The 71,678-nt window shown below is 43.1% G+C and overlaps 4 protein-coding genes across 4 annotated transcripts; 1 reads left to right on the plus strand and 3 right to left on the minus strand.

Annotated features, from left to right (window-relative positions):
- Positions 1 to 2,081: 2,081 nt before the first annotated feature.
- LOC110522136 (serine protease 27) lies at positions 2,082 to 11,096 on the minus strand. The gene is made up of 6 exons (XM_021600269.2): positions 10,970 to 11,096; positions 6,864 to 6,884; positions 6,572 to 6,734; positions 3,186 to 3,454; positions 2,850 to 2,998; positions 2,082 to 2,557 (listed from the first exon to the last, which is right to left on the minus strand). Exons 1-6 carry the CDS (start codon positions 11,025 to 11,027, stop codon positions 2,261 to 2,263), a joined length of 957 nt encoding a protein of 318 aa, XP_021455944.2. The 5' UTR covers positions 11,028 to 11,096; the 3' UTR covers positions 2,082 to 2,260.
- Positions 11,097 to 22,045: 10,949 nt separating this feature from the next.
- LOC118964438 (serine protease 27-like) lies at positions 22,046 to 24,142 on the minus strand. The gene is made up of 3 exons (XM_036975681.1): positions 24,038 to 24,142; positions 22,610 to 22,630; positions 22,046 to 22,480 (listed from the first exon to the last, which is right to left on the minus strand). Exons 1-3 carry the CDS (start codon positions 24,093 to 24,095, stop codon positions 22,314 to 22,316), a joined length of 246 nt encoding a protein of 81 aa, XP_036831576.1. The 5' UTR covers positions 24,096 to 24,142; the 3' UTR covers positions 22,046 to 22,313.
- A 24,231-nt stretch (positions 24,143 to 48,373) lies between these two features.
- LOC110522137 (histone deacetylase 2) lies at positions 48,374 to 56,707 on the plus strand. Its single transcript, XM_021600270.2, has 13 exons — positions 48,374 to 48,552; positions 49,255 to 49,367; positions 49,472 to 49,589; positions 49,740 to 49,814; positions 52,232 to 52,370; positions 52,538 to 52,679; positions 53,001 to 53,093; positions 53,683 to 53,791; positions 54,034 to 54,174; positions 54,918 to 55,026; positions 55,293 to 55,423; positions 55,611 to 55,754; positions 55,926 to 56,707. The coding sequence occupies exons 1-13, from the start codon at positions 48,498 to 48,500 to the stop codon at positions 55,961 to 55,963; spliced, it is 1,407 nt and encodes a 468-aa protein (XP_021455945.1). The 5' UTR covers positions 48,374 to 48,497; the 3' UTR covers positions 55,964 to 56,707.
- A 3,250-nt stretch (positions 56,708 to 59,957) lies between these two features.
- On the minus strand, positions 59,958 to 63,500 carry LOC110522138 (myristoylated alanine-rich C-kinase substrate). The gene is made up of 2 exons (XM_021600271.2): positions 63,023 to 63,500; positions 59,958 to 61,847 (listed from the first exon to the last, which is right to left on the minus strand). Exons 1-2 carry the CDS (start codon positions 63,116 to 63,118, stop codon positions 61,155 to 61,157), a joined length of 789 nt encoding a protein of 262 aa, XP_021455946.1. The 5' UTR covers positions 63,119 to 63,500; the 3' UTR covers positions 59,958 to 61,154.
- Positions 63,501 to 71,678: the final 8,178 nt, after the last annotated feature.

Below are 71,678 nucleotides of genomic sequence, written 5' to 3' on the forward strand. Positions count from 1 at the left end.
GTACCGATTGGGATGAGGGGGTGCCATTTGTCCTATTTGCTATTAGGGAAACGATACAAGAGTCCTTAGGTTCAACCCTACTGACCTTGTGTTTGGACACACCCCACGGGGTCCGCTGAACGTTTTGAAGGAGCATATCTCATCTCCTACACCCAGTAGCGCCCCTAAAAATGTGTTGGATTATGTCAGTAAGATGCGGGAGAGACTGCACGCCACCTGTGCGTTAGCCCAAAAGTCTCTCTCCTCGTCTCAAAAATGCATGTTGCATTATGACAGAAAAGCTGTTGGCCGTTCATTTGCACCAGAGGATCAAGTTTTAGTTTTGTTGCCAATCCCTGGCTCATCTCTGTCGGCACGTTTTTCTGGACCATATCTGGTGGAAAAGAAACTCAGTGACAGCAATTGTGTAATAAAGACACCAGATCGAAGGCGTTCTTCCCGTGTGTCATGTTAACATGCTGAAAACATATTATGTGCGTGATTTTCCCAACAGTTCCTCAGGTAAGCCGGTCCAGCCCGCCGTCTCCAGTGTGGTGCTGAAGCCTGGCTGGGACCTAGAGGAGGATAAGGAGGACGGGTTGGAGTTACGCCATACGTTACAGCAGTGTGAACGCCTATGTAATTCGGAGATGCTGTAGAAGTTACCCTCTCAAATTGAACATTTGGATAACGATCAAACTAAGAATCTTATCCTATTGATAAACAGTTTTCTCAGTGTGTTTCAGGACGTTCCAAGTCGCACGTCCATCTTGGAACATGATGTGGATGTGGGGAACGCTGTTCCTATACGTCAGCATCCGCACCGGGTTAATTCATTTATTACAGAATGACATGGCAAAACCCAGTAACAGCTCCTGGAGTTCTCTGTGTATTCTTGTTCCTAAGCCTAACGGTACGTCTCGCTTATGCACGGACTATCGTCGTGTAAATGTAGTTACAAAGTCTGATTCTTTTACCTCGCTTAGATGACTGCATTTTACCTTTATTTAACTAGGCAAGTCAGTTAAGAACAAATTCTTATTTTCTATGACGGCCTAGGAACAGTGGGTTACCTGCCTGTTCAGGGGCAGAACGACAGATTTGTACCTTGTCAGCTCGGGGATATGAACTTGCAACCTTTCGGTCACTAGTCCAAAGCTCTAACCCTGCCGCATTGATAGAATTGGCTCTGCTGCTTAAGTTAGTAAGTTAGATTTGCTAAAAGTTTATTGGCAGGTGCCTCTGACCTCTCGAGCTTCTGACATCTCGGCTTTTGTTACGCCTGATAACTTTGTACAATACACGGTGATGCCCTTTGGCATGTGTAATGCACTTGCTACTTTTCAGCGTCTAGTTAACATTGTGTTTGCAGATGTGCCAAATTGTACTGCTTACCTAGACGATGTGGTGATACATTCGTCTACTTGGTCTGATCATCTTTCCACTTTGAAAAGAGTGTTTCAGTGGTTGGAGAATGCTTCTTTAACCCTCAATTTGGCCAAGTGTGAGTTTGGGAAGGCTACTGTGACTTACTTGGGGAAACAAGTGGGACGAGGTCAAGTGCGCCCAGTATCTGGCAAAGTGGAAGCAATTGTTGCTTTTCCTGCTCCCACGACCCACCGCCAGTTGTTCAGATTCCTGGGGATGGTAGGGTACTATCGTACAGTCTGTAAGAATCTCGAAGGTAGTAGCTCCCCTTTCATCTTTGAGTTGAAGCAGGGTGTTGCGTTCCCTCTTCATAGAGGCGTGCGTAATAGTTGTACAAAACTATTCATTTTATACTAGCTCCTTACGCACATACTTTTGCACACAAACAGAAGGTATCCTACGCACATACCGTCTCCCTACCCTGTCCTCCCCCAAGATTAGGGATGCCGTAAGAAGTACTCCCTGCCCTCTCCCAAATCTCTCTGGCCCCTTGCCAAGGTCGGTACCGAATTTTGCTCAGACAGTCTGTGTTTAAGATACTATAAAGACATTTTGTACAAAGATATTGTTTTACCCTAATTCTGACTAAAACTACACACATCATTTATTAGAATTTTACTGACTAAAACTACACACATCATTAATAATTATGATAATAATAATTATGATCCTAATCAATTTCATACAATTTTATGGTTTCAGGGTTGAATACTCAAATCATTCATTTAAACACAAATTCCATTAACAATCACAATCAACAAGTATTAGTAGATTCATATTAAAATAAAACCATCACTTTTGGTTCAGCGTATAAACATACTACTCCAGTACTTATCACATACAGTGAGTAAAGTTAAGCATCTATTAGAAGAGCGAGAGAGATGAGAATAAGAGAGAGGGAGAAGAGTGTGGCCCCACTGGACAGTGCATTACAGGTGACATTGAGATCAGAGTCAGTCCCACTGGAGGAGAAGGTGACGAAGCCTGGCATGTCAGTGCTGATCTGGCTGTTGATCCAGGTCTGGTACTGGGACACTCTGGTGTACACTCCTGGGAAATTTGCTACGGCACAGCCTTGTCCGAAACTAACAACCCCAGACTGGATCCAGACCAGACCCTGTTTGCTCACCATTGGCCCCCCGGAGTCTCCCTGTAGACAGATACATTTTATTAATTTTGCAGATGATCATATCCAGAGCGACTTACGGTAGTGAGTGCATACTTTATTCGTACCGGTCCTCTGTGGGAATTGAACCCACAACCCTGGTGTTGCAAGTGCCATGCTCTACCAACTGAACCAGGTTAATCATCAGGGTCAGTGAACAATGAAATTACAATTAGAAGTTTGATTCATCATCTCTTTGTCATTGAATAATAGCTCTGCAAACTGCAGCTTTGGCTCTGCAACTATTTGGAATGAAACACAGCTATGCATCCCTCACCTGACAGGAATCCTTTCCTCCACTCAGTAGACCAGCACAGATCATGTTGTTTGTGATTGAACTAAATCCAGTATAGAGACAGTTACACTTCCTGTTCCCCACTACCGGCACAGTCACCTCCTGTAGGGTCCCGGGTGAGGGAAGGGGCACTGAGGAGGAGAGACCATGAAATCAACTTTTGCTGATATTCTGTTGTATACATTTCTGATCCTTTTTTTCTGCTGCAACTGTATTGGAACAACATTTACTTGCAAAAAAGCGGATATATTTACAGGTACATAAAGGGTATGTATGGCTTGTCAATGCAAAGTCAGCATCGGGACCATCAGATCTCACCATCACTATTGATATCGCCCCATCCGGTGACCCAGCTATTAGTGCCAGTGTAGTAGGTGCTGTCCTCTGCTGCAAGGCAGACCGGCTGGATGTAGTCAGTGAAGGTGACAGGTGATGAGAGCTTCAGCAAACATATATCATTGTCGCTGGTTGCACTGTTGTAGTTCGGGTTGCAGATGATCTGAGAGACCGTTTGGGATACCTCATTGGAGTTGATGCTTTGCTGATTCTGCCGGCCCAGGTAGACAAGCAGGCCGGACGTGCTGGTGCTGAGAATGAAGAGAGTTGAGACTAACTAATGTTAGTCACTAATGTGATTATTAGACTTAGTGTGCTTGCTGATGCCATTTACACAATACAATTCAGGGATGTATTTTAGAGAGACAATGTCACCTCACTGGAGTCATTACCACTCCTACAACTTATTTGACAACCATTAATACTGTGCTTTAAAACAAGTACAGTACAAACTAGCAAGCACATACAGGTAACTGCCAAAATAAAGGAAACACTTGAATAAATGAGGGCTGCAAAGTCAATTGAATGCAGGTGCTTCCACACAGGTTTGGTTCCTGAGTCAATTAAGCAATTAACATCCCATCACCAGGGGCCGCATTAACGCAGGATTTAGTATTTTTCAAGCAGAAAATGAAATATAAAAAGCAGAAAAGATATCTTGCTGCATTTTGTAAATGCAGATGATGTTCAATATAAACGCAGGTGAAATGGTTTAAAACGCACATTCTGTGATGGTCTGTGTTTTTTAAATGCTGTTACGGTTTGTCCCTCTTGAGACGCTGTGGCAACATAAACACTTCCTCAAAATAGAATCAAGATAAATAATCTAAGATAAATCAAGAAACCTGTAATTAATTTGGAGTTTTTGGCCGAGGAGGTCTTAGTCGCGCATTTTTACATCAAAATGTTTAGTGCAGTAATTCTCAAAGGAAAAAATGTGAATGAAAACTAGTCGTTGGATGACAACACACACTTCATTGAAGAATGCCTACTGTTGTCCAATCACCGACGAAGGGGCATAGACTTCCGCTACCAAACTTCAGCTTGCCTCAAGAAAAATAAAATGGTGTGCTTGAACAGCCGAATAAACCTGTATGCTGTCGAACACCAAAATGAACTAAAACATCGTCATAATATATGCACAAACTGTTTTGACTGGGAAGCATACCGTAACCTTCAGGGTCATGTATAAATACGTCCAGTTGCACATTATTTTGGCTACCATGGTTAGAAGTGGTTAGAAGTGACTTTGAAGAGGAGTCTCAGAGGATCATAGGGGGTTAAAAGTTGTGTCTGTGTGTCTGTGTGTGTCTCAGCCACCAGATATCAACCCAATTGAACACTTATTGGAGATTAGTTTTCCACCACAAACTCCAAATGATGGAATTTCTCATTGAAGAATTGTGTCACATCCCTCCAAAAGAGTTCCAGACACTTGTAGAATCTATGCCAAGGCACATTGAAGCTGTTCTGGTGGCTCGTGGTGTCCCAACACCCTATTAAGACACTTTATACAGTGCCTTGCGAAAGTATTCGGCCCCCTTGAACTTTGCGACCTTTTGCCACATTTCAGGCTTCAAACATAAAGATATAAAACTGTATTTTTTTGTGAAGAATCAACAACAAGTGGGACACAATCATGAAGTGGAACGACATTTATTGGATATTTCAAACTTTTTTAACAAATCAAAAACTGAAAAATTGGGCGTGCAAAATTATTCAGCCCCTTTAAGTTAATACTTTGTAGCGCCACCTTTTGCTGCGATTACAGCTGTAAGTCGCTTGGGGTATGTCTCTATCAGTTTTGCACATCGAGAGACTGACATTTTTTCCCATTCCTCCTTGCAAAAGAGCTCGAGCTCAGTGAGGTTGGATGGAGAGCATTTGTGAACAGCAGTTTTCAGTTCTTTCCACAGATTCTCGATTGGATTCAGGTCTGGACTTTGACTTGGCCATTCTAACACCTGGATATGTTTATTTTTGAACCATTCCATTGTAGATTTTGCTTTATGTTTTGGATCATTGTCTTGTTGGAAGACAAATCTCCGTCCCAGTCTCAGGTCTTTTGCAGACTCCATCAGGTTTTCCTCCAGAATGGTCCTGTATTTGGCTCCATCCATCTTCCCATCAATTTTAACCATCTTCCCTGTCCCTGCTGAAGAAAAGCAGGCCCAAACCATGATGCTGCCACCACCATGTTTGACAGTGTGTTCAGGGTGATGAGCTGTGTTGCTTTTACGCCAAACATAACGTTTTGCATTGTTGCCAAAAAGTTCGATTTTGGTTTCATCTGACCAGAGCACCTTCTTCCACATGTTTGGTGTGTCTCCCAGGTGGCTTGTGGCAAACTTTAAACTACACTTTTTATGGATATCTTTAAGAAATTGCTTTCTTCTTGCCACTCTTCCATAAAGGCCAGATTTGTGCAATATACGACTGATTGTTGTCCTATGGACAGAGTCTCCCACCTCAGCTGTAGATCTCTGCAGTTCATCCAGAGTGATCATGGGCCTCTTGGCTGCATTTCTGATCAGTCTTCTCCTTGTATGAGCTGAAAGTTTAGAGGGACGGCCAGGTCTTGGTAGATTTGCAGTGGTCTGATACTCCTTCCATTTCAATATTATCGCTTGCACAGTGCTCCTTGGGATGTTTAAAGCTTGGGAAATCTTTTTGTATCCAAATCCGGCTTTAAAATTCTTCACAACAGTATCTCGGACCTGCCTGGTGTGTTCCTTGTTCTTCATGATGCACTCTGCGCTTTTAACGGACCTCTGAGACTATCACAGTGCAGGTGCATTTATACGGAGACTTGATTACACACAGGTGGATTGTATTTATCATCATTAGTCATTTAGGTCAACATTGGATCATTCAGAGATCCTCACTGAACTTCTGGAGAGAGTTTGCTGCACTAAAAGTAAAGGGGCTGAATAATTTTGCACACCCAATTTTTCAGTTTTTGATTTGTTAAAAAAGTTTGAAATATCCAATAAATGTCGTTCCACTTCATGATTGTGTCCCACTTGTTGTTGATTCTTCACAAAAAAATACAGTTTTATATCTTTATGTTTGAAGCCTGAAATGTGGCAAAAGGTCGCAAAGTTCAAGGGGGCCGAATACTTTCGCAAGGCACTGTATTTTGACATGTCCTGTATTTTGGCAGTTACATGTACATTTATCATGTTAAATTTAATTATTAAAAAAAAAATACCCAAAGACATTATACTTTGAATTAGTTCTCTGAATTAAGTGATTAATACATGATTAAAATAGATCATTCAGTACATAGACAAAGACAGCATATAGATATTACAATATCACCATGACAATATATGGGTTGGGGGACGGGTAAGGTTATGTCTTTCTACCTGGGGAAGCAGTGAGCGGCAGTCAGCACCCACTCTTTGTTGATAAGGGAGCCTCCACAAAAATGGCGGTTGGAGCGGTGCAGACTGGCCTGCCATGGCCAGCTCCCTGCAGCTGCATCCTGACCCCCGACAATCTTTGTGTTGAGAGAAGCAATGCCACACACTGGAGAAGACAAAAAGAGGAGAGACAGCTCATGATTGAAAACACAAATCCCTCACAGTATAAAAAGAGCATTGAGGAAGATACCCTAGCCGATATGAAGCACTGCAGTTGCATGCAATAATAACTTACCATTTGCCTGTGAATGGCCACCTGGTGGAGAGAGAGTGGATTGGTGTTATTAAAAGGGGTTTACAGTTACCAGGTTTTTTTAAAGTAAAAATATAAGTATAATTTGAAAAATAAAATGTATTGAGTAAATGTATTTATTGATTATCTTAATTTTGATAAGAGATGAACATTTTATGAATTTAAAGTTTTTTGTTGATGTGAAAATAACTCTAAATGTATCGATTCTAAGGATGCTGAAAAAAGTTTGAATACCTTTGGCTTAAAGAGATATGCTAAATGGGGGAGGAAACAAGTATCTAAATATGTAAAATCGCTGAACTATCCCTTTAAGTAGCTGGAAATCTTACAGTTTGTGGCTCTATCAAAATAGAATGAAGCCCTACAAAATGATAGCCAGTGCATTAGGAACGTTTTTAGACCCCTTGACATTTTCCACATTTTGTTACGTTACAGCTTTATTCTAATATGGATTAAATAATAAAGTTTCCTTATCAATCTACACACAATACCCCATTATGACAAAATGGAAACAGGTTTTTAGACATTTTTGCAGAATTATTAAAAATAAAAAAACAGAAATACCTTATTTACATAAGTATTCAGACTCTTTGCTAGGAGCCTCGAAATGGAGATCAGGTGCATGCTGTTTCCATTGATCATCCTTGAGATGTTTTTATAACTTGATTTGAGTCCACGCATGGTAAACTTAATTGATTGGACGTGAATTGGAAAGGCACACAAAGACTCATTTGTGACCAAGCTTTAACTTCCTAACTGATGTCTTGAGATGTTGCTTCAATATATCCACATCATTTTCCATACTCATGATGCCATCTATTTTGTGAAGTGCACCAGTCCATCCTGCAGCAAAGCACCCCCACATCATGAGGCTGCCACCCCCGTGCTTCACAGTTGGGATCGTGTTCTTCGGCTTGCAAGCCTCCCCCTTTCCCTCCAAACATAACAATGGTCATTATGGCCAAACAGTTCTATTTTTGTTTAATCAGGCTAGAGAACATTTCTCCAAAATGTACGATCTTTGTCCCCATGTGCAGTTGCAAACAGTAGTCTGGCTTTTTTATGGCAGTTTTGGAGCAGTGGCTTCTTCCTTGCTTAGCGGCCTTTCAAGTTGTCGATATAGGACTTACTGTTGAAAAATATACTTTTGTACCCGTTTCCTCCAGCATCTTCACAAGGTCCTTTGCTGTTGTTCTGGGATTGATTCACACTTTTTGCACCAAAGTACATTCAGCTCTAGGAGACAGAACGCATCTCCTTCCTGAGCGGTACAACGGCTGCGTGGTCCCATGGTGTTTATACTTGCGTACTATTGTTTGTACAGATGAATGTGGTACCTTCAGGCGTTTGGAAATTACTCCTAAGGATGAACCAGACTTGTGGAGGTCTACAATTTTTTTTCTGAGGTCTTGGCTGATTTCTTTTGATTTTCTCATGATATCAAGCAAAGAGGCACTGAGTTTGAAGGTAGGCCTTGAAATACATCCACAGGTATACCTCCAATTGACTCAAATGGTGTCAATTAGCCTATCAGAAGCATCTAGAGCGATGACATCATTTTCTGGAATTTTCCAAGCTGTTTAAAAGGCACAGTCAACTTTGTGTATGTAAACTTCTGACCCACTGGAATTGTGATACACTGAATTATAAGTGAAATAATCTGTCTGTAAACAGTTGCTGGAAAAATTACTTGTGTCATGCACAAAGTAGATGTCCTAACCGACTTGGCAAAACTATAGTTTGTTCATAATAATTTTGTGGAGTGGTTGAAAAGCGAGTTTTAATGACTCCAAACGAAGTGTATGTAAACTTCTGACTTCAACTGTATTTACTTATGTAAATAAGGTATTTCTGTTTATTTTTATTTTGTATAAATTAGCAAGAATGTCTAAAAACCTGTTTTCGCTTTGCCATTATAGTGTATTGTGTGTAGTATGCTCGAAGGGGAAAAAGTATTGAATCCATTTAAGAATAAAGCTGTAACTTAACAAAATGTGGAAGAATTCAACGTGTCTGAATACTTTCCGAAGGCTCTGTGCATACACTACATATATATGTCACAGAAACAACCCACTAGGCAAGAATATTGGCTCTCTAGGTGAAACTTGTGGTAACTCAATGCTGGTAGGGTTTTTGTCATATCAACCCTTTTGTTTATACACCATTCAGTGCCGCTCAGTGGATGTCCTTCTAAGGGCGGAAATACCATACACAAACAAACTACTGGTATTTCCAGAATATAATGTTTGGAACATTCATTGTTATATTCTTAGCCTCATTCTTTTTTTCTCAAGACAAAGGAGATTATTGTGGACTACAGGAAAAGGAGGACCGAGTATTCCCCCATTCTCATCGACGGGGCTGTAGTGGAGCAGGTTGGCGTCCACCAAGACGCCAACCTGGCGTCCACATCACCAACAAACTAACATGGTCCAAGCACACCAAGACAGTCGTGAAGAGGGCCCGACAAAACCTATTCCCCCTCAGGAGACTGAATAGATTTGGCATGGGTCCTCAGATCCTGAAAATCTTTTACAGCTGCACCATCGAGAGCATCCTGACTGGTTGCATCACTGCCTAGTATGACATCTGTATGGCCTCCGACCACAAGGCACTACAGAGGGTAGTGCGTACGGCCCAGTACATCACCGGGGCCAAGCTTCCTGGCATCCAGGACGTCTATACCAGGCAGTGTCAGAGGAAGGCCCTAAACATTGTCAAAGACTCCAGCCACCCTAGTCATAGACTGTTCTCTCTGCTACACACGGAAAGCGGTACCGGAGCACCAAGTCTAGGTCCAAGAGGCTTCTAAACAGCTTCTACCCCCAAGCCATAAGACTCATGAACAGCTAATCAAATGGCTACCCAGACTATTTGCATTACCCCCTCCCCCACGCTGCTGCTACTCTCTGTTATTATCTACGCATAGTCACTTTAATAACTCTACCTAGATGTACACAATTACCTCAATTACCACGACAGCAGTTCCAAAAGCACATTGACCCATTGACTCTGTACCGGTACCCCCTATATATAGCCCCGCTATTGTTATTTACTGCTGCTCTTCAATTATTTGTTATTCTTATCTCTTACTTTTTTATGGATTTTCATAAAACTGCATTGTTGGTTAAGGGCTTGTAAGTAAGCATTTCACTGAAAGGTCTACATCTTTTGTATTCGGCGCATGTGATGAATAAACATCTAAACAGTAGTATCACTGTGTCAAGTGAGTGAAACTCAACAGTGAACAATAGGAATGTGGTCTGGTTAGACTAGTCTATTGTTGATCCAGGCTGTATCACAACCGGCCGTGATTGGGAGTCCCATAGGGCGGTGCAATATTGGCCCAGCTCGTCCGGGTTTGGCCGGTGTAGGCCGTCATTGTAAATAAGAATTTCTTCTTAACTGACTTGCCTAGTTAATAAAGGTTCAATTTAAAGTATATATATATTGTTGTCTTTTGATAATAAGAAGTAGATATAACGGTAGTTTGAGTGAGAATCTTTGATTTAGTCAGTGTGGAAACCACTTTGTTTTTTGTTAAACAGTAATATCACTTGGGACAGTGCTGTGGAGAATGTTTTGGCTATCATATTAATTATCGATTAAAGTGGTGTCATGTGCAAGACTTGCATTACACTGAAAGATTCAGTATAAGAATGATTACATCATTTCAAAAGACGTATAATTTCAATTACTTTTCATAGATAATTTCAACTTCCTAAATACTCAACTTTTTGTGGGGGGGGGGGGGGGGGGGTCTCTCTCAAAATGAGGCAGTAATCATTACAAAGCAAATATACACACAGTCCAAAATATAATATATTCCTGTAATGTACTGTAAAACCAGTGATATCAAACATATTCACCGTTTTAATGCAGTCTAAACTTTCCTTTAATCATTTGGGAAAGAACCCAATATAACCCAATGTCTATATAGGAATCTAGTCAAACAGTAAAATAATTTACTTGGAAAAGTACAGTACTTCATAGTAAAGTGTGAACTTGTTGAGTTTTCTCTAAATGTATTAAAGTAACTCAAAGTGGACTGCTAGTCTATAATAATAATAATAATAATTCTCTATTACCTTTTCCCATGCAGGTCAACGCAAATACAACAGCACACAATACCCACCCCGACTCCATCCTATTAGCTGCTACGGCTTTGTGTGTGTCCTGTATTTAAAATACCTTTGGTTGGAGGAGGTATGTACCACAGGAGGTTGGTGGCACCTTAATTGAGGAGGATGGGCTTGTGGTAATGGCTCACCACACTGACCCATTCCATTAGCGCCATTTCTGACATTATGAGCCGTCCTACCCTCAGCAGCCTCCTGTGGTATGTACATAGGTAGGTAATAGCTTGAATTGTTGAGTCAGGGTGTGACACATGCCTCATGACACATGTCATTGGCCCTCTCTCTCTCTCTCTCTCTCTCTCTCTGCATGCTGGGAGTGATTGGTGCATGCTGGGAATTGTTTGAGTGAAGGAGTGAGTGTGTTGTGGAGAGTTAGATACTCACAACTTTCTTTCAGTTTGCTATTTCTTGGTGGCATTTTTTTGGTTTTCTTCTGTGCACGATTAAGGTTATTATTTTTGTTGTGGTAGAATTAAGTATTTAGTTTGTCGTATTGAAATTACCCTGATTTTGGCGGGGATGGCAGCCCGAATGGGGATGCCGTCCCTGTCACTTCCGCAGGGCTTTAGGTGTGTTACTGAAGCTACTGTCACGGTGGAGGAGTTTCTGGTCGCTGTAGGAGAGAAGGTAGGCTATGAGAATGTTGCTTATGCATCCCGGATGAATAAAGTGGTGGTGGTATTTCTTAAAGAAGAGTGTCTAGTTGATCGGATGGTTGAGCATGGTGTACTTCTTAAAGGAATGTTTATTCAAGTTACGCCTCTTTTTTCTCCGTCAACAAGGGTAACGATTTCAAATGTACCGCCTTTTATTCCAAATGAGCTATTGGAGCGCGAGTTATTGCGCTTTGGGAAGTTCGCCAGTTCAATTAAGGTTGTCCCGTTGGGTTGCAAACACCCGGCGTTGAAACAGGTAATGTCGTTTCGGCGACAGGTGTTTATGTTTTTGGACTCACCGGAGCAGACTTTAGAGTTATCGTTTAAAATCAAGTATGACAATAGAATGTATATGGCTTATGCTAGTACGGTTAGTCAACGGTGTTTTGAGTGTGGGGATGTTGGTCATAAGCGACATGCTTGCCCGAAATGGGAGAAGGCCGAGGGAGGGGCGCAGGTGGTCATCGTAACGCCTGGGCCCTCTGATGTAGGGAGAGGTGGACCAACAGCGGTAGAGCAGCCAAAATCAAATCAAATCAAATCAAATGCTATTTGTCACATACACATGGTTATCAGATGTTAATGCGAGTGTAGCGAAATGCTTGTGCTTCTAGTTCCGACAATGCAGTAATAACCAACAAGTAATCTAACTAACAATTCCAAAACTACTGCGCATGCTCTGAGGGCGCGGCTGGGGATGCCGTCTGGGCCTGCAGCCTTGCGAGGGTTAACACGTTTAAATGTCTTACTCACCTCGGCTGCAGTGAAGGAGAGTCCGCATGTTTTCGTTGCAGGCCGTGTCAGTGGCACTGTATTGTCCTCAAAGCGGGCAAAAAAGTTATTTAGTCTGCCTGGGAGCAGGACATCCTGGTCCGTGACTGGGCTGGATTTCTTCTTGTAGTTCGTGATTGACTGTAGACCCTGCCACATGCCTCTTGTGTCTGAGCCGTTGAATTGAGATTCTACTTTGTCTCTGTACTGACGCTTAGCTTGTTTGATAGCCTTGCGGAGGGAATAGCTGCACTGTTTGTATTCGGTCATGTTACCAGTCCCCTTGCCCTGATTAAAAGCAGTGGTTCGCGCTTTAAGTTTCACGCGAATGCTGCCATCAATCCACGGTTTCTGGTTAGGGAATGTTTTAATCATTGCTATGGGAACGCCATCTTCAACGCACGTTCTAATGAACTCGCACACCGAATCAGCGTATTCGTCAATATTGTTATCTGACGCAATACGAAACATGTCCCAGTCCACGTGATGGAAGCAGTCTTGGAGTGTGGAGTCAGCTTGTTCGGCCCAGCGTTGGACAGACCTCAGCGTGGGAGCCTCTTGTTTTAGTTTCTGTCTGTAGGCAAGGATCAACAAAATGGAGTCGTGGTCAGCTTTTCCGAAAGGAGGGCGGGGCAGGGCCTTATATGCGTCGCGGAAGTTAGAGTAACAATGATCCAAGGTTTTTCCACCCCTGGTTGCGCAATCGATATGCTGATAAAATTTAGGGAGTCTTGTTTTCAGATTAGCTTTGTTAAAATCCCCAGCTACAATGAATGCAGCCTCCGGATAAATGGATTCCAGTTTGCAAAGAGTCAAATAAAGTTCGTTCAGAGCCATCGATGTGTCTGCTTGGGGGGGAATATATACGGCTGTGATTATAATCGAAGAGAATTCTCTTGGTAGATAATGCGGTCTACATTTGATTGTGAGGAATTCTAAATCAGGTGAACAGAAGGATTTGAGTTCCTGTATGTTTCTTTCATCACACCATGTCTCGTTAGCCATAAGGCATACGCCCCCGCCCCTCTTCTTACCAGAAAGATGTTTGTTTCTGTCGGCGCGATGCGTGGAGAAACCCGCTGGCTTCACCGCCTCCGATAGCGTCTCTCCAGTGAGCCGTGAAGCAAAGAACGTTACAGTCTCTGATGTCCCTCTGGAATGCTCCCCTTGCTCGGATTTCATCAACCTTGTTGTCAAGAGACTGGACATTGGCGAGAAGAATGCTAGGGAGTGGTGCACGATGTGCCCGTCTCCGGAGTCTGACCAGAAGACCGCCTCGTTTCCCTCTTTTTCAGACTCGTTTTTTTGGGTCGCTGCATGGGATCCATTCCGTTGTCCTGGGTGAAAGGCAGAACACAGGATCCGCGTCGCGAAAAACATATTCTTGGTCGTACTGATGGTGAGTTGACGTTGATCTTATATTCAGTAGTTCTTCTTGACTGTATGTAATGAAACCTAAGATGACCTGGGGTAGTGTGCTGGGGTTCATGTGGAGCTAGACTCCCAGGTAGTGGAGGAGATGCCTGGTACGAGTGATGAGGTGCAAGTGGGGAGTGTTGAAAGGGATGTGGTAGAGGGGAGTCAGTTGTCTGTGGTCTCAGCTGAGGATCAGGAGAATGATATGGATATCTCTTTTGATATGACAGCTGCTGGTGAGGACTCAGTTTATGATCTAGAGGAGGTAAATGAGTTTCTGGATCAGACTTTTGGGAAATCTGTCAAATTGGCAGATTATTTTGATGTTGATACGTTTGTGAGGTCAGCTGTGATGTTACAGAAGACGGTGGGGTTAGACCAATTGAGTGAGAAGAAGCGGTTTCGCTTGAGGAAATGTATTACTGCTGTTGCAGCAGCAAAAGGTGGTGGGAAACGTAGTCAGATTAAGATTAAAATAATGATGATGATCATGCTTCATAGGGTGTCTTTATTCTCCTTGATTTCTCTGGTTTCTTCTGCTTTTCTTTTCTCTTTTCTATATGGAGGTACTAAGGGTAGGTTCTCTCAATATGAATTGGGGAAGGGACAGGAATAAGAGGGCTTAGGTATTAGAAGTAATAAAACAGAAAAGGCTTAATGTAGTTTTCCTACAGGAGACACATAGTGATGAGGAAAATAAGGTTGACTGGGGTATGTGGTGGGAGGGGCAGCATGTACTCAGTCATGGTACTAATTTCAGTGCTGGGGTGGCAATTTTGTTTTCCTCAGGCTTAGGGGTGACTGTGGTATCTACAACAGAGATTGTCATGGGTCGGGTTTTATTGGTCAAGGTGGATGTTATGGGGTTTTTGTTTGTTTTTTGAATGTTTATGCTCCTAATGAGGGTACAGAGCGTATTGCTATATTTGATCAAATAACGGAAACCTTAAGACAGTGTGACCAAGAGGGGTGTATGGTTTTAGGGGGGGACTGGAACTGTACAGTGGATTTTACTGTTGATCGCACCGCTGAAGAACCTCACCTGCGGTCAGCCACTTGCCTGTCTGGCCTATTAACTGAGTTTGAGCTTTCTGATGTGTGGAGAGTAAGGAATGCAAAAGTTAGGCAGTACACATGGCTAAAAATTAATGAAGGTCGTGTCAGTGCAGCAAGGTTAGACAGGTTGTATGTATCTGAGCAATACTGTAGTATTGTTGGAAAGTGTGCCATTACTCCTGTGGGTTTCTCTGATCATCATATGGTTACTGTTGATATTCACTTGTCCTGTCCACGAAGGTCATCACCTTACTGGTATTTTAATGTTAAATTGTTACATGATGTCATGTTTTGTGACAGGTTTTTGTTGTTTTGGGAAAAATTGAGGGTTATAAAAGGACATTTTGAGTCCTTGAGACAATGGTGGGAGGTTGGGAAGGCCCAAATATTAGTATTTTGTCAACAAAATACTGTTCTGTCTCAAATTGAAGTTAAAGAGACTATCAAGGCCCTTGAACAGGACATCAAATCTATTGAATTGAAGCTGCTCACTCAGAACGACCCTGGACTAGTCATGAACTTACAGGACAAGAGACATGAACTGAGGTCGTTTCTGCATGAAAGAGTGAAGGGTGCCTTGATTAAGTCTTGTTTCGCTTCCCTCAAGGATATGGATGCTCTTAGCGCTTTTAAAAAAAACCTAGGACAATCGACATTTCAACGTAAACAGATGGTCTGCCTTCGTCTCCCTGATGGGAAGGTGACCACGGATGACATTGAAATGCGTCAACATGCCGTGGATTTCTACTCGTCCCTCTATAAGGCGGAGGATTGTGACTCTCTGTGTACTGAACAGTTGTTACACGGTCTTCCTCAATTGGGACCTGAGCAGAGAATCGCATTGGACTCTGACATTACACTGCAAGAGCTGTCCACAGCAGTTATGCAGCTCTCAACAGGCCGAGCCCCTGGCATCGATGGTTTACCATCTGAGTTTTATAAGCACTTTTGGGGGTCTATTGGGGAGGATTTTTATGAAGTGGTGTGTGAATCTTTTCATGATAGTTCTCTTCCTGTATCCTGTCAATGTGCGGTGCTTTCACTGTTGCCAAAAAAGGGTGATTTGGCTCTCATAAAAAATTGGAGACCTGTTGCTTTGCTGTGCGCTGAATACAAAATTGTTTCTAAATGTCTCTCAAACAGGTTGAAAGAGTATCTGGGATTGTTGATCCACAAGGACCAGTCCTACTGTGTACCTGATCCCTCTATTGTTGACAACTTGTTTCTGATAAGAGATGTTTTAGACATTTGTAAACTGTTTGATGTAAATGTGGGTTTACTTTCTTTGGATCAGGAGAAGGCTTTTGATCGTGTGGACCACCAGTACTTGTTCAAAACAATGAAAGCCTTTGGGTTTGGGGATGTTTTTTTGTCTTGGATGAATTTACTGTATGCTGGGGCCTCGTGTATGGTGAAGGTGGGGAGTGGTTTGAGTTGCCCCATCCCTGTCCAAAGGGGCATCAGGCAGGGATGCCCAATTTCAGGGCAGTTATATAGTCTGGCGATTGAACCAATGCTTTGTTTTTTAAGAGCGAAGCTTACTGATTTCTCTGTGCCAGATGTAATGAAGGGTCCCACGATAGCACTGTCTGCGTATGCAGATGATGTGATAGTTTTTATTACAGGGGGTGAGGATGTTAAGGTTCTCTCAAACGCTTTAAAGGTGTATGAGGGGGCCTCCTCAGCTAGAGTCAATTGGGGAAAGAGTGAAGCGCTGTGGGCAGGTCGGCTTCAAACGGGGTCTGCTCCACGGTTACCAGGGGGGCTTCAGACGGGGTCCGCTCCACGGTTACCAGGGGGACTTCAGTGGGGCAGAGATGGGATGAAGACTTTGGGGGTTTTTCTAGGCTCCGATGTCTTTCAGAAAAAGAACTGGGAGGGTGTAGCGGAGAAAGTGTGTGCCAGACTGTCAAGGTGGAAATGGGTGCTGCCCCAGCTGTCTTTTTGGGGAAGGGTCCTGGTTGCTGCCTCTACCCTGTGGCACAGACTAATGATTTTGCAGCCACCAAAGGGTCTGATACAAGAGCTTCTGAGGACCCTTGTCAATTTCTTGTGGTCTGGACAACACTGGATTAAAGCTGCAGCCCTGTACCTGCCACTGCACGAGGGTGGGCAAGGCCTGGTGGACATTTCCTCTAGAATCATGGCTTTCCTGCTCCAAGCAGCCCAGAGATTGTTGTACAGAGACGGTTCTAGCTGGGTCAAAAGAGCCTATTTTTTACAACACTGCCATCCAGTCCCGTGTTCTGGGTTCAGCCAGCCTATGTTCATGCCTGTTAGGCGTGGGGTGTACCAAGCTGGGTCATCTGATGCGTAGCAGGAGCAGATCGTTGGAGGAGCTGGGAGAAAGAGCGGGGATCCGATCATCTCGCCTACTGAGGAAGGTCGTCGATGAGGTCTGCGATTCCTTGCCAGGGCTTCATCTGCAGTATGTGACTGACACTTCCAATTCTGATCGGTGGAAGGAGGGTCTGGATTATGTGTTCCCTGCACTGATTGTTAGTGCTGTGATGGGGGCATTCGAGGAGACGGGGGTTTGCTGCTTTCCTTCGATACCCCGGAGCTGGGGGTTCAAGGAGGTGGGAAAGAAGGCCATGTACAGAATATGTGTAAAGGTGTCCCATGCCTCTTCCCTGGAAGGGGTAAAATCGACGAGGTGGGCGGGTGTGCTTGGTCCACGTGCCTCTCCAAAAGGCTGTTGGCGATCATTATACAAACTGCCTATTGATAAGAGGACAGCTGACCCCCAATGGAGGATAATACATGGAGCTATAGCCACCAACATGCATCTGGTACACCTGGACCCGACTGTTGGGGAGGGGTGTCCATTCTGTGCCGAGTCTGAATCTCTGGCACATCTGTTTTTACTGTTTCCCAGGTTGGTCGGGATGATTGAACTGATCACTGATTGGTTCTCAACGTTGGGAGAGGTTTTCTTCGCAAAAATTAGCCCTATGGAAGACCCGAAAGAACAGTATTCGGGGACAGGGATCTGTGGATGTGGTGGGAATGCTGGAGGGAATGTTGGCAGCGAGACTAAGGGTTGAGTTTGCCTATTATAAACTTGTCAACAATATTGATCTGTTTTTGAGTATATGGGGTATTCAGAGGCTGTTGTGTTTAGTTACTGTGGAGGAGGAATTGGAGTTGTGTTTTTAATTGATGTGTAACTGTGGTTTTGTATGAGTATTTATTGTGTGTTGGGCCCGCAGACCCAATAAAGATTATTTAAAACTCTAAAACTCTCTCTCTCTCTCTCTCCCTCTCTGTGTCCTCCCCTACCTTGCCTCATTCAACATTCATAATTTTCAATTATTCTCAATTAAATTAACATTGTGTATTTGTAATTCTATCATCCTTACAGTTAAAGAGTAAACATACATACCTACACGTACACACACACTTTAAACCCCCTATGCCCCTTTGAGACCACCCTTTCAAAGTCACTGCGATTTCTTCTACTATCCATTGTAGCCAAAATAATGGGCAACCAGCGTTTTTATACAGGACCCTAACCATAATGGGATGTTAATAGCTTAACCTGTCTACGATATTGGTTCCCAATTGGGAATCAACCCTCCCACGTTCAGCTGAAACGGTGGCGCATGGAACGCAAAAATATTCTTAAAAATATTTAACCTCCACACATTAACAAGTCCAATAGCTCAAATGAAAGATAAACACCTTGTTCATCTAGCCAGAAAGTCAGATTTCTAAAATGTTTTACGGCGAAAACATAGCACATATATATGTAAAACCACCACCAGACACAGCTCATTTGAATAGCCAAAACATGCAATCAACAAACGCAGGATTAAAAAATAAATCGCTCACTAACCTTTTGAAAATCTTCATCAGATGACAGTAATATGACATGTTACACAGTACATCTTTTTTTTTCAATAATATGCCATTTATATCCATAAATGTCCATTTACAGTGAGTTCACGTTCAGAAATTACTCAAAAATGCCTGCAGGAAATCTAGGTAGCGGGGCAAGATAACGTAAATAGACATCATAAACTTTGACTAAATATACATGTTCTACATATAGTTAGAAAGATACACTGCTTCTTTATGCAACCGCTTTGTTAGATTTATTTTTAACGTTACAGAAATCGCACACTATTCAATATGCTGAGACAGCGCTCAGTTCCAAGCTACATTTCTACGTAATGTTGGAGTCAACAGAAACACAGATTTAAGCATAAATATTCCCTTACCTTCAATGGTCTTCGTTCAGAATGTTCTGGAAGGCTTCATACTTACCCAATACATCGTTTGGTTTCAAGTCTTGCGTCTTTGTATTAGCTACTGCTAATAACATCAGCTGAAATGCACCCAAAACGTCCTCTGGTCCGGAAAAGTTGCGCATCAAAACTTCAAACTTACATATTATATGTCGACTAAACAGGTCAAACTAAGTGCAGAAGCAAGCTTTATGATGTTTTAGACACGCAAAACAAACTTCAATTCAATCGGCCATCGTCTGCCCTTCTCTTGAGTGCTGGAACAAAGGAATGGCTGGGACCAATTCGCGCCCCTACGCACAGCCTATTCTCTCGTGGCACGCACTAATTTCACTCCCATAGAGTCAATTCTCGCGGGATTTGAACGATTCAAAGCTCTACTGAAAGAGGACATCTAGCGGAAGAGATAGAAAGTGTCCCCAGAATCATAACTGGTTGGGAAGGGTGGGGGCCATGACGTCAAAGTTGCTCCAACTTTCATGGCCACAAAAACTAGTTTGGAAGAATGCCTGCCCTGTGAGTTCTGCTATACTTACAGACATAATTCCAACGGTTTTAGAATCTTTAGAGTGTTTTCTATCCAATAATAATTTTTATTTGCATATATTAGCAATTTTTGACAGATTTTTTTTCAGTTTACTAGGGGTACCCAATCTCTCCAAAGGGGGCATATGTCTGCCATATCCTTAACAGGTTTTAATTAACTCAGAAAACCACACCTGTGTGGATGCAGCTGCTCTCACTCACTCACACACACTCCTTCTTGTCCTACCTCATAACTTTGCATGTCAACTAGAGTGACTTGTTTTAGAGGTAGTGCCCCCCTCCTCTCTATCCCCAGAGACTCCTTTTAGAGGCAGTGCCCCCCTCTATCTCATGTTAAAGGCAATGCGTCCCCTTCTCTTTATCCCCAAAGAGACTCATTTTAGAGGCAGTGCCCCCCTATCTCATGTTAAAGACAATGCCCCCCCTTCTCTTTATCCCCAGAGAGACTCATTTTACAGGCAGTGCTCCCCTCTATCTCATGTTAAAGACAATGCCCGCCTTCTCTTTATCCCCAGAGAGACTAATTTTAGAGGCAGTGCCTCCCTCCTCGGGGGCAGACCACAAGAGACCTGGACCAACCTAATCCAGCAGACTTATAAATTCAAAACAGAGATCCTTGGAATACTATTTAAGTACAACCTTCTTTCCATGCTTGCTTCCACCCTGGTTTTCTTTCTTCCTTTTTCTTCTTTCTTCCAATTCGAATGCCGCCCCAACAGATCCACAAATGATACAATCTTAATTGCACTTAACACAGCTCTCTGCCACCTGGACAAGAGGAATACCTACTGTATGGGAGAATGCTGTTCATTGACTAAAGCTCAGCGTTCAACACCATAATACCCTTCAAGCTCGGGACCCTGGGACTGAAAACCTCCCATTGCAACTGAATCCTGGACTCCCTGACAGGCTGCCCCAGGTAATAAGGGTAGGCTACAACACCACCACAATGACCCACAACACGGGGGCCCCTCAGGGGTGTGTGCTTAGTCCCGCAATATACAAACAATATGTTTCCATTTAATCATCAAGTGTGATGACTAAACAGAAAAGCATTTAACAGTCATTGGAACTGAGTTCTGATGAACAACCAAATGTAGCATTACAAAATTACATTTGCTTGCCAACTTAATTATTTACATCACAAGAACATATTTACCAGTAGATTCATAGTCACACTGAATTAAAACACACTTATTGTAAATTTTGGATCTTTTGTGGTCTGCTCCAACTGTTTTGGTACAAACGGAATGGGCTTAAGAAGGAAGAAGAAGGAATAAGCAGCAGTCAGGACGCACTATTTGTTGATAAAGGAGCCTCCACAAAAATGGCTGCTCTATCTGTGCAGACTGGCCTGCCATGGCCATTTCCCTGCAACTGCATCCTGACTCCCCACAGTCTTTGTTGAGAGAATCAGTGCCACACACTGGAGAAGCCAGACAGACAGAGGGGAGACAGCTCATACTAGAGCACGCCAAACATAACGTTTTGCATTGTTGCCAAAAAGTTTGATTTTGGTTTCATCTGACCAGAGCACCTTCTTCCACATGTTTGGTGTGTCTCCCAGGTGGCTTGTGGCAAACTTTAAACAACACTTTTTATGGATATCTTTAAGAAATTGCTTTCTTCTTGCCACTCTTCCATAAAGGCCAGATTTGTGCAATATACGACTGATTGTTGTCCTATGGACAGAGTCTCCCACCTCAGCTGTAGATCTCTGCAGTTCATCCAGAGTGATCATGGGCCTCTTGGCTGCATCTCTGATCAGTCTTCTCCTTGTATGAGCTGAAAGTTTAGAGGGACGGCCAGGTCTTGGTAGATTTGCAGTGGTCTGATACTCCTTCCATTTCAATATTATCGCTTGCACAGTGCTCCTTGGGATGTTTAAAGCTTGGGAAATCTTTTTGTATCCAAATCCGGCTTTAAACTTCTTCACAACAGTATCTCGGACCTGCCTGGTGTGTTCCTTGTTCTTCATGATGCTCTCTACGCTTTTAACGGACCTCTGAGACTATCACAGTGCAGGTGCATTTATACGGAGACTTGATTACACGCAGGTGGATTGTATTTATCATCATTAGTCATTTAGGTCAACATTGGATCATTCAGAGATCCTCACTGAACTTCTGGAGAGAGTTTGCTGCACTGAAAGTAAAGGGGCTGAATAATTTTGCACACCCAATTTTTCAGTTTTTGATTTGTTAAAAAAGTTTGAAATATCCAATAAATGTTGTTCCACTTCATGATTGTGTCCCACTTGTTGTTGATTCTTCACAAAAAAAGACAGTTTTATATCTTTATGTTTGAAGCCTGAAATGTGGCAAAAGGTCGCAAAGTTCAAGGGGGCCGAATACTTTCGCAGGGCACTGTATTTTGACTTGTCCTGTATTTTTGCAGTTACATGTACATTTATCATGTTAAATTTAATTATTAAAAAAAAAATACCCAAAGACATTATACTTTGAATTAGTTCTCTGAATTAAGTGATTAATACATGATTAAAATAGATCATTCAGTACATAGACAAAGACAGCATATAGATATTACAATATCACCATGACAATATATGGGTTGGGGGACGGGTAAGGTTATGTCTTTCTACCTGGGGAAGCAGTGAGCGGCAGTCAGCACCCACTCTTTGTTGATAAGGGAGCCTCCACAAAAATGGCGGTTGGAGCGGTGCAGACTGGCCTGCCATGGCCAGCTCCCTGCAGCTGCATCCTGACCCCCGACAATCTTTGTGTTGAGAGAAGCAATGCCACACACTGGAGAAGACAAAAAGAGGAGAGACAGCTCATGATTGAAAACACAAATCCCTCACAGTATAAAAAGAGCATTGAGGAAGATACCCTAGCCGATATGAAGCACTGCAGTTGCATGCAATAATAACTTACCATTTGCCTGTGAATGGCCACCTGGTGGAGAGAGAGTGGATTGGTGTTATTAAAAGGGGTTTACAGTTACCAGGTTTTTTTAAAGTAAAAATATAAGTATAATTTGAAAAATAAAATGTATTGAGTAAATGTATTTATTGATTATCTTAATTTTGATAAGAGATGAACATTTTATGAATTTAAAGTTTTTTGTTGATGTGAAAATAACTCTAAATGTATCGATTCTAAGGATGCTGAAAAAAGTTTGAATACCTTTGGCTTAAAGAGATATGCTAAATGGGGGAGGAAACAAGTATCTAAATATGTAAAATCGCTGAACTATCCCTTTAAGTAGCTGGAAATCTTACAGTTTGTGGCTCTATCAAAATAGAATGAAGCCCTACAAAATGATAGCCAGTGCATTAGGAACGTTTTTAGACCCCTTGACATTTTCCACATTTTGTTACGTTACAGCTTTATTCTAATATGGATTAAATAATAAAGTTTCCTTATCAATCTACACACAATACCCCATTATGACAAAATGGAAACAGGTTTTTAGACATTTTTGCAGAATTATTAAAAATAAAAAAACAGAAATACCTTATTTACATAAGTATTCAGACTCTTTGCTAGGAGCCTCGAAATGGAGATCAGGTGCATGCTGTTTCCATTGATCATCCTTGAGATGTTTTTATAACTTGATTTGAGTCCACGCATGGTGGGGTTTGGCCGGTGTAGGCCGTCATTGTAAATAAGAATTTGTTTTTAACTGACTTGCCTAGTTAATAAAGGTTCAATTTAAAGTATATATATATTGTTGTCTTTTGATAATAAGAAGTAGATATAACGGTAGTTTGAGTGAGAATCTTTGATTTAGTCAGTGTGGAAACCACTTTGTTTTTTGTTAAACAGTAATATCACTTGGGACAGTGCTGTGGAGAATGTTTTGGCTATCATATTAATTATCGATTAAAGTGGTGTTATGTGCAAGACTTGCATTACACTGAAAGGTTCAGTATAAGAATGATTACATAATTTCAAAAGACATGTATAATTTAAATTACTTTTCATAGATAATTTCAACTTCCTAAATACTCAACTTTTTTGGGGGGTCGGGGTCTCTCTCAAAATGAGGCAGTAATCATTACAAAGCAAATATACACACAGTCCAAAATATAATATATTCCTGTAATGTACTGTAAAACCAGTGATATCAAACATATTCACCGTTTTAATGCAGTCTAAACTTTCCTTTAATCATTTGGGAAAGAACCCAATATAACCCAATGTCTATATAGGAATCTAGTCAAACAGTAAAATAATTTACTTGGAAAAGTACAGTACTTCATAGTAAAGTGTGAACTTGTTGAGTTTTCTCTAAATGTATTAAAGTAACTCAAAGTGGACTGCTAGTCTATAATAATAATAATAATAATTCTCTATTACCTTTTCCCATGCAGGTCAACGAAAATACAACAGCACACAATACCCACCCCGACTCCATCCTATCAGCTGCTACGGCTTTGTGTGTGTCCTGTATTTATAATACCATTGGTTGAAGGAGGAGGTATGTACCACACGAGGTTGGTGGCACCTTAATTGAGGAGGATGGGCTTGTGGTAATGGCTCACCACACTGAGCCCATTCCATTAGCGCCATTTCTGACATTATGAGCTGTCCTACCCTCAGCAGCCTCCTGTGGTATGTACATAGGTAGGTAATAGCTTGTGTTGTTGAGTCAAGGTGTGACACATGCCTCATGACACGTCATTGGCCCTCTCTTTCTCTCTCTCGTGCGCTCTCTCTCTCTCTCTCTCACACACTCTCTCTCTCTTCCTCTCTGTGTGTCCTCCCCTGCCTTGCCTCATTCAACATTCATAATTTTCAATAATTCTCAATTAAATTAACATTGTGTATTTGTAATTCTATCATCCTTACAGTTAAAGAGTAAACATACATACCTACACGTACACTCACACTTTAAACCCCCTATGCCCCTTTGAGACCAAGGCAAAAGGCAATGCCCCAACTTCTCTTTATCCCCAGAGAGACTCATTTTAGAGGCAGTGCCCCCATATCTCATGTTAAAGACAATGCCCCCCTTTTCTTTATCCCCAAAGAGACTAATTTTAGAGGCAGTGCCCCCCTATCTCATGTTAAAGACAATGCCCCCCCTTCTCTTTATCCCCAGAGAGACTCATTTTACAGGCAGTGCCTCCCTCCTCGGGGGCAGACCACAAGAGACCTGGACCAACCTAATCCAGCAGATTTATAAATTCAAAACAGAGGTCCTTAGAATACTTTTTAAGTACAACCTTCTTTTCATGCTTGCTTCCACCCTGGTTTTCTTTCTTGCTTTTTTTTTTTAGATAAACACTGATCTGTGGATGATTGGATTTGTACAGGCAAGGCCTTTCCCTTTTTGTTTTTTACCAAATCCAACCTTTTGAAATCGGTGAATAGGGAGGAAGGAAAGCAGGCTTCCATTGTTTGAACGATATCCCAGGTCTAACACATCATAGGATGATAAGATGGAGGTAGAAATTGAACCAATTTCAATCTTCAGCTTAACAGCTGTTTTACTGGGTACACCTACATGTTTCAAGCTGACCTCCATTGTCCCTGTTCCCAAGAACTCCAAGGTAACCTGCCTAAATGACTATCGTCCTGTTGCACTCACATCTGTAATCATGAAGTGCTTTGAAAGGCTGGTCATGGCACACATCAACACCGTCATCCCAGACACATTCCAATTCGAATGCCGCTCCAACAGATCCACAGATGATGCAATCTTAATTGCACTTAACACAGCTCTCTCCCACCTGGACAATAGGAATACCTACTGTATGGGAGAATGCTGTTCATTGACTAAAGCTCAGCATTCAACACCATAATACCCTTCAAGCTCGGGACCCTGGGACTGAACACCTCCCTTTGCAACTGAATCCTGGACTCCCTGGCAGGCTGCCCCAGGTAAAAAGGGTAGGCTACAACACCACCACACTGACCCTCAACACGGCGGCCCCTCAGGGGTGTGTGCTTAGTCCCGCAATATACAAACGATATGTTTCCATTTAATCATCAAGTGTGATGACTAAACAGAAAGGCATTTAACAGTCATATGAACTGAGTTCTGATAAACAACCAAATTTGCTTACGAACTTAATTATTTACATCACAAGAACATATTTACCAGTAGATTCATAGTCACACTGAATTAAAACACACTTGTTGTAAATTTCGGGTCTTTTGTGGTCTGCTCCAACTGTTTTGGTACAAACAGAACGGGCAAAAAAAGTAGTAACATGTATAGGTATATAAAGGGTTGGCTTGTCAATGCAAAGTCAGCATCGGGACAATCAGATCTCACCACCACTATTGATATCGCCCCATCCGGTGACCCAGCTAGTAGTGCCAGTGTAGTAGGTGCTGTCCACTGCTGCCAGGCAGACCGGCTGGATGTAGTCAGTGAAGGTGACAGGTGATGAGAGCTTCAGCAAACATATGTCATTGTCGCTGGTTGCACTGTTGTAGTTCAGGTGGCGGGTGATCTGAGAGACCGTTTGGGATACCTCGTTGGAGTTGGTGCTCTGCTGATTCTGCCGGCCCGGGTAGACAAGCAGCCCGGATGTGTTGGTGCTGAGAATGAAGGGAGTTGATGCTAACTATTATTAGTGTGCTTGCTGACACTGTTTACACAATTCTGTGCTGTATCGCTCTCTGGAGTCACTACCACTGCTACAACTTATTTAACAACCATTAATAATGAAAGACCAGCCAGAAAGCACACATTTTCTTTAGGAAATTGACTCTGCGTGTTAACTCAAGTTCATTGATTTCAATTGACAGTTGTCATCAAAATACATGGATATAATAGATAAGAGTACGTAGGAAAATACAGCGTAGATAGACAATTCAATCACACATTGACATAATATACGGTAAGGGTTGACGGATGGGTAAGGTTAGGTCTTTCTACCTGAAGAAGGAATAAGCAGCAATTATTTGTTGATAAAGGAGCCTCCACAAAAATGGCTGCTCTGTGCAGACTGGCCTGCCGTGGCCAGCTCCCTGCAACTGCATCCTGACTCCCCACAATCTTTGTTGAGAGAATCAGTGCCACACACTGGAGAAGACAGACAGACAGAGGGGAGACAGCTCATACTAGAGCACACAAATCTCTCAAAGTATGAAAACAGCAACAAGAAAAAAAGTCGATATGAAGCATGTAATCATTTTTAACAGCTGTGCATGGCCACCTGGGGGAGAGAAAATGGACTGATGTTATTAATACATGCTAAAAGAGGGAGGAAACAAATATTAAAATGTGTAAAATCGCAGAACTATCTAATCAAATCAAATTGTATTTGTCACATGCCCTGATACAACAGGTGAAATGCTTAATTTACAAGCCCTTAACCAAAATCGCAGTTTCTAGAAAATATAATAAAAATGGTTTTAAAAAGTAAGAGATAAGAAAAACAAATAATTAAAGAGAAGCAGTAAACAACCACAGCGGGGCTATATACAGGGGGTACCGGTACAGAGTCAACATGTGAGGGCACCGGAGTCAAGGTAATTGAGGTATTTATGTAGATACAGGTAATGCAAATAGTCTGGGGAGCCATTTGATTAGCTGTTCAGGACACTTATGGCTTGGGGTGGAAGCTGTTTAGATGACTCTTGGGCCTAGACTTGGCGCTCCGGTACCGCTTGCCATGCGGTAGCAGAGAGAACAGTCTATGACTAGGGTGGCTGGAGTCTTTGACTATTTTTAGGGCCTTCCTCTGACACCGGTATAGAGGTCCTGGATGGTAGGAAGCTTGGCCACTGTGATGTACTGGGCCGTATGCACTACCCTCTGTAGTGCCTTGTGGTTGGAGGCGGTGCAGTTACCATACCAGGCAGTGATGCAGCCCGTCAGAATGCTCTCGATGGTGCAGCTGTAGAACCTTTTGAGGATCTGAGGACCCATTCCAAATCTTTTCAGTCTCCTGAGGGGGAATAGGCTTTGTCGTGCCCTCTTCACAAATGTCTTGGTGTGCTTCACGAATGTCTTGGAATGTCAAACCATGCTAGTTTGTTGGTGATGTGGACGCCAAGGAACTTGAAGCTCTCAACATGCTCCTCCACAGCCTCGTCGATGAGAACAGGGGCATGCTCGGTCCTCCTTATCCTATTGGCCACAATCATCTCCTTTATCTTGATCACGTTGAGGGACAGGTTGTTGTCCTTGCACCACACAGTCAGGTCTCTGACCTCCTCCCTATAGGCTGTCTCAGCCTTGTCGGTGATCAGGCCTACCACTGTTGTGTCATCAGCAAACTTAATTCTGGTCTTGGAGTTGTGCCTGGCCGTGCAGTCATTAGAGAACAAGTACAGGAGGGGACTGAGCACACACCCCTGAGTGGCCCCTGTGTTGAGGATGAGTGTGGCGGATGTATTGTTACCTACCCTTACCATCTGGGGGTGGCCCGTCAGGAAGTCTAGGATTTAGTTGCAGAGGGAGGTGTTTAGTCCCAGGGTCCTTAGCTTAGTGATGAGCTTTGCGGGCACTATGGTGTTGAATGCTGAGCTGAAGTCAATGAATAGCATTCTCACATAAGTGTTCCATTTGTCCAGTTGTTAAAGGGCAGTGTGGAGTGCAATAAAGATTGCATCATCTGTGGATCTGATGGTGCAGTATGCAAATTGAAGTGGGTCTAGGGTTTCTGGGATAATTGTGTTGATGTGAGCCTTGAGCCGCCTTTCAAAGCATTTCAAGGCTTCAGACGTTATTGCTATGGGTCGGTAGTCATTTAGGCGGGTTACCTTAGTGTTTTTGGGCACAGATAGAGGTTGAAAATGTCAGTGAAGACACTTGCCAGTTGATCAGCGCATGCTCGGAGTCCTGGTAACCTGTCTGGCCCAGCAGCCTTGTGAATGTTGACCTGTTTAAAGGTCTTACTCACATCGGCTGCGGAGAGTGTGATCACACAGTCATCCGAAACAGCTGGTGCTCTCATGCATGTCTCAGTGTTACTTGCCTCGAAGCGAGCATAGAAGTTATTTAGCTCATCTGGTAGCCTCGTGGCACTGGGCAGCTCTCGGCTGTGCTCCCCTTTGTAGTCTGTAATAGTTAGCAAGCCCTGCCACATCCAATGAGCGTCGAAGCCAGTGTAGTATGATTCGATGGTAGTCCTGTATTGACGCTTTGCTTGTTTGATGGTCCATCAAAGGGCGTAGGGGGATTTCTTATAAGCTTCCGGGTTAGAGTCCCGCTCCTTGAAAGCGGCAGCTCTACCCTTTAGCTCAGTGCAAATGTTGCCTGTAATCCATGGCTTCTGGTTGGGGTGTGTACGTACAGTCACTGTGGGGACGACGTCCTCGATGCACTTATTGATAAAGCCGGTGACTGATGCGGTGTACTCCTCAATGTCATCGGAAGAATCCCAGATCATATTCCAGCCTGTGTTAGAAAAACAGTCCTGTAGTTTAGCATCTGCTTCATCTGACCACTTTTTTATAGGCTGAGTCACTCGTGCTTCCTGCTTTAATTTTTGCTATTAAGCAGGAATCAGTAGGATAGAGTTATGGTCAGATTTTCCAAATGGAGGGCAAGGGAGAGCTTTGTGCAAGTCTCTGTGTGTGGAGTAAAGGTGGTCTAGAATTTTTTTTCCCTCTGGTTGTACATTTAACATGCTGATAGAAACAAGGTAAAACTGATTTAAGTTTCTCTGCATTAAAGTCACCAGCTACTAGGAGCGCCACTTCTGGATCAACGTTTCCTGTTTGCTTATGGCGGAATGCAGCTCATTTAGTATGGTTTTATTTCCAACCTCGATCTGTAGTGGTATGTAGACAGCTACGAAAAATACAGATGTAAACTCTCTAGGTAGATAGTGTGGTCTACAGCTTATCATGAGACACTCTACCACAGGTGAGCAAAACCTTGAGACTTCCTTCGATATCGTGCACCAGCTGTTGTTTACATAAATGCATAGACCCCCGCCCATGTCTTTACCAGAGGCTGCTGTTCTGCATTGCAGATAGAGTTTATAACCCGCCAGCTGTATGTTCTTAATGTGGTGGTTCAGCCACATAAGATATTACAGTTTTTAATGTCCCGTTGGTAGGATAAACGTGCTTTCAGTTCGTACTATTTATTTTCCAGCGATTGAACATTAGCTAGAAGAATGAAGGCAAGGGAAGATTAGCCACTCGTCGCCTGATCGCAAGGCACCCTGATCTTTTGCCTCGAAATCTCAATTTCCTTCTCCATCTCCATTTCCTTCTCTCTGCAACATGTCCCTTGCGTCCAACTCATTGAAGAAGAACTCCTCGTCCAATTTGAGGTGAATAATCCCAGTTCTGACGTCCAGAAGCAACATTATGTACAGAACAAGTTACAAACAACGCAAAAAAAATTAACAAAATAGCATGATTGGTTGAGAGCCAATAAGACAGCTGCCATACCCTTCGGCGCCATCATAACACCATCTCTTTAAGTGGCTGGAATTAGAAAGTGCTTTAAAATCTTACAGTCTGTGGCTCTACCAGAATAGAATGATTCCCTACATAAAATGCAGGAAATTGTCATCTGGTCATCTGGTGTTGACAGATGGGGATGAAAGAGTAATTAATCTGCATATTTTGTATATCTGTATTTTCTTCATACCTCACAACTGACCAGAAAAATATTCCTTAAAGTCAGAGATGGCTACTGCAAGAAACTACACTTAAGGCTCCAACCCTTTTATTTAATTTTTGCCTAAAATGACATACCCAAATCTAACTGCCTGTAGCTCAGGACCTGAAGCAAGGATATGCATATTCTTGACACCATTTGAAAGTAAACACTGAAGTTTGTGGAAATGTGAAATTAATGTAGGAGAATATAACACATAGCTTACGTTAGCTTAACCGTCCCGTGGGGGGACACCGATCCTGTAGAGGTTCATTCTAGCCAGTTATTGTAATTTTAAACACTTTTTGGGAGAGTTAGAAATTAGAAAGGGAAGAGAGCCAACATTGATATTAATAATAATTAAACAAAATCCACTTTTTTTCAACCAATCCTTGTCCTGACTTTCAAGAATCCCTGAATGCCTAATGCTAATTTCTTTGAATTCTAAAACAATATTAGGCATGATTACTGTCCTACACACAGGTAGAGCTTATACGGCAATTAGTGTTGCTCAGAGGAAGTTATTCAAAAGGCAAACGCAGGATAGGGAAACAAACGGGCATTTCCAGAATTCCCTGAATTTCCTTATCGTCTTAACATCTCAGTCTTACTGTCTTAAAGTGCCACTTCAGTCTCCTTTTCACCTCATTTAACACCTCATTTACTTAACAAAAGGCACATCTTAATAGGTGGTTAAGGTATGTCATGATATAGCACAAGTTGGGAGGGGTATTTCCACTTTTGTTCTCTATTTCTCCTCAAACAAGGGGGATACCGATGACATCACGGATTTCCACAGAACTCCTTGAATGCCCTACTCCTTGAAGTTTGCAGTTGTGTCAAAATAACACTATTTTGCTCAAAACAGCTGTTTTTATCATTTAGTGTGTGTGTGTGTGTGTGCTTTATTATATTTGTACTTGGGATATCACTATAGCATTAAAAGTTCAAAAATAGCTGGAAGACATCTTTAACATATAAACATACACCATCGTGCTAGCGCCCGTGTGCCACCGCCCGCGTGTTAGCATAGTAACGACTACTCCGCGGCTTCCCTGTTCCATCTATTGCTTCCCCCTGGAACCTATGATCGCTTGGCTACATAGCTGATGCCCGCTGGACTGTTCATTAATCACGGTACTCCATTCTGTTTATATATATTTTTATTTTTTTATATATTTTTTTGTTTATCTGCCGGCCCCAGCCGCGAACTCAGGCTCTGTGTGTAGTTAACCGACCCTCTGCCCATTCATCACCATTTACCTGTTGTTGTTTTAGCTGAATAGCTGTTGTTGTTGTCTTAGCTAGCTTAGCTACCCCGGCAGTCCTACAATCTAAGCTAGATGCCCTCAATCTCACACAAATCATCAAGGAACCCACCAGGTACAACCCTAAATCCGTAAACATGGGCACCCTCATAGACATTATCCTGACCATCTTGCCCTCCAAATACACCACCTCTGTTTTCAATCAGGATCTCAGCGATTACTGCCTCATTGCCTGTATCCGCTATGGGTCCGCGGTCAAACGACCACCCCTCATCACTGTCAAACGCACCCTAAAACACTTCTGCGAGCAGGCCTTTCTAATCGACCTGGCCCGGGTATCCTGGAAGGATATTGACCTCATCCCGTCAGTCGAGGATGCCTGGTCATTCTTTAAAAGTAATTTCCTCACCATCTTAGAGAAGCATGCCCGTTCAAAAAATGCAGAACTAAGAACAGATATAGCCCTTGGTTCACTCCAGACCTGACTGCCCTTGATCAGCACAAAAACATTCTGTGGCGGACTGCCAGAGCATTGAATAGTCCCCACGATATGCAACTGTTCAGGGAAGTCAGGAACCACTACACGCAGTCAGTCAGGAAAGCAAAGTCTAGCTTTTTCAAGCAGAAATTCGCATCCTGTAGCTCTAACTCCAAAAAGTTTTGGGACACTGTAAAGTCCATGGAGAACAAGAGCACCTCCTCCCAGCTGCCCACTGCACTGAGGCTACGTAACATGGTCACCACTGATAAATCCATGCTAATCGAACATTTCAATAAGCATTTCTCAACCCCCCCCCGCGCAGCTACTCGCCCAAACCTCACCAGCTTCTCCTTCACCCATATCCAGACAGCAGATGTTATGAAAGAGCTGCAAAACCTGGACCAGTACAAATCAGCTGGGCTAGACAATCTGGACCCTCTCTTTCTAAAACTATCCACCGCCATTGTTGCAACCCCTATTACCAGCCTGTTCAACCTCTCTTTCATATTGTCCGAGATCCCTAAAGATTGGAAAGCTGCCGCGGTCATCCCCCTCTTCAGTTTGGGGACCCAAACTGTTACAGACCTATATCCATCCTGCCCTGTCTTCAAAAGCCAAGTTAATAAACAGATTACTGACCATTTCGAATCCCACCATACCTTCTCCACTGTGCAATCCGGCTTCCGAGCCGGTCACGGGTGCACCTCAGCCACGCTCAAGGTACTAAACAATATCATAACCGCCATCAATAAAAGACAGTACTGTGCAGCGTCTTCATCGACCTGGCCAAGGCATTCGACTCTGTCAATCACCCTATTCTTATCGGCAGACTCAATAGCCTTGGTTTCTCTGACGACTGCCTCACCTGGTTCACCAACTACTTTGCAGACAGAGTTCAGTGTGTCAAATCAGAGGGCATGTTGTCCGTACCTCTGGCAGTCTCTATGGGGGTACCACAGGGTTCAATTCTCGGGCCGACTATTTTCTCTGTATATATCAATGATGTCGCTCTTGCTGCGGGTGATTCCCTGATCCACCTCTATGCAGACGACACCATTCTGTATACTTCTGGCCCTTCTTTGGACACTGTGCTAACTAACCTCCAAATGAGCTTCAATGCCATACAACACTCCTTCCGTGGCCTCCAACTGCTCTTAAACGCTAGTAAAACCAAATGCATGCTTTTCAACCGTTCACTGCCCACACCCGCCCGCCCGACTAGCATCACCACCCTGGACGGTTCCGACCTAGAATATGTGGACAACTATAAATACCTAGGTGTCTGGCTAGACTGTAAACTCTCCTTCCATACTCATATTTAACATCTCCAATCCAAAATCAAATCTAGAATCGGCTTTCTATTTCGCAACAAAGCCTCCTTCACTCACGCCGCCAAACTTACCCTAGCAAAACTGACTATCCTACCGATCCTCGACTTCGGCGATGTCATCTACAAAATAGCTTCCAACACTCTACTCAGCAAACTAGATGCAGTTTATCACAGTGCCATCTGTTTTGTTACTAAAGCACCTTATACCACCCACCACTGCGACCTGTATTCTCTAGTCGGCTGGCCCTCGCTACATATCATCACCAGACCCACTGGCTCCAGGTCATCTATAAGTCTATGCTAGGTATAGCTCCGCCTTATCTCAGTTCACTGGTCACGATAACAACCCCCACCCGTAGCACACGTTCCAGCAGGTATATCTCACTGATCATCCACCAAGGCCAACACCTCATTTGGCCGCCTTTCCTTCCAGTTCTCTGCTGCCAGTGACTGGAACGAATTGCAAAAATTGCTGAAGTCCCTCACCAACTTTAAACATCAACTATCTGAGCAGATCACTGCAGCTGTACATAGTCCAACTGTAAATAGCCCACCCAATATACCTACCTCATCCCCATACTGTTTTTATTTTATTTACTTTTCTGCTCTTTTGTACACCAGTATCTCTACTTGCGCATCATCATTTGCTCATTTATCACTCCAGTGTTAATCTGCTAAATTGTAATTATTCGTCCTATGGTCTATTTATTGCCTACCTCCTCATGCCTTTTGCACACACTGTTTATAGACTTTCTTTTCTCTACTGTGTCATTGACTTGTTTATTGTTAGCTCCATGTGTAACTCTGTGTTGTTGTCTGTGTCACACTGCTTTGCTTTATCTTGGCCAGGTTGCAGTTGCAAATGAGAACTTGTTCTCAACTAGCCTACCTGGTTAAATAAAGATAAAATAAATAAATAAAATCAACAACAAAGTGGGTGAAACTCATCAGTGATTGACAGGAATGTGGGCTGGGTTAGACTAGCCTATTTGGGACTCTCCAGTCTGCTTTGAACCTCATTTAACACCTGATCTCAATAGGTGTTCCAGGTATGACATGCCATGGTACAAGTGGGGGATGGGCCTTTTCTGTTTTGTCCTCTATTGCTCCTGTAAGCAAGGGGGAGGCCGATGACATCACATTATACCAACTCCTTGAATGGCCTACTCTTTCTTTTCTTTGATAACAAAATCAAATGCATTAGGTGTTAGAACTAAACACGAACTGGCTCGTGATTATATTTTGTTCCTGTCTAATGTCAGCCAGCCTAAACTTGAGAGAGAGGGGTGCTGTGGAGGGAAATTGGATGGCTATATATTTGACTAGCTAGTCATATCCCATGGCAGATGACTAACTGGCTATATCTCATTAGATGTCTATCTTGTGATATGATTCTTATAAAATATTGAACCTTCTGGCTGTTGATGGCAAGAATGAATGTAACGTTATAGCCGAAACGTTACGATAACAGCTACTAAATAGCGACTTTGTGGTGGTCGGCTTGGTAACTAAATGTTCCTAGTCTAGCTGGTTTGTGACTTTGCTACTTACAGGCACACATGATCATATTTCAGTCAATTACATGACATGCTTTCTCAAATGTTACAGTGAAAACCTTTGGATCATAAAATTGTACTTTGTCACCTTTTTCTTACTGTGTTGACATTGCAGTTGTCAACAGTTTCCTTTTGTTCCAGGAATGGCCGGGTCATAAAGCAGAACCTGCTCAGGGAAAATGGGCAAACAGGTTAAGCCAGATTGCATTCAGAAGGAACGTTGTTCGTCAGTTAGAAGGTATCGATGTTAATGACAGGTTTCCATCTTACGACAGAACTTTTGTCGGTGAAAACTCAAGTTTAACGTTAAGGTCTTCTTTTCACACACAAACACACACACACAACACGTGCCCAGTCTACGCGCCCTCTAAAAATGGTCGCCTGCGTTACAGGAAAGACAGAAAGGAGAACATGACCCAGCTTGTTTGTGTGGCACCTGAATGCGAGTGCAAAGGATTTTGCATCATAGAGGACCGACATTGTTTTAAGTTGTGGCAATCCAGTGTGTCTGAGTGTGACTCATTGCTGAAATATGCATTGGTAAAGGGAGTCAGATGAAGCTCAGATGTTCACTAGTCATTTTTACTGCAAGTACCCCTTCTCCTGCATGTCCAAATCAAATCAAATCAAATTGTATTTGTCACATACACATGGTTAGCAGAAGTTAATGCGAGTGTAGCGAAATGCTTGTGCTTCTAGTTCCGACAATGCAGTAATAACCAACGAGTAATCTAACCTAACAATTCCACAACTACTACCTTATACACACAAGTGTAAAGGGATAAAGAATATGTACATAAAGATATATGAATGAGTGATGGTACAGAACGGCATAGGCTAGATGCTGTAGATGGTATAGAGTACAGTATATACATATGAGATGAGTAATGTAGGGTATGTAAACATTATATTAAGTGGCATTGTTTAAAGAGGCTAGTGATACATTTGTACATCAATTTCCATCCATTTCCATTATTAAAGTGGCTGGAGTTAAGTCAGTATGTTGGCAGCAGCCACTCAATGTTAGTGGTGGCTGTTTAAAAGTCTGATGGCCTTGAGATAGAAGCTGTTTTTCAGTCTCTCGGTCCCTGCTTTGATGCACCTGTACTGACCTCGCCTTCTGGATGATAGCAGGGTGAACAGGCAGTGGCTCGGGTGGTTGTTGTCCTTGATGATCTTTATGGCCTTCCTGTGACATCGGATGGTGTAAGTCCAGTCTCCCTTGCATGTTTACCCTTTCTTATCCAAGACATCCTGCATGCCAGCCTCCCTTTGTTTCATTCATGACTCTAATGGCCTTGGGGACGTAAATTATAAGGATTGTAAAAAATAATGTTGTGCTTTTGGAATTGTTCCCATTCTAACTGTTATATAATGGACTATATGCTTGTTGAATGTAGAAATTGATTGTTGTTATATGCCTTATCCTAGTGGCTGGGGACTTCAATGCAGGGAAACTTAAATCAGTTTTACCTCATTTCTATCAGCATGTTAAATGTGCAACCAAAGAGAAAAAAACTCTAGAACACCTTTACTCCACAAACAGACACGTACAAAGCTCTCCCTCGCCCTCCATTTGGCAAATCTAACCATAATTCTATCCTCCTGATTCCTGCTCACAAGCAAAAATGTAAGCAGGAAGCACCACTCGATCAATAAAAAAGTGGTCAGATGAAGCCGATGCTAAACTACAGAAATGTTTTGCTAGCACAAACTGGAATATGTTCCGGGATACTGCCGATGGCATTGAGTACACCACATCAGTCATTGACTTCATCAATAAGTAAGTCGTCCCCACAGTGACTATACGTACACACCCCAACTAGAAGCCATGGATTACAGTCAACAGCCGCGCTGAGCTAAAAGGGTAGAGCTGCCGCTTTCAAGGAGCGGAACTCTAACACGGAAGCTTATAAGAAATCCCGCTATGCCCTCCGATGAACCATCAAACAGACAAAGGGTCAATACAGGACTAAGATTGAATCGTACTACGCTCGTCGGATGTGGCAGGGCTTGCAAACTATTACAGACTACAAAGGGAAACACAGCCTAGAGCTGCCTAGTGACACGAGCCTACCAGATGAGCTAAACAACTTCTATGATCGCTTCGAGGCAAGTAAAACTGAAACATGCATGAGAGCATCAGCTGTTCCGGATGACTGTGTGATCACACTCTCCGCAGCCGATGTGAGTAAAACCTTTAAACAGGTGAAGATTCACAAGGCCGCAGGGCCAGACGGATTACCAGGACGTGTACTCCGAGCATGTGCTGACCAACTGGCAAGTGTCTTCACTTACTTTTTCAACCTCTCCCTGTCTGAGTCTGTAATACCAACATGTTTCAAGCAGACCACGATAGTCTCTGTGCCCAAGAACACTAAGGTAACCTCCCTAAATGACTACCGACCCGTAGCACTCACGTCTGTAGCCATGAAGTGCTTTGAAAGGCTGGTCATGGCTCACGTCAACACCATTATCCCAGAAACCTATGACCCACTCCAATTTGCATACCGCCCAAACAGATTGCCCCAGCGCCAAGTCTAGGTCCAAAAGGCTTCTAAACAGCTTCTACCCGCAAGCCATAAGACTCCTGAACATCTAATCAAATGGTTACCCAGACTATTCGCATTGTCCCCCCATGTACATATTACCTAAATTACCTCTACTAACTGGTGACCCCGCACATTGACTCTGCACCGGTATCCCCTGTATATAGCCTTGCTGCTACTCTTTAATTATTTGTTACTTTTATTTAATGCCTTGTTTTAGGTATTTTCTTAAACTGCATTGTTGGTTAAGGGCTTGTATGTAAGCTTTTCTCTTTAAGGTCAACAACTGTTGTATTCGGCACATGTGACAAATATAATTTGATTTGATTTGATTTGTTTCATATTTTGCTAAAAGTAGCCCGGAAATGAACGTTGTATAATGTTATGATAGCGATTTGAATGTCTTTATTTTCAGGTTTGAATCAGACAATGTATTCCCCTATGATTATTATTTCAATAAAGTTTGTTTTATTAATATCATATCACTTGTTTATGTCTTTCCTATGTAAGACTCAAGGCTATTTGTAATTTGTTTGGGTGCAGAGACAATGCCTTTAGAAAGTATTCACACCCCTTGACTTTTTTCCCACATTTTGTTACAACCAGCTTATCACATACTGTAGCTAGTTAGCTGTAAAATAAACAAAAACAAACTGCACTATCAATTTGAGTCACATCACTATTGATGTGCCTCACAAGGTGGAGTCGTCGTCTTTGTCTTCTTCTATAATTTAATGGTAGTCCGCAAACCAATGTTAAAGGTGCATGCCTCCACCTACTGGTCTGGCGTGTGTTATTAATCACGGTTTACAACATTTCTAAATCCTCCTACCTAACTCAGTGTTTCTGAGAAAAACTTCTAACTTCTAACAGACCCTCCCCCCCACCCCCAACCTCAATGACCCTACACTTCAAATCTTTCCCTCTCTTCAACATACTTACAACAATATAACAACACATGCTCCACTGTTTCATCGACCATACACATCTTTGTCCACTATCTTTCTTTGGAGGGCACATAAATGCCGCCCCTTATGCTCAGAATCCCATCTCATCTGACACACGTAATCTCCATGATAAGATGAATGCCTCCAAAAGTAGGTCACTCCTATTAGATTTACCAGATGATAAACAATTCCCAGACAGAGAATCTGAGCAGACTATAATTATAACAGGTTGTAAATCCTTCACCCACTGGAGGGCCAGTACTATCACCAACATTTCAACTGAGTATACTGACAGTTCATCTGATAGTCTTCTACATATCTGCACATCACATTCAGGAACGTAAACACCTGCTCCTGTGCGTCCACTGTCTGGGTCCTTGGATCCATCTGTGAAAAGCGGTAAAAAATAATAACAACTTTTACCAATGTAATTGTCAACCAGTTTCCCTATATCACTGACTTCTGATCAATCCTTCCTTTTCTCTACCGAGGTGGGATCAACAACAGAGTCTGGCAGTAACCATGGAGGAACATTCCCTATCACCACAGAAAGGCCAACCTCCAACTCCCTCAAACCTTACTCTCATCAGCAAGCTTTCCAACTCTCCAACCAAAACCACTGCCTTGTCTACGCGCATATTCCCAACAGTCATCTAGAACAGTAGCAGTGGGACGCTCAACCTCACAGCCTTTCAATCTAACCCAATAAGCTAATGAATTATTTTTTACACCGCATATCCAAAGGCATCTCACCTGCCTCCGCTAGTAAGGCACATACAGATGTTGATTTAAATGCACCAATACATATCCTTAAAGCTATACACTGGTTACTTTCCAGCATCTGAAGCCTTTGCCGCTGTTCCATAAACTATACACACGTAATCAATTGTACTCCTGATCAGAGCTCTATAAATATGCATCAATCGATTGTCTGTCAGCATCCCATTCATAACCAGAGATCGAGCGCATAAGATTCAGCACCTTCTTACACTTTGTTTCAACATTTACGACATGATCTTTCCATCTATATCGCTCATTGAACCATAGACCCAAATATTTGTACTTAGAGACAGTCCCCATCGGCTGTCCATACAGTAACAACTGTATATTATCAGCAACTTTCTTCTTCGAGAAGAACATACAAGAGTGGAGTCTTAACATTCGCAACAGCAGATATACTTTTGAGGAGATGGGAAAAATTGCCCATGCTACTTCAATGGGGTGTGAGTTGCATTCTGGGCGATTCTGGGAAAAGGAGGGCTCTCCTTCAAAGAGTGAATGGAATTCTATTGGGCGCTAGCTCAAAAACCCAACATTAGCACAAATTTCGTCAACAAGAAGTACAACATTACAAATCTTTTTTCGAGATGTGAGATAATTAACTTAATGTCTGTAGTATCGTAAAGCTTTAGAATTGTGACAATTCATAATTGAGGAAAATAGGCATGTTTCTCAACATGTACATCTCCATCTTCACACTGATCCTCAACACAGGGGTCCCACAAGGGTGTGTACTCAGCCCCTTCCTGTACTCCCTGTTCACCCATGACTGCGTGGCCACACATGCCCCCAACTCAATCATCAAGTTTTCAGACGACACAACCATAGTAGGCCTGATTACCAACAATGACGAGACAGTCTACAGGGAGGAGGTGTGGGCCCTAGTGGAGTGGTGCCAGGAAAATAACCTCTCCCTCAACGTCAACAAAACAGAGGAGTTGATCGTTGACTTCAGGAAAAAGCTGAAGAGGCTGAAGAAATTTGGCTTGGCCCCTAAGACCCTCACAAACTTTTACAGATGCACAATTGAGAGCATCCTGTCGGGCCGTATCACCGCGTGGTATGGGAACTGCACCGCCCGCAACCGCAGGGCTCTCCAGAGGGTGGTGCGGTCTGCCCAATGCATCACCCGGGGCACACTGCCTGCCCTCCAGGACACTAACAGCACCCGATGTCACAGGAAGGCCAAAAAGATCATCAAGGACATCAATCACCCGAGCTACGGCCTGTTCCCCCCGCTATAATCCAGAAGGCGAGGTCAGTACAGGTGCCTCAAAGCTGGGACAAAGAGACTGAAAAACAGCTTCTATCTCAAGGCCATCAGACAGTATAGCCATAACTAGCCGGCTACCACCTGGATACTCAATTCTGCAACTTAGAGGCTGCTGCCCTATATACACAGACATGGATTCACTGGTCACTTTGATAATGGAACACTAGTCACTTTAATAATGTTTACATACTGTATTCTACTGTATTTTAGTCAATGCCACTCCGACATTGATCATCCGAATATTTATATATTTCTTAATTCCATTATTTTACTTTTAGATGTGTGATTGTCAGATATTACTGCACTGTTGGCGCTAGGATCACAAGCATTTCACTACACATGCAATACCTCTGCTAAATATGGATATGTGACCAATACAATTTAACGTTATTTGATATGCACAGACTTCGAGAAGGGATTGCGTGACGATTAGCTTTGCAACTGTGTGACGCAGCATGACAACGTGAACGGGATTGGTTGACAGTGTGCTGTTATACGTTCCTTCATTCATTCTATTCCTATCTCCTTTCTATAATATCTCTTGCAAAATGGCACAATGCAATGTTACCCAGGACTAAAGAGGAAGATAAGAGCTGTCCCCGACAAAAAAAAATATTGGTCGACAAAGAGTCTGTTCTTTCGACCAGTGGATTGGTCATAATTTTAAAATGTGTATTTTTCCATATATATAGACACATCCTATGTGTTTTAAATCAAAACAACTATATTCACTGAGCTTGTCTGATGATTTAAGCACACTGTTTATTTAAATAATTAAGACACACAAATGATTAGAGTGAGTCCGACCAGCAATTGATTTGATTGTGCCAGGCCGGGCTCAGACTTGCTGCTCTGTGTTTTAAAAAAAGACAGCAAGTGACTGTGTGACTAGCACCAGTTGTCTCTCTCTCATCCCATTTGCAACGACCACCACAAAACATCAAAGTGTTTATCGTGCTGTCCGTGTTGCTGGCTGCAACATAATTACTGCCATTTCTGACTGAAAAGTTCTGTTACCGAAATCCCTCATTTGTTTAGGAAAAACATTCCATATTCCCTCAACCCTTGCTCTGTACTTGACACGTCTATGCATCGCATGCATGTGACCAATAGGGCCTGCCCTAGAGCATATCATAATCACAACAATAAATTGGTTTTAACAAACTCTGAACACAATAACAGCTAAATGGATGCTGAAGACATGACAAATAAATTCGAAATTGGGGAATGTTTACTGGTGAAAGGGGAAGTCAGATGTGTGGAAAAAAATTGACTAGTTGTGGAAAATACTGGAGATAAAGAAAAATAAGGTAAGGAGTAGCGCTGCATGCATGGAGCGGGAGCGGGACTCTAACCCAGAAGCTTATAAGAACTCCCACTATGCCCTCCGACAAACCATCAAACAGGCAAAGCATCAATACAGGACTAAGATCTAATCATGCTACACCGGCTTTGACGCTCGTCGGATGTGGCAGGGCTTGCAAACCATTACAGACTACAAAGGGAAGCACAGCCGAGAGCTGCCCAGTGACACGAGCCTACCAGATGAGCTAAACAACTTCTATGCTCACTTTGAGGCAAATAACACTGAAACATGCATGAGAGCACCAGATGTTCCGGAAGACCATGTTATCACGCTGTAACGGATGTCGTCTGGAGATAGAGAGGAGGACCAAGGTGCAGCGTGGTAACTGTTCATGTCTTTTTAATAAACAAACTGAACACTGGAAAAAAACAATAAACGATGTGAACAAAACGAAACAGTCCCGTGTGGTACGAACACAAACACGGAAACAAACACCCACAACCCAACAGTGAAATCCAGGCTACCTAAGTATGATTCTCAATCAGGGACAACAACTGACAGCTGCCTCTGATTGAGAACCATACTAGGCCGAACTCAAAAACCAACATAGAAAAACATAGACTGCCCACCCAACTCATGCCCTGATCATACTAAACCAAAGACAAAATAACAGAACTAAGGTCAGAATGTGACACACGCTCTCCGCAGCTGATCTGAGTAAGATCTTTAAATAGGTCATCATTTACAAGGCCGCAGGGCCAGACGGATTACCAGGACATGTACTGCGAGCATGTGCTGACCAACTGGCAAGTGTCTTCACTGACATTTTCAACCTCTCCCTGTCTGAATCTGTAATACCAACATGTTTCAAGCAGACCACCATAGTCTCTGTGCCCAAGAACACTAAGGTAACCTGCCTAAATGACTACCGACCTGAAGCTCTCCCGTCTGTAGCCATGAAGTGCATTGAAAGGCTGGTCATGGCTCACAACACCATTATCCCAGAAACCTTAATCCCACTCCAATTTGCATACCGCCCCAACAGATCCACAGATGGTGAAATCTCTATTGCACTCCACACTGCCCTTTCCCACTTGGACAAAAGTAACACTTATGTGAGAATGCTATTCATTGACTACAACTCAGCGTTCAACACCATAGTGTTTATAAGACGGCAGCCATACCCTCCGGCGCCATCTTCATTATCCTAATCCTTTCTACGACACCTGGTGTTGTAGGTGTCCTGTGGGTCAGGCAGTGTGCACCCAATGGTGCGTTCGGCTGCAAGTATCACCCTCTGAAGAACCGGTGGTGGAGTTGCCGTACCAGGTACCAGACTGTGAAGCAGTCTAATAGTATGCTCTGGATGGTGCTCTGGTAAAATACTGAGGGCCCTCTCGGACAGGCTGAGTTTCTTCAGCGTCCCGAGGTTAAGGAGTCGCTGTTGTGCCTTCTTCACTACGGTTTCCGTGTGGTTAGACTATTTCAGCCTTGCTGAGATGTGTACGCCGAGGAATTGTGTGTACGCCGAGGGTCTCCATGGAGGCCGCGTTGATGAGGATGGGGGTGTGTCCAGCCTGGTTCCTCCTGAAGTCCACAATCAGCTCCTTTGTTTTGCTAACATTGAGGGAGATGTTGTTTACCTGGCAGAAATCCAGATTTCACAGATGGAGTGCCTACCTCCTCCCTGTAAGCTGTCTCGTCGTTGTTGCCTACTGCTGTCGTGTTGTCAGCAAACTTGATGATGGAGTGAGGCCACGCAGTCGTGGGTATACAGAGAATACAGGAGGGGTTTGAACTATATTTTGAATTAATAAAAAACAGACGTTTCTGTTCAGAATTTGTGTAAAACATTGAACAATACTTATTTAAAATTAAAGCAAGATATGTTTGGATTGATATCTATATCAAATGACATTTCAGACTAATTGCATTGTCTACTTACTGTCCATCCAGGCAAAGTGGGCCTGCTTTCGGGAATTCCCCACTGCTCACAACATCGCTTAATCCCTGGCATGTCAAGGATAGGGTCAGGTAGGCAACATCCCTGTCTGAGAGGATGATGTCCAGACAGATCTTCTCCAATACATTTTGTGGCATCTGAAGGGCAAATTGCATACTCTGTGTATTGTAAGGATTGATACTATTGCCAATGGACAATGCATACATGTTTGTAATTATAATCATTCTTAAAATGATTCCGTCATGTGTAGGCCTACCTGTAAAATGGAGGGCAGTGTCCGGTGCCATTTGGGAAAGATATTGACAGGAAAACATCAACACAGACAACATGAAAAAAAGGACATAGTTCCAGTTCAAAACAGACAGAAGGATGGACAGACACAGAGACAGAGAGAAGGGACAAAGAATGGAGACTACAGACGAACCTGCCGGCCAGTGTTGTGACTGACAGACTCCGGGGTTAGTAGCAGTAGTGCCAGCAGGGTTGGAGACAGGGGAACTGCAGGCAGGCTCTCCATTTGGGTCCTCTAGCAGCTGGGTGACTGTAGACCCCCGCACTTCCCCATCGATGTGAGCCTGAGGCAACACACACACAGAAATAGAGTGAGTTGTTTTAATTAAATGTCGTTGCACGTTCCTGCCCATGCAAGTGGCACAAATTTTAATCCACGGTGTAACGCAATGTAAGATGGCATGTAAGAGTCCACTATGTAAATTCCAAATTGCACAAGCGTTAGGAAACATTTAGAATAAATCGTGCTCTGCACTTATTTCTTAGGACGTGCACCTGCAAACTGGTTGTCTGAACATTCTATTATTATGGTGAGAGAGAATTCAGGCTGCATGTGCTGGTTTGTTGTACATTGTACAAAGGCCACATGGAAACTTGTATAATCTATTCATGATTGGTTAGATGAGAATTTGTAGAAGCCCATTGGGCACACCACGTTATTTCAACATGGAGAATTGGGTAATATTTGGTTTTGATGTTGATCAATGATAGTCCAACCTATTTTCACCCACTCAAAAAGACTGCAAGAAGTATGTTGAATTCCCAATGTGTTATCACTATGCTTTCAAACATGTTATTATAGCACAACCAAATTCCAATGAAAAAACAATGTCTGATTTTTGGTTTAGTTGTCAACTAATTGTGTTATCACTGCCCTTTCAACCATTTAAAAGCCCACCAAACTTCAAATGTGAATACAATGTCAGATATTTTGTTTATTTATACAACAAGTGAATGTGTTATCACTGTGCTTGATATAATAGCACAACCAAATGACCTGGATATAACGACACAAGGCGAGACCCAGATGCAGACACAGGAGGCAGATGGTTTGAGTCTGATATTTGTTGAACAACGAGGGGCAGGCAAGAGGCAGGTCAAGAACAGGCAAGAGTTCATAACCAGGTCAGAGTCCAAATAGTACAGGGCGGCAGGCAGGCTCGAGGTCAGGAGCAGGCAAAAAGGCAGAACTAGAATAAACAGGCGCTTGGAAAAAACGCTGGTTGACTTGGCAAGACAAGACGAACAGGCAACAGTCAACACAGGTATAAATACACTGAGGGTAATAGGGAAGATGGGTGACATCTGGAGGGGGTGGAGACAATCACAAGGACAGGTGAAACAGATCACCCCCCCCCCCCCCCCCGCCCCCCCCCGGTTGACCAGGGTGCCGACGGTGAAAGTCAGCAATGAGAGCCAGGACCAGGATGTCCTTAGCAGGGACGGAGCACCTCTCCTCCGGGCCACAACCCTCCCAATCAACCAGGTACTGGAAACCCCTGCCCCCTGGACACGTGAAAAGTAGGGCGTATACGAGGGCATGGGGTAACAGAAGATGAACAGCAGTGGGACTAAGGACTGTAGTGATGGGGAAGGAACCAATGAAACGCAGGGGAAAGTTTGCAATCCAGGGAAATATGGGCCCAGGTGCAGTGGCTGAAGGAGGCTCGACGGAGCTTGCCACAGAGTCTTATTCTGTGCACATACTGTGCATGCGTTGACGAAGGCAGAGACGTCAGGAACCATAGTTGACCACCAGAAGCGTTGTCGGAGGAAGGCCAGGGTTCGACGGGAGCAGGATGGTCTCAGAGTCAGAAGGTGTGGCAGCGGAAGTGTATATGCGAGAGAGAGCGTCTGGCTTCACATTCTTAGACCCTGGGCGGTAGGAGATGGTGAAGTTGAACCTGGTGAATAACAGAGCCCAACAGGCCTGCCTAGAGTTAAGGCGCTTGGATGTGCGGAGAAATTCCAAATTCTTATGGTCAGTCCAAACCAAAAATGTATGTTCCGTTCCTTACAGCCAGTGCCTCCACTCCTCCAGCGCCATCTTGACTTCCAGAACTTCCCTGTCACCTATGTCGTAGTTTCTCTCAGCGGAGTTGAGACGATGGGACAGGAAGGCACAGGGATGGAGCTTTTGGTCCTGGGTAGATCGCTGGGACAGGATGGCCCCCCACTCAAACATCAGAAGCATTGACCTCAACCACAAACTGACGGACGGTCCACAGAAGCCCTGTCAACAGCTGTGAACAGTACCTTGGGAGAAGTGAGTTTAGCGAGGGGAGCCTCCAGGGTGCTGTAGCCCCAGATGAAGCGGTGGTAAAAATGAGTCAGGTCTCTTTACTGGGCAGGTGGCCTAGTAATGCACCGCAGCACCACAATACAGACAACAGTTGGAGATCAGCCTACGTGAACGTTCCCTAGCAGATGTCTCAACTTGGATGTCACTCCACCACCTCATGCTCAACCTCGACAAGACAGAGCTGCTCTTCCTCCCAGAAAAGGCCTGCCTACTAAAAGACCTCTCCATCACAGTTGACAACTCCACAGTGTCGCCCTACAAGAGTGCAAAGAACCTTGGCGTGACCCTGGACAACACCATTTCGTATTCTGCAAATATCGAAGCAATGGCTCGCTCCTGCAGGTTCATGCTCTACAACATCCATACCTCACACAGGAAGTGGCACAGGTCCTGATCTAGGCACTTGTCCTCTTCGGTCTGGACTACTGCAACTGGCTGTTGGCTGGGCTCCACGCTTATACCATCAAACACCTGCAACTTATCCAGAACGCTGCAGCCCACCTGGTTTTCAACCGTCACCCAGCTCCACAGCACACTCCACTGGCTTCCAGTAAAAGCTTGCATCCACCACAAGACCATGGTGCTTACCTATGGAACAGCAAGAGGAACTGCCCCTTCCTACCTTCAGGCTATGTTCAAACCCTACACTGCAACCATGGGCTCCCAAGTGGCGCAGCGGTCTAAGGCACTGCATCTCAGTGATAGAGGTGTTACTACAGACCCTGGTTAGATTTCAGGCTGTATCACAACCGGCTGGGATTGGGAGTCCCATAGGGCAGCGTATAATTGGCCTAGTGTCTTCCGGGTTCGGGTTTGGCCGGGGTAGGCCGTCATTGCAAATAAGAATTTGTTCTTAACTGACTTTCCTAGTTAAATAAAGATTAAATAAATAAATAAATAAACATGAGCACTCTGTTCTGCCACCTCTGGTCTCTTGGCCCTCCTGGTCTCATGGCCCCTCTTGGCCCTCAGCCCAGTCCAAGCTCTTCTCTGTCCTGGCACCCCAATGGAGTCCCTGTCCATCTTGCGAAAGCATCTAAAACCCTACCTCTTCAAACAGTATCTTAAATAAGCCTCCTTCCTCCTCACCTCGACCCCCCACCCCCCTTAGAAATGTAACGAGTACATACGGGTGTCAAGAAAAATATTTGGAGTAAAAACTACATTATTTTCTTTAGGAATGTAATGAAGTAAAAGTTGTAAAAAATATAAATGATAAAGTAAAGTACAGATACCCCCAAAAAGGACTTAACTCGGAGCGGGGTACCAAAATGCAATCATATCACACGCAATTTTACAATTTAGCCCATAAAATTATCATATCTCTTTTTTATACAGACTAGCTAAAACAATACTGAAACTTGGATTATGATAATTTGCTGGTAAAAAGAAGTGGAGAAGCAAAAACATATGTTCTGAATCCCCTATTTTAATTTGCCCAATGGGTCAGTGATTTTAGAGTTCCTGTACAGTGCAATATGAATGTCAATATACACAATAGGCTGACTGGGGAGGTGATTTCCCACAGTCAAAGTCCCGCAATAAGGCTGATATGACGCTAATATTTGTGTGAACTCTTCAAAGTTGTGTAGACTGATACCCCATTTTATGGATCCACAATCCATAGGAAAGGTTGTACAGTGCAATATGAATGTCCAACATGGTTGACTGGTAAGCTTTATGTGGCTCATGTCACAGTGGTTTCAAAGTACCGCAATAAAAGCTACGACACTAATTAATGTGAAAACTCTTCACAGTTGAGTTCTGTGTGTGTCACTGAGCATACTGATACCCCAATTTTATTGATCCACAATCCATAGGTAAGGCTGTACAGTGTAATATGAGTGCACAATTCACATAGTGAATTTACTGGTGAACTTAATATGGCTCATTTTACGGTGGTTTCAATACAATTCTGAGGTCTAATACATACACAGTGCAATGTCAACTGATTTTTGTTTTCTTCTAATTATTGTATTTTCTTCAATTTAAATAACAACATTCCAACTTTGTTTAGCATTATCTAGTCCAAATGGCATAATTCCTTTATTTGTACCCATTTGCATCACTTTCAATGAATAACTTTTATTTTGAAAGCAAACCGCAAACGCCTCTATTATGTCTCTATCCGCCACCAGGTTCATAAATACTACTTAAGTTTCGGCAAGCATCTCAAACAGATATCCGACTCAACATGGCTTACACCGTTGCAGGTGGAACCAAGAAGAAAGTCTGCTACTACTATGACGGTAAAGAAATGCATGTTCATTTAGAGTTTTCAGAATAAGTTTCCAAGGCCAAACTAGCGCGTTTAGCTAGGGTGCGTGATGACAGCCAGTGCAATGTAATATCCATTCATTCTCTGAATAGCTAGGTACTATTGGCTAGCGATCCTGACATGATTTGTTTTATGTCCCTGTTATGATCATGAAATAAGTTACGAGACGGTGTTCTAGAATCTAGATATGTCGGTAAGCTAGTGAACGTTAACCAGCTACTGTAGCTTGTGCTAGTTTAGCCGGCTTCACTCTTGTCGGGGCACATTGTGTGTAGCTAGCGAGTTTAGCCAGCCACAGCAATGTTTACTTTTACAACTAATGTTATTTTAAACAAGTAAACACGCTGTTGTGGTATTTTGTTTTTATGACATTTTAAATATAAGCAGAAAGTTAAATTGATTTACTACCGCCAACAAGGGACCAGCGATAACGTTGACGACTGATGAAGATGACGACACTAGCGGCTATTGCGCATTATCAGCGTTGCTTCATGCGCTAGTACTGCTAGCTAACTGACTGCATTGTCGTAGTAACGTTTATTTAAAACAAAATAGAATTATGTGGTAGTAGAGGTACATTATGGTTAGTGCTGGAATGCTGTGTGAAACATCAACATTTCTCAAATATAGGCTCTGTTTTTAGTTATGGTCTTTTGTTCCTTCTTTTTAACAGGTGACATTGGCAATTACTATTATGGACAAGGGCATCCCATGAAACCACACCGAATTCGAATGACCCACAACTTACTGTTGAACTATGGACTGTACAGAAAAATGGAGATATATGTACGTTTATAACAAGATTACGTCAAAAGGTTGATTCTGAATATGTAGGTATGGCTTTTTCTCGCTTTCGCCATGAAGTAGGCAATTGTTATTCTTTGTTGCAGAGACCACACAAAGCCACTGCAGAGGAAATTACCAAATACCACAGTGACGATTACATCCAGTTCCTCCAATCCATACGACCAGACAACATGTCAGAGTACAGCAAGCAAATGCAGCGGTGTAAGTCGAGCCATAACTAGGGCCAGGAGTTGTTACTAACCTTATGACTGGACCAGGAAAAACTACCCATACTTACCTAGTATTGGAAAACAAATATATGTATATTTCTTGATGGATTGCTTGAATCACTATTTTTTGTTTTTATCATAGTTAATGTTGGTGAGGATTGTCCTGTATTTGATGGGTTGTTTGAGTTCTGCCAGTTGTCTACCGGTGGCTCTGCTGGTAAGTGTATGCATACATACATACAAATATATTCCCATGAATACATACTTTTGGTCATGTGTTGTATGGGGTTGAGATCAGGGCTCTTTGCAGGCCAGTCAAGTTCTTCCACACCGATCTCGACAAATAATTTCTGTATGGACCTAGTTTTGTGCATGGGGGCATTGTCATGCTGAAACAGGAAAGGGCCATCCCCAAACTGTTGCCACAAAGTTGAAGCACATAATTTTCTAGAATGTCATCTTAATGCTACAGCATACAGTGTTTCTTCACTGGAACTAAGGGGCCTATACTTCCAACCATGAAAAACAGCCCCAGACCATTATTCCTCATCCACCAAACTTTACAGTTGGCACTATGCATTTGGGCAGGTAGTGTTGTCCTGGCATCCGCTAAACCCAGATTCGTCCGTCGGACTGCCTGATGGTGAAGCGTGATTCATCACTCCAGAGAACACATTTGCACTTCCAGAGTCCAACGGTGGCGAGCTTTACACCACTCCAGCCGACACTTGGCATTGTGCATGGTGATCTTAGGCTTGTGTTCGGCTGCTTGGCCGTGGAAACCCATTTCATGTAGCTCCCGATGAACAGTTCTTGTGCTTCCAGAGGCAGTTTGGAACTCGGGAGTGAGTGTTGCAACCGAGGACAGACTATTTTTACTCGCTAAGGCCATTCTACTGCAATTGTTTGTCTATGGCGATTGCATAGCTGTGTGCTCAATTTTATACACCTGTCAGCAACTGGTGTGGCTGAAATGGCAGTCCACTAATTTGAAGGGGTGTCCACATACTTTTGTGTAATACAGTACCAGTCAAAGGTTTGGACACCTACTCATTCAAGGTTTTTTTTATTTTATGACTATTTTCTACATTGTAGAATAATAGTGAAGACAAACTATGAAATAACACATGTAGTAACCAAAAAAAGTGTTTAATGTAAATGTTTTTTAGATTCTTCAAAGTAGCCATCCTTTGCCTTGATGATGCCTTTGCACACTCTTGGCATTTTCTCAAGCGCATTCACCTGGTTTGCTTTTCCAACAGTCTTGAAGGTGTTCCCACATATGCTGAGCACTTGTTGGCTGCTTTTCCTTCACTCTGCGGTCCAACTCATCCCAAACCTTTTCAATTGGGTTGAGGTCAGGTGATTGTGGAGGCCAGGTCATCTGATGCAGTACTCCGTCACTCTCCGTCTTGGTCAAATAGCCGTTGCACAGCCTGGAGGTGTGTTTTGGGTCATTGTCCTGTTGAAAAACAAATGATAGTCCAAACCAGATGGGATGGCATTTCGCTGCAGAATGCTGTGGTAGCCATGCTGGTGTCACCAGCAAAGCACCATCACACCATCTCCATGCTTCACGGTGGGAACCACACATGCGGAGATCATCCATTCACCTACCCTGCATCTCAAAGACATGGTGGTTGGAACCAAAAATCTCCAATTTGGACTCATCAGACCAAAGGACAGATTTCCACCGGTCTAATGTCCATTGCTCGTGTTTCTTGGCACAAGCAAGTGTCTCCTTATTTGTGTCTTTTAGTAGTGGTTTCTTTGCAGCAATTTGACCATGAAGGCCTGATTTCAAGCAGTCTCCTCTGAACAGTTGATGTTGACATGTCTGTTTACTTGAACTCTGAAGCATTTATTTGGGCTGCTATTTCTAAAGCTGGAAACTACAGCAGTGGTAACTCTGAGGTTTCCTTTCCTGTGGCGGTCCTCATGAGAGCCAGTTTCATCATTGTGCTTGATGGTTTTTGCGACTGCACTTTCAAAATTCTTAATTTTCCTGATTGACTGACCTTGATGTCTTAGAGTAATGATGAACTGTCATTTCTCTTTGCTTATTTGAGCTGTTCTTGACAAAATATGGACTTGGTCTTTTACCAAATAGGGCTATCTTCTGTATACCGCCCCTACTTTGTCACAAGACAACTGATTGGCTCAAACACATTAAGGAAAGAAATTCCACAAATTAGCTTTTAACAAGGCACACCTGTTAATTGAAATGTATTCCAGGTGACCTCATGAAGCTGGTTGAGAGAATGCCAAGAGTGTGCAAAGCTTTCATCATGTCAAAGGGTGGCTACTTTGAAGAATCTCAAATATAACATATATTTTTATTTGTTTAACACTCTTTTTGTTTACTATATGGTTGGAGCTGGAATGTGTTATTTAATAGTTTTGATGTCTTCACTATTATTCTACAATGTAGAAAATAGTCAAAATAAAGAACCCTGGAATGAGTTGATGTACTGTATAGTGTATCTGTTAGGGTAACCCTGACCCAAATCTTTTTCTTCTCTCTCTACAGTTTTTCACCTGCAAACAGTAGAACTAGTCCATATTGGTTCAGAAATCACAACACATGCTTGTGAAAATAGTGTAAACAAAAATGTTTTTCCTCCCTTGGCACAGCGGGATCGGTGAAACTCAACAGGCAGCAGACGGACATTGCGGTGAACTGGGCCGGGGGACTCCACCACGCTAAGAAGTCTGAGGCCTCTGGCTTTTGTTACGTCAATGACATTGTGTTGGCCATTCTAGAGCTCCTCAAGTGAGTTTGTGTTCCCAGATGGAAACCGGCTAAACCGTATGACTGCTACAATGAAATGCATTAGTGATGGTGACTTTCTTGTTGTTTTTTGTAGACCTCCTGATATATCAGTGTGTGTTCTACTATGCATGCCTCAGGTTTAATTCTTCACACCTCTTCGTTCCCAGGTACCATCAGAGGGTACTGTATGTAGATATTGACATCCACCATGGGGATGGAGTCGAGGAAGCCTTCTACACCACAGACAGGGTCATGACTGTGTCCTTCCACAAATACGGAGAGTACTTCCCCGGGACTGGAGACCTCAGGGTGAGTACTTGGCTTACGTCCCAAATGGCACTACTTTTGACCAGCAGAAGTAGTGCAGTATGTATAGATTAGGATGCCATTTGGGACGTAACCCCATGTGTCACACTTCAATGTGAACTTCCTGGTGCTCTGTGACAGAGTGGCCCATTGATAGCTGGGTAGAGACTTTCTTTCCACAGTTATAGTTACTAAATAATCTCACTTCCATTATTTGTAGTATTTTGCTTGGGAAGAGTGCTTTATGATGGATGCAGTATTTTAGTTATGGATTAGCAAGTGTGTAAACGTGTTTAAAATCCTCAATTGCCACTCTGTTCGTAGGATATTGGTGCTGGAAAAGGCAAATACTACGCTGTCAACTTCCCCCTGAGGGACGGCGTTGACGATGAGTCGTATGAGCTGATCTTCAAGCCTGTAAGTATGCACAGGTATTGCAGTGTTCAGTGCTGGACACTAGCGGGGCTGCAGGTAGCCTAGTGGATAGGAGTGTTGGGCCAGTAACCGAAAGGTCGCTGGTTTGAATCCCAGAGTTGACCAGGTGAGAAATCTGTCCTTGAGCAAGGCACTAATTACTCTGGTCTAAGCATTTACAGTGAAATGGCCTCTGCAGAAGTCAGGGCATTCATACTTGCGTTTCGCAGAGCTATTGTCAAGGAAGTGAGTTTGTATTTATACAGGGCCTCCCGCCCCCACTTATCGTCAACCAATCATGTCAATGCGGAGCCCTCCGCATTGTTACAAAATCGGAGGCACACTGCAATGTGGTATGGAGCTCAATTTAGCCTCTGGAGGCGCAGCAAAAGCGTCACACCCTCCATACGGAGCCTTCAACCACATTTTTGGGGTCAAGCATAAATTGGCTTTTACCCTACGAGGTCCGGATTCTGATGGTTTTCTGTTCTACCTGATAATACATTTTACACACCTGGCGACCCAGGTCTAAATTTATTCCCTGATTAGCGGGAAACAATGGAAGAAAACAAAGTGCTTTGTGTCTTGGCAGGTGATGGCCAAGGTGATGGAGATGTACCAGCCCAGTGCAGTGGTTCTGCAATGTGGAGCAGACTCCCTCTCAGGAGACCGACTGGGCTGCTTCAACCTTACCATCCGCGGTATGCTAATCGTCTTACATGTTTTTATGTGCGAGTCCATTTGAAACTTGTAGAGCTTAATTTGAACTGTAATGATTGAGCCAGCATTGGGAGTTGCACAGATAGTTTTTAGTCTGTCATTTATTAAACAGTAATGATGATCTAATTTTGTTCTTAGAGAAGCGTATTAGCCTGTTCTAAGCCCTCCATGTTGGTCCTATAGTTATGTGGTGTTTTGTCTCTTCGTGCTGCTTTTCCGTCAGGCCATGCTAAGTGTGTTGAGTACATTAAGTCGTTCAACCTTCCCCTACTAATGCTGGGTGGAGGAGGCTACACCATCCGCAACGTGGCCCGCTGCTGGACCTACGAGACGGCCGTGGCTCTGGATACTGAGATCCCTGACGGTGTGTTGATTCATTTTTTTTCCTTATTCAAAATGCCCTATTTCCCACAATTTCGTGTCATTATTTTTTTACATTTTAGGATGCTTTCCTCATTTCAGTGTCGATTGCCTAGATCTGTATAATGTAGTGAAAGTATCAAGCCATTGAGGCTTGTCTACTTTTTGTAGTTTACTTAATACAATGTCTTCTCTTCACCGTTGACATATTGGCTGGGTCTCTAGAGAAAACGCTATAGCACTAGACGGGGGCTTTGTCCCCAATTGCACCCTATTCCCTACATAGTGACCTACTTTTAGCCAGTGCCCAATTTGGCCCTGTTCAAAAGTAGTGCACTATGTAGGGTTAAGGATCTGGTCAAAGGTAGTGTGTTACACAGGGAATGGGGTGCCATTTGGGACGCATCCAGGGATAGTCCTGGTCCTGACAGTTGTCTGCCTACAGGGAGCTGACTAAGCAGAATGTCAGTGGGCCACCAAGTGTGTGTGTGTGTGAGCGGACATTATCACAGCCTGTCAAAGGAGCCAGCTGTTTTCTTCATGGAATCTGGGACATTAACAGAACCCTTACCCTTTCCATTATATCTGCTCTCAAGTGGCGGGACTTGTATCGGTGTATAAAATATGTACCTGAAAGGGTTGACCTTCTGAAACTTTATTTTAGGTACATCGTAACCTTCATGTTCATCTTGGTGCTGGCCCTTTCTCTTATGTTTTCTTTTTTTTTTTTTTTTTTCCCCCCCCCAGAACTGCCATACAACGATTACTTTGAGTACTTTGGGCCTGACTTTAAGTTGCACATCAGCCCATCCAACATGACCAACCAGAACACGTTGGAGTACATGGATAAGATCAAGTAAGGACTGAGTCTGTCATGGACCATCAAATATAGCATGTCAGATGTATTCAGCTACTCCTAAGGAGTTGCATGTCATTACGGATGTGTGTGTGTGCATGGAGGTTGTTGCAGCTGCATTATTACTTTAAGAAATTGGTATTGTGGTAGGGAGTTCTCGTTGGCGCGTATGATTATCCAAATTTCTTGGAGCCTTCTCGTGTGCTTCTGCACTGATGTTGGTTACTGCTCTAAAGCAATTGCCTTTTGTGTGTATTAACCCATAGGCAGCGTCTGTTTGAGAACTTGCGGATGCTACCTCACGCCCCGGGAGTGCAGATGCAGACGGTCCCTGAAGACGCCATCACTGACGATACGGTGGATGAGGATGCAGAGGACCCCGACAAACGCATGTCTAGTAAGACACGCCTTATCTGACAAATCACACGACATTCGCTGTGTACAGTCTATCTACTGCTGTTATGCCATTCTCAATGTATCAGTGGCTGGATTTTCCACTATGGAATCCATTTTGGGCCCTATTGCCAGCAGCATGGATCCTATTTCCAGAAGCATCTGAATGTTGATTTCCTGTCTCGTTTAAGTCCGTGCTTCAGACAAGAGGATAGCCTGCGACGAGGAGTTCTCTGACTCTGAGGACGAGGGAGAGGGAGGAAGGAGGAACGAAGCCAATCACAAGAAAGGAACAAAACGGACTCGAGTTGAGGAGGGAGACAAAGAGAAAGTTGGTGAGTATTCAGAACTTGGTTACCCTGACTACAAACCTTTTTTTTTGTGAAGAACTTTCAAGAACACTTGCAATTCCCTTCATTTTAGATTGAGTTGGATGAAGAAAATAACCTAGAAATGTTGAATTGATAACTTGTACAATTTGTTAATTTGTGCTGTCTTCTGTACAGAGGTGGAGAAATCGAAGGAAACAAGCACTGAGAACTGACATAAAGGCAGCTAAGCGTAATTGTGGCACCCTGCCACTGTTTGTACAGTTTTAAAAGGAGGTCATGAATTCCTGTCAGCCCTCATTTGTGCAGTGCTGCAAGATCCAAAACAATTATGATAATCTCAGGGGGGGGAGTACAGACCATTGTAATCTCTCATCCTCCCCTTTATCACAATAAAGACTTCATCATAATTACTTGTCACGACCAGCTACTTATAGTTTGAGATGTATACGAAATTGTGCTTAATTAGAAGTAGTCACTAATGTATTCAGACACTGACTTCTGTTATGTTTTGGGGTGGGGAAACCGGCACACTTTCCAGTGTGAAGACTGAGCAGACTAGCAGTGCCTGACTCAGCCACATGGTGGTGCTGTGATCTCACCATGGACAGACCCGACTGTGGCAGCCAGGACAGCTAACTGTGGCTGATTCTACACCTTAGCGCCTGACTGCATACCAGAAGCGTTATATTTCTCATTGATCTGTAGCTGTACGTTCGTTGTGAAGACTTAGTTTCCTTTTGTGGACTGTAGCAGTGGATTTCTAGGATTTGCGACCAACCTGGGTTTGCTGTACTTTCCTTTGATACCTTTTTGAATGCTTTTATATTTCAACATGCATTATCTTCTGAATGAGAAGTCTACTTGTAATTAAAGTATGTGTTTTTAGACCAGAGTATGTGGGTGTTCCTGTAGATATTTTGCATTTGCCAATTAAAAGCTTCTTTTTTTAAAAATCCTATGTGGTGTGAATGTATGTATTATAGTAGTTAGAGATTAGCTGGGGCTAAATATGTTAAATCAACCATGATCATTTAAATTATCTATAATACGATGGGGTTAATTGCAGAATCCCAATCACCTTTGTTTGCATGTACAGGAATGGTTCTGCCACAAACAATAATATACAGATGGACAATGAATTTGATATTTACACATACAGTACATACATAATGAACACCAGGATACAGACTCTACTATAAACATCAGACTACACTATAAACTGTTGAAAGAGGTACATCATATGCAAGCAGTGGCCAGAGGGAGTCTGGGATGTAACCTCTGTTGGTATTCCCCATGCCTTTGACTTGCCTGGTAGACCGGTCTTCTCCAGAGATGTCATCCACATGTTAGCTTGCATGACAAGTGCCATAAGCTTAGTTCAACTGTAGCCCTATCATAACCGAACCTAAAGATGATATACTGCATTCTTTGTAAACTGGCATCATGTCAGTTCTTGCTAAATCCAAAACCAAATCGATACAAATTTCACTGGGGATTTTTTTTGTGGCACATTGCATAGCAGCCACACGATGGCGATGTAACCCTGCCTGTTATTTTCATCAAGGAATCAGTGTATTAGTTGTGTACACAGATTTGCAGGTGCAGCGAAATGCTCATGTTGCTAGCTCCAACAGTATAGTAATATCTAGCAATGAAAGAAGCCTGGAAAATAAGTTCTATAGGATGAGTCATGACTAGAATACCGGCAGTGGAGGCTGCTGAGGGAGGATGGCTCATAATATTGTCTGGAACGGAGTAAATGGAATGGCATAAAACACATGGAAAACGTGTTTGATGTATTTGATACTATTTCACTCATTCTGCTCCAGCCATTACCACGAGCCTGGCCTCCCCAATTAAGGTGCCACCAACCTCCTGTGGAAAACAGTATATACATACAGTATGTATGTACATATACATACAATATTAAAGTTACCAGTGTTCAATGACTGTACATATGGCAGCAGCCTCTAAGTTGGAGGGAAGCGTACCAGGTGGTAGCCGGCTAGAACAGTGACGAAGGTTCCGGCCAGGTTACTGGGCGGCGGTCGGCTAGTGGTGACTGTTTAATAGTCTGATGGCCTGGAGATAGAAGCTGTTACTCAGTCTCTCTTTCCCTGCTTTGATGAACCTTTTCTGTCTCCGCCTTCTAGATGGTAGCGGGGTGAACAGGCCGTGCCTCGTCGGGTGGCTGGGGGGTCCTTGATGATTTTCTTGGCCTTCCCATGACACCGGGTGCTGTAGATGTCCTGGAGGGCAGTGTGATGCGTTGGGCTGTAGCACCACCCTCTGGAGAACCCTGCGGTTGCGCATGGTGCAAGACAGCCCGACAGGATGCTCTCAATGGTGGATCTGTAGAAGTTTTTGAGGATCTTAGGGGCCCAGACGAATTTCAGTTGCGCCTTCATCACGCTGCCTGTGTAAAGGGACCATTTCAGGTTGTCGGTGATGTGCACGCCAAGGAACTAGAATTGTTTTCTTCCCCTCTCCACTGCGGCCCCATCGATGTGGATGGAGACGTGCTCTCTCTGCTGTCTCCTGTAGACCACGATCAGCCCCTTCGTTATCGTGACGTTAAGGGACGGGTTATTTTCCTGGCACCACTCCCCAGGGTTCCGCACGGTTGGCTGTCTCATCGTTGTCGTTTATCAGGCCTACCACTGTTGCAAACTTTGATGATTGAGTTGGAGACGTGCGTGGCCACACAGCGCTGGTTGTTATAGCTTATTTGCCTACCATTTTGGCCTAGTAATTTCAACCGCCGTGATTGCTAATACAACCCAGAAGATCTTTAATCGAGTTGTGCAGATAGACTTGCTGATGAAGTATATCTAGATTTTCATTACAGAAACTTAGCCTACTAGTAGCTATGACACACCTGCAAGTGGGAAAATAGCACGTGTGAAATTCAAAACACGAGGAAGCTGCAACCCAGTCAGCAGAGAAACATGCATACACCTATTTTGTGGCCTATTCGTCTACTGATGAACAATTGCAATTTATAGTATGTTTTTTCTATTTGTTGCCATTGTGTGTATTACAATGTAGCATGCATAACATGCTACGTTGATATATTTTGAATGGGATAGCAGCACAATAGTTACTCAGTAACTGGTACAATGCCAATGGAAAGACCTTTTGAGGTCTAATATTGCAAAGTACTGAGTCTCTGTGCCTTGAGGGTCTCTTTTTACAACAATGAGCTGCACAAAAGGTCTTCACTGACATTTTATCATTTCCATTGGCATTTTCCATTGGCATTGTACCAGTTACTGAGTAACTATTGTGCTGCAATCGCACACCATTCAAAATATGATTCGCAAAATGTCAACGTATTTAACGTCAGTGAGAATTCAGTGATGTAGGCTGCATGTGGTCGGTCATGTTGGGGGCGGGGAATAGCACTAAACTAATAGCGATGGAACGTACAATGAACAAACTCAGATCCCCGTGACAAATTAATCTATTCTGGTCCATGATTCATTTAAAAAGGTTTTGAATGAGTTCGGCCTAGTTGTATAATACTTGCAAGGTGACATAGATTTCTCCGTACCATTGAGTATTCCATGTTGGACTTTTGTAGATAACTGAGGGCCAGTGACACTAGCTGTGACGCCACAAGTTCAAATCCTAGGTGAAACCCTCTTGGTGTTTTTGCGGCAAGGTGCTTCTACAATGATACTGTAATGTTTGAGTATGTAGAAAAGTTGGCGGCAGTTAGTCTGAATACTAAATTAGTTTGAACACACTATGGCTGCATTTAAAACAGGCAGCCCAATTATTTTGACCAATCTGATCAGCTCTGAAAAAGAACCGACGTGAAAAGATCTGATGTGAATGGTCAAAAGCTCAATTAGTGTGCGTGTGTGTGGGGGGGGGGGGGGTGGGGGTTTACACATGTTGAAATTACTCATCAATTTACCAATTACAACACTCAACGACCCACTTACCACCTCCATCTTAACGGTTAAAGCTGGACTCCATAGTGGGAAAAAAACACATCCGTTTGTGACATTACAACAAACACTGTTTGCACATGCAATAGAATAGCACAATATATACGGCAATTTATTTGACCATGCTGCGCAACACTCTGGTTGGCAACAAAAACAACGGCGGTGGGGCGGCTAGTGGCGCTGTTTCCCCCTATTGCGGAGTCCATCTTAAAAGGAATGGAAATTGGTTAAATGAAAAGACAGATGCTGCTCAAATTTTATTCACATTTATTTTTGCTTTTAGTGTGCTCACAGAAAATTAGAACACTAAGCAGGAGTTTAATAGCATTTTTTTAAGCAAAGTTACATTCCATCTCTAAGTCAAATTGGTCAAAGCTTCTCCGGTATTTACAAAAGAAAAGAAAGAGACTAGATGCTACACAAACGTCGCATCTGATATAGATTCCTTAATTTGTCAAAGACCACTGGGAAAAAAAAGCATTGTCTGCTGTAATCAAAACATACCACAGTATATAAACAGTAACCATTCCACTTATCACAGCTTGGTTGAGTTCAAAATTGCTGAAAAGGTCATCCAGGATGAATTTGTTTTTGTTATCTTACAAAAATGAGCGGGTGGAAAGAGCTGCAAACTTCATGTGCTTCTTGAGATCAAGATTTCATTTGTACAATAATCATAGTTAAAAACACCCCGCCTATACATACTTACACTTTATTAAGGTCATAAAACCAGCAATAAACAATAAAGCCTATACAACTTGTATTTCTACTGAATCACTGACTGGTACAGCTAATGAGATTAGTGAAAAGCTCCTATGAATTTTTTTTAATGACTTCCTAAACCTAGCTCTGGGAATTGTGTTTTTTTTTTGTCGTCTCATAGTAAAAAATGACTTAGTGTTATAAACCGCATGGTACTCTTGTGGTACATAGGTGTTTGTTTCATTCTCGTTTTTAAGACCTCTCTTTACATTATAGTCTGTGGCACAATTCCCAGGCACAAAGGTGCCACCTCCAAATCTCCCCCCGCCCACCCCAAAACCCCCTTCATTTACATACCCCACCTCCTCCATACCATGGGCATGTCCATACATTTTGACAAGGTACATTTTGTATAAAAATGCAACAACAAAAAAACATGTAATACAGATGCAAAAAAAATATATGGCAGAGTGTGGATGTATTTTTTTTCCTGTAATATTACGTTTCTAAGCAACCCACCTCTGCCCGTTGGAATGGTAGTAACAATGGACCAAGATGGGTTTTGTGGAGGGGGAAGGGAAAACAAAAAAAGAAAAGCTTTAAAATACCCCTGGTTGTAGACAAGTTCTCCAAAGCCAGGAACTGGCACCACTCCAACATACAAACAGGGAAATGTTTTTTGATTATCTTTTTTCAGCTTTTTGTTTTTTTTATTTCTTCCGTTTTGCTCTTCGCGTTTCCAGCTTTACTCAGCACTGGCCTCTGCGGCAGCGGGGGCCTCTGGACTGGATGCGACCTCTGTTGCAGGTACAGCCTCCTCCGTTTTGGGTGCCTCCGCAGCAGGCTCCGCTGGCTTCTCCTCTGCTTTTGGCTCCTCTGCGGCAGCTGCCTTGGCCTCCTCAGCGGGTGCTGCTGCTGTTTCCTCAGGCTTGGCCTCTGTGGGGCTTGCTGCTTCCTTAGCTTCCTCCCCAGCACCGGCAGGCTTGGCCTCTCCCTCCGCAGTCTTGGCTTCCCCTTCGGCAGTGGCCTCTGGGGCCTCGGCTGCCTCATCCTTGGCCTCATCGGTGGACGCAGCGGCCTCCTCACCCTCTGCCCCATCGCCTGTCTCCTTTTTGGTCTTTTTGAAGGAGAAACCGCTAAGCTTGAAGGACTTTTTGAAGGAGAAGCGCTTCTTCTTCTTTTTGGGGGTCTCGTTGCTGGTTGAAGGCGTGGCACCCTCCTCCGGTTTAGCTGCCTCACCCTCAGCTGCTGGAGACACAGCCTCTGCATTCTCTGCCTTTTCCCCTTCTACTGCTGCTGAGGGTGCAGCCTCTGCAGTTGCAGCCTCCGCTTTTGGAGCCTCCTCAGCCGTGGCACTACCATTGGCATGCACCTCGTCTTTGCCTGCCTCTGCAGCCGCAGGAGAGGCATCCCCGTTCACTTTCACATGGCCATTTTCCTAAAGACAGAGGCCATTAACATCACATAAAAAGCAAGCGTGGAATATTACGTGTGATATGGACTATTGTCACTCAGTGACACAAGGGGCAGTAGACACCACAAAAATAAATCGGGACAAACGCATACAGCCCTCTGTCTAATTGTTTAAAACACGTTTAGTATCAATGGGCCTTTACGCACGGGGGTCGGCAGGCTAATTGCTTTGCGAGTTACAAATTCAACACAGAATTCGTTTTAGGAATGCAGAATTGAAACTATTTTCCCGTAATCACGTGAGAGAATGAGCCACCTCCGGCAATGAGAGAAGGGAGACACGGTTTCGGATGGTTCGCTAGGGGGCGATGCGTGTCTGCCAGTCGCTCCAACACCGAAGCGCCAAAGCAAAGCATCTGCTCATTAAACAGCAGATGCTCATTAATACACCAGATCACGCAGAGCATCCTTCAGATGCATACCCCCAAAACTAAACAGCACCAGAACCCTCAAACCATCATCCTTATCACTAATAAATACCATCCACTCCAACACTTATAATACCAACTACAGAAGGGGCGCATTATCAAATGTGGTTCCCCTGCTCCCGTGTGGTAGTAACCATCCCTGCTCTCTATTCGAGCATCTGTAACAAAAGGCGTGTTGGCTAGCTAGACCGTGGCAAGCCATTGTTGGCGTCGTTCATCTTCCCATTCACCCACCAATTGCCTCAAGTTATTAGATTTGTGCTCAGTTTCAGTTAAGATTTTTGATTCAAAAACTATTTATCCATATAACTACACATGGCTACATAAGGTTCAACAATTCGATACCAATTTCCGCTTTCTCACAATCCGAAATTTCAAACAAAGTATTCACCCATTTAACCGAAATCCCCACACATCAAATGAATCAATGAAAATGACTGAATATGTTACCAAATAATTATCCAAATCAGTTTGGGTTTTTGTAATAAATTGTACAATTTTAGAAATTGTATTTCAAATCAGTGATCAACTGTTTGTTGAAATAGTGTACAATCAATGTATTCCAATCGTGGTTGTTTTCTCCATCAGCCTGGCGAACGTCTCCATAAGTGCCCACAACACAATAACGCAAGCAGAGAACCTTTGCGCAAACCAACCGTATATCTATATTTCCTTTAACTCGGATACAAATATATATTTTTAAATCAATTACCTGTCCATTGGTCTTGGTTGGTGAAGCGGCAGCCTCTCCTGGCTTTTCAACCGTGGTTTCGCCTTTTGCAGCTGTCTTGGAGAATTGCGCTCCCATGCTTTCGCTCCAACAAAGAAACTCAACCGATCCAAAAAAAATGAACAAAGACCACTACTAGACTCTTTCTTAAATGCAAGCACTTTGCGGAGGCTCCTCTTTGAAACGTTTACTGGACAAGTAATCAAAGTCCAGTCTTAGTGAACAAAATTGGAAAATTGCAGAAAATACCTGCCAAGTGAAGAGAAGTAATAAAAAATCCCAGATTTGTGGCTATGTCGCTGTAGACAGGGTGGAAAATGGAGAAATTTCCCGTGTTGCTAATAAGATGCGGAGTCCAACGCCCAAGTGCACAGGGCCACATTCAGTTGCCAAACGTTCTCGAACGTTGCAGATAGAAATGCCATGAATAGAGCTGGTGGTTACTCATTTTACATGTTGGAGAGGCATGTGTGTGTTCTATATTGTCTATTTCTATCTGAACGTTCCAAAACGTTGCGTTCTACTGAACGCGGCCCAGATGAATGGGCATCCCGAATGATGACGGCATCCGCGCTCAGATCCAGCGAATCAGAGCCCTCACACAGAAAGTGGGCAAGGCTTTAAAAACGAGTGAACAATGTTTTTTTTTGCAGATTGTAACAAATTTGAAAACATATATATTGTCGTGGCGACAAATTTTCCTTTCAAAACTACCAAACAAAAATTACTCGACTAGAGAATAATTTTGGAATTGATGGTGTGCGCAGAGGTTCGAAAGGCATTCTAATCACTCCTAACAAAGTGATACCTAATTATTGATTCATTATGATAGATGTTTGAGGGTGTTTGTAACAATTTAATCTCAATTATGTACGCTAATTTGATCATGAGGAATCGGCATTTGCTTTAGGCAGAAATTGTTTTTTGGCTCATTGAGCGCCAGCCGCCTCCACTTTCAGAACGTGCTCTGAATACGACCACATTCACTTGACACAGACAGTGCACATTTAGGAGGTAGTCTATTTAGTGGTGGCTATTTTTCATATTGAATAAATACTGCTTTTGTGAAACAATCATGTATTGATAAAATACATTTAAAGGGGGAACATTCAGCCCTATTTTATTTTTACCTTTATTTAAGGCAAGTCAGTTAAGAACAAATTCTTATTTTCAATGACAGCTTAGGGGGTAGAACGACAGATTTGTACCTTGTCAGCTCAGGGATTTGAACTTGCCACCTTCCGGTTGCTTGTCCAACACTCTAACCACTAGGCTACCCTGCCACCCATGCCATCTTGTAATAAATTAATCTCAGTCACATATAATAGCACCACATACAGTATGTATACAAACGTTTGTGGACACACCTTCAAAATAGTGGATGTGGCTGCTTCAGCCTGGATGCAACATCAGCACAAGAACTGTTCGTAGGGAGCTTCATGAAATGGGTTTCCATGGCCTAGCAGCTGCCCACAAGCCTAAGGTCACCATGCGCAATGCCAAGTGTCGGCTGGAGTGGTGTAAAGCTCGCTGGCATTGGACTCTGGAGCAGTGGAAACGCATTCTCTGGAGTGATGAATCACGCTTCACCATCTGGCAGTCTGATGGACAAATCTGGGTTTGACGGATGCCAGAAGAACACTTCCTGCCCAAATGCATAGTTCCAACTGTAAAGTTTGGTGGAGGAGGAATAATGGTCTGGGACAGTTTTTCATGGATCGGGCTAGGCCCCTTAGTTCCAGTGAAGGGAAATCTTAACGCTACAGCATACAATGATATTCTAGACGATTCTGTGCTTCCAACTTTTGTGGCAGTTTAGCGAAGGCCTTTCCTGTTTCAGCATGACAATGCCCCCGTGCACAAAGCGAGGTCCATACAGAGCTCTGACCTCAACCCCGTCAAACACCTTTGGGATGAATTGGAACACTGACTGCGAGCCAGGCCTAATCACCCAACATTAGTGCCGACCTCACGAATGCTCTTGTTGCTGAATGCAAGCAAGTCCCTGCAGCAATGTTCCAACATCTAGTGGAAAGCCTTCCCAGAAGAGTGGAGGCTGCTTTAGCAACAAAGGGGGGACCAACTACATATTAATGACCATGATTTTGGAATGAGATGTTTGAACAGCAAATGTCCACATACTTTTGGTCATGTAGTGTATGTTACCTTTTATGTATAAATTTTTAATCTAAGACGATTCTTTTGAATGAAGACACTTTTCGAATGGAATGTATTAATCTATTTATTGTACATTATGTCATTATAGTGACTCCTGAGTGGCGGAGCGGTCTAAGGCATTGCATCTCAGTACTAGCTGTGCCACTAGAGATCCTGGTTGAAGTCTGTTGCAGCTGGCCATGACCAGGAGACCCATGGGGCGGAGCACAATTGGCCCAGCGTCGTCCGGGTTTGGGGAGGGTTTGGCCGGCAGGGATGTTCTTGTCCCATTGTGCACTAGCGACTACTGTGGTGGTCCGGGTGCAGTGCATTCTGACATGGTTGCCTGGTGTACAGTGTTTCCTCCAACACATTGGTGCGGCTGGCTTCCGGGTTAAGTTGGCATTGTGTCAAGAAGCAGCTGGGCTGGGTTATGTTTCAGAGGACGCATGGCTCTCGACCTTCGCCTCTCCCGAGTCCATACGGGAGTTGCAGCGATGGGACAAGACTGTAACTACCAATTCGGGTAAAAATATATATATTTTTTTAAATAAAAAGGAGTGTAGTGGAGTAAAAGTTGTCAAAATATAAATAGTAAAGTACAGATACCCCCCAAAAACGAGTACTTTAAAGTATTTTTACTTAAGTACTTCACACCACTGGTGTTATCTACTGTATATTTTAGCTGACAATTCTGGCTTTTCTGAATGTAATTTCATAATTGAATTTGCATATATAATTAAAGACAAAGGGTTAATGCTATTATTAAGAAATTGTTTTGATTAGTAATAAATGACTTTAAACCGGTGTGTGTAATGTTCTATTGTGAGACATTTCCATATTTCTACCATGTGTTTTGTGTTGTAACATCAGAAATAATTGAGGCTAAGTCACCAAAATTGGATTAGCATATTCTTAAAATGCTTACTAATGAACACAGCAACAGTTGTGTCAATACAAATAAACGTATTCTATGACAATGGGCAACTGATGCCAGAACACCAACATGCCATGCAATAACACCAGTGATGCAATGTAACACCAGTGACACAATCTGAAAGCAATGACATAACATATCATTACTTCATACACATTTGATTAACTTAGTAATATCTTTCATGTCTTCTGGCCAAGACATGTTTTACTTTGTACAACAATGTTGTGTTAGGATATACATTTTAGTCAATAGGCTTCATCTTTTGGTCTTAATCTTATGGACTAAAATGTATTTCCTAACAACATAAAACATGTCTATTATAACAATAGAACATTGAATGTAGCCTAGGACTAAAATCAAAAATGTTCATGTAATAGGTCCATTTCCTGTACTAACTTTTCCCGTACAAATGATTTCCCATACTAACTTCACTTTTACTTGAGATGTTCGTCTTTGCCATGTTATTGTGTCACGTCCATCTGTTGTCATCTCCGAGCCAGTCTCCATTGCTTTATAGCCGCTGACGGCTTCTTCTATGGTAGCCAGTTCACACCTGCCACTTTCACACATTCATGTGCTCCTCCAAGTACTTCCAGATAATGTGGTCAATCTGATCTTTTGTTCACTGTCAGCGGCTTTGGCATCAGACACACAATCTGGTAAATCCCCATACCAGTTGATATCATCTCTTGGGCTTGGCCAGAAGAACTTGTTGACTCCATTCCTGTGCATGCACTTAACTTTGACATTTTGTTCTTCGACCTCCAGTATAACGGCAATGTTTGGTTGTTCGTCATAGTTCACAATGCACCACTGTCCAGTGTGGTGAGCCTCGATGACATCTGGAGGAAGTGGAGCTGAGGCATCCGGGTCAATGACATCTGTTTGATGTGGAGGTGAGAGACCGTTGCCATTAGCAGGCACTGTCGGGAGAGTGATTTCTTGGAGACCATAACATGGGCAATCCCACACTCCTTGCGCTGCTTGGCAGAGACATTTTAGGATGCCAGGCATGATATTAAGAATCTGGTGCATTTGCATGGTTCCTTTTATGCTTACTTTATGCCACCTCTTCCTCACTGACATAATACAACTGTATTTGAGTGCCAGAGTCTCTGACCAAGAGGTCAGCTGTGAACCACCCACTCCATCCGGAGCACCCGTTCTGTGACTGGCCTCAAAAAAGTTCCACGTAATCCCTGGATGCCGTTCTTGAAAGGTTCAGTGCTAACCATATACAAGTTGCCCTTCTGTTTATATTGGGTGGCAGGGCCATCATTGAAGAAGTGAAGGTGTTTCACGGTAGAGTACTGCTGTTTTAGCATGTCCAGAATGGGGTCCAGCTGTGCCCATATGGCTGCTGGGTGAGAAGGTGCAGAAAGAGATGGGTGGGGGCTCCTCTGCCACATAGAGGATACCAGTGTGGAGCGTCACCTGCTTGTGTGAAGCCCCGAAGTGAACTGACTGGATCTCTGAAGCATACATGCATTTGAAGTTTTCACTAAAAACTATATGGATCAGACAGTGTCATTGGTCAGGTTCTCTCTCAAGGTCCGGTAGCTGTGGTACCGAATGTTGAACAGATGTCTCCTACATTTTAAAGCGCCGCTCCTGGAACTGGGTAACAAGCTCTTCCTCGGTTATGTCCAAGGTTGAGCATTTTGTTTGCCATGAACTGCAATTTGTCATGAGTCTTGCACCGGCAAGTTTCTTGGCCTCTCCTGCGGTGTCACCACCCAAAAGGGTCTCTCCCTTCAGAAGGCGGCGTGTGATGAAATCTGTTGCCCATGCTCAGCAACGTATTTCCTGTGGAGGTTACACCGGGAATCACAAATGAGCCTCCTGTTTCTTCACCTTCCTTAGTGTGATAGTGTCTTTCTTGGCAGGGGCTTGCCTGCTAGGTAAAACTGTCTCAAGGCTGTCTGTCCTCTTGTTTATTTCCACCAAGCTTGCTTGTTGACCTCTTTTGTTGCTTCCAGGCTCTGCTCACACAACTTTTGGAATTTGCATGTATTTATTAGCTTTCATCTCAGTATATTTGCAAACCCTTGTTTGGCTGTGTCTGATTTGGCTGCTTTGCTTTGCTCAAAGTTCCCCCAAGGCCCATAGTGGAAGTTTAGAGATTTTTTAATTGTTGAGGAGGCAGGGTGGCCATGTAGTGTGCTTCTCGTCTCCGTTCTTGGACTTTCAGGGTCTTGATTTGTACCCTGCAAATGCTGACAACGTTTCTTGCAACTTATACTGTTTTCTTCAGGCTTTATGTACTGTCCTGTGTCGATCTCTGCGCTTCGGTTTGTCTGCAAAACATAAAGATGTAATCTTTCAAAGATGATACAAACATGAAATCCTACTTTATTTCTGTCATGCCTATCCACAAAACTAAATAGCTTCGGGTAAAACATAAATAATTCTGCCATGTGACAAACATTTTGGAAGCCTACTTAAAGGTATAGTTCACCCAAATTACAAAATGGCTTAATGGACAAGGTAGGACAACAATCCATGCTTTGGTTTTGTTTACCTGGCCACTGTTTAAAAGGCTTACTTTTTTTTTTTTTACATCAATGCAAGTTCATGCACTTCTCATTCAAACAATCGAGTTATTGTGCCACAAATGCTAAACAGTTAGCATTTGAAACAGTGGCCAAAACAAAACCAAAGCACTTGCTGCTGTCATACCTTGTCCACAAACTGCTTACACGGTAAAGAAACGTGGGTGAACTATCCCTTTAAGGAACTCTGTAAATAAGTACTAATGTCTTCCTAATTAGTACGGACACATTGTGTTAAATTCCGACCTTGAAGTACAGGGTTGACACTCTGGAGAAAATGGGGGGGGGGGGGGGGGGGTCAACACCGTCTTTCCTGCTCTCAACATCTGTGTTTTTCCTGTCTGACCCGCCATTTCTTTCCTCTTTCTGTGAGATCGTTCACTCTTTCTTTTTTTCTAAATCCTTTAAGTAAGTCTGGTGGGGGTTTTTTCAAGGTAGCCTGCTCTACAGTCTGGGTCATCTGGGTCAGCATCACTTCGCTGTCTATAGAGTCTTTTGCTTTTCAGCAGCATGTTATTTGCCATATCTATCAAAAGAAAATTCATATTATGTTACAAATTACAATATTGAAACTGCCTTTTGCCTTTCCGAGAAGCTTCAGCTGGGCTGAAACATACTTTTATGTTGGAGACCTGGTTTAATGTGCACTTGTGAACTATATTGGGGATGTTTGTTTAGTGAACTTATGAGATACATTAACATTTGAGTAATTGAGTAGATGCTCTTCTTCCGAACGTCTTACAGTGAGTGCATACATTTTCATACTTTTCCCCCATGGGATTCGAAGCCATTAAGCCTTGATGCGTTTTGCCTAACTTTGCCAGCATTATTGGTTCATGTAAAGATCCAGAAATAGTATTTTGGTATTTGGTATTTTTTTAGGATCCCCGTTAGCTGTTGCAAAAGCAGCAGCTACTCTTCCTGGGGTCCCACACAAAACATGAAACATGACATAATACAGAACATCAATAGACAAGAACAGCTCAAGGACAGAACTACATACATTTTTTAAAAAGGCACACGTAGCCTACATATCGATGCATACACACAAACTATCTAGGTCAAATAGGGGAGAGGCGTTGTGCCGTGAGGTGTTGCTTTATCTGTTTTTGAAACCAGGTTTGCTGTTTATTTGAGCAATAAGAGATGGAAGGAAGTTCCATTCAATAAGGGTTCTATATAATACTGTATGCTTTCTTGAATTTGCATCCCTAGTGTGGACGTCTTTTTGCATTGGTTTTGCAACCTGCCATATTTCCATTCTGAAGATTTGTGGTTGGCTACATACAGTATGTTACAAAAGCCCAGTAACATACAGACTCCTGTTCACAATTCCCTGTCTGGCCACTGTACAGTTCATGGTTCTGCAAAATGGTTTGTGTCATAGTTGTGGTGTTACATTCACCAAATAGGAAGATACCTCTTTGAACTGAGCTGAACTTCACTAAAAGCCTTCAAATGGTCACTTCCTCTACTACTTCACCAGTACAGTTATTTAGCCTATTCGTATAGGGATGTATTATTTAAGCTCATACAACAATGTATGACCCTTATAATCAGATTATGCTGACACCAACAGTAATATTGAGGGTCAAGAGCATGAGGTTTCCGACCTATATCACTATGGCACTTTGTTTATATTCACAAATTATAGGTGATGACTTCCTCCGATCAGGTGACAGGTCAGGGACAAACAGTCATTCAGGGTCAGTGATAAAACGGATAGCCATTCTCTCCCTGCACATTCCATTTTGGACAGCTCCCCTCAGAGAAAGAGCAGTGTTGTTTTGGTGAGATGACAGATTGCAGTAAACACTGTGGCAGCCAATCAGGAGATACAGCCACTTAGAGTAGTTACTCAGCAACACTCTTGAGCACTGAGTCTCCCCCTTTTCACTCTCTCGGCGACATTATGGTTTAACAAGCCCCAGCCATTTTGCAGCAGTGGAGAGGGGAGGAGGAGGGAGGAGGTTTCTGTGGAGAGGAGGAAGTGGTCTCCCGAAGTTGCTCACAGCACAGGTTTGTTGACATCTAGTGCCTGGCTCTAGGGGGAAGTGAGTGTTCAATCATGTACAACGTTTGCAATGCAAATACAGCACCAAAGTACAGCCAACTGTACTCTTTCACCGGCCTGATAAAGAAAACAGATAGTGTTAGGACATAAGGACATACTGGTGGGTTTCCTGGAATATGTTTGGTATCACTGAACTTTTCTTTTATCATGCACTATGCAAAAATATCAACGCTACTGTAGACGTTTAAATGACCCTATTTTACATACAATTAGGTTTTACAAAATAACCAGGATTGCAGAATACATTTGTATTCTTTGCTTATGCAATCGGTGTGTAGTTTTCCAGGAAGTAGCCTTGTCTTTTTGAATGGTATTCAATGGGCAAAAATGTAGCGCAATGGTCTTCAGCGCAAAACTTCATAATAGGCATCTGGCAGAAGTAAATTCATCCACAAACACGAATATAATTTCATATCTATCTTAAATGGCCGTGTTATCACGAATTTGATGATATAATCGTCAAGACCATTCGAAAGATGAGGGGATATGAAACCGAAGTAAAGCGGATGAGGTGGTTGCTTTCACAGGGTATTGAGAACAGGTTGTGTCAGAGCATGGGTGTTGAGGATCAGTACATTGTTTTGCACTAGGGAATCTCTTCCCCACTGAGTTTTGTTACTAGAATTACAAGTAAGGTGATGGTTGCATCACTCGTCAGTGATCTGACATGACTGCAATCAAAGGAAACTCAGTCTGTGGAAGCTTAGGTGCCTTGGCTTGATACTATGTTGGTAGGCTATCTGAGAGGTGGAGGGGGGAAGGGGGGGGGGGGGGGGGGGGGCGTGGAGAGAGAGAGAGAGATACTTGAATTATTTGTTCCTCTCTGCCTAGACGAACTACAGCCTTTTTACTCTGCTTGTGTTAGCATACGTCTTTCACATAAATGACTATGGATTAAAATGCTTTTAAAGCAAAATA

Source organism: Oncorhynchus mykiss, chromosome 4, assembly GCF_013265735.2.
Source record: "Oncorhynchus mykiss isolate Arlee chromosome 4, USDA_OmykA_1.1, whole genome shotgun sequence".
Taxonomy (NCBI): Eukaryota; Metazoa; Chordata; class Actinopteri; order Salmoniformes; family Salmonidae; genus Oncorhynchus; species Oncorhynchus mykiss.

Coding starts and splice junctions, on each gene's coding strand:
- LOC110522136 (XM_021600269.2), bottom strand. CDS start 11,027: ATGGAGTCGGGGTGGGTATTGTGTGCTGTTGTATTTGCGTTGACCTGC. Junction 6,885..10,969: donor GTTGACCTGCATGGGAAAAG/GTAATAGAGAAT, acceptor TCTCTCCACCAG/GTGGCCATTCACAGGCAAAT. Junction 2,999..3,185: donor GGGCGATATCAATAGTGATG/GTGAGATCTGAT, acceptor TCTCCTCCTCAG/TGCCCCTTCCCTCACCCGGG.
- LOC118964438 (XM_036975681.1), bottom strand. CDS start 24,095: ATGGAGTCGGGGTGGGTATTGTGTGCTGTTGTATTTTCGTTGACCTGC. Junction 22,631..24,037: donor GTTGACCTGCATGGGAAAAG/GTAATAGAGAAT, acceptor TCTCTCCACCAG/GTGGCCATTCACAGGCAAAT. Junction 22,481..22,609: donor TGGCCATTCACAGGCAAATG/GTAAGTTATTAT, acceptor TGTCTTCTCCAG/TGTGTGGCATTGCTTCTCTC.
- LOC110522137 (XM_021600270.2), top strand. CDS start 48,498: ATGGCTTACACCGTTGCAGGTGGAACCAAGAAGAAAGTCTGCTACTAC. Junction 49,815..52,231: donor GTCTACCGGTGGCTCTGCTG/GTAAGTGTATGC, acceptor CCCTTGGCACAG/CGGGATCGGTGAAACTCAAC. Junction 52,680..53,000: donor CCGGGACTGGAGACCTCAGG/GTGAGTACTTGG, acceptor CTCTGTTCGTAG/GATATTGGTGCTGGAAAAGG.
- LOC110522138 (XM_021600271.2), bottom strand. CDS start 63,118: ATGGGAGCGCAATTCTCCAAGACAGCTGCAAAAGGCGAAACCACGGTT. Junction 61,848..63,022: donor CAACCAAGACCAATGGACAG/GTAATTGATTTA, acceptor CTCTGTCTTTAG/GAAAATGGCCATGTGAAAGT.